This window comes from Carya illinoinensis, chromosome 15, assembly GCF_018687715.1.
Source record: "Carya illinoinensis cultivar Pawnee chromosome 15, C.illinoinensisPawnee_v1, whole genome shotgun sequence".
Taxonomy (NCBI): Eukaryota; Viridiplantae; Streptophyta; class Magnoliopsida; order Fagales; family Juglandaceae; genus Carya; species Carya illinoinensis.
The window spans coordinates 1,713,997-1,774,944 of NC_056766.1; the positions used below are offsets into that span (position 1 = coordinate 1,713,997).

The following is a 60,948-nucleotide window of genomic DNA, read 5'->3' on the forward strand; positions in this document are numbered from 1 at the left end:
ACCCATGCTGTCACGAGCTCATTGAATCCTAACTCTGTCCCAGCAGAAAAAGAGGCTTCGTGCTCATGAAAAGGGATGACAAAATCATGAAGATGTAAAGTACCCTTTGTCCCAACAGCGGTTATATCCATAGTCAGATTTGACAAGAAAGAGCAATAAAAGGTTGCTACTTGCCCATCTTCCCAATATAGACAACCACCACAAGACAGAATCACTCCTGCTTCATTAAATACAGGCCCGTGCAAGGCTGTTACTGTTTTTGGCAACTCATAGTCAGCAACCCACAGGATTGATCTGATGGCATACCAGCCAACATCACCAAGAGCACCATGCGCATCAAGATCTGGTTTGACACGAATGTCATTCTTGAGAAATTCAGAATCGACAGCAAACGTAAAGCAGCTGTGTATCTGTGGCCAACGGAAGCATTTATCTTAGAACAATAATAAACTCTCAACTCAAAATTGAATTTACTGTCAACAGCTGCATTAATGCCTTTTGATTATTTCCCACATATGTAGCAAGGGAATGTCTACATGAATCATCCACAATCACATTTAATACAATAGTTCTCATGCTATCTAACACACATGCTGTATTTCACAAACGTACCTGACGTTTGAAAGTAACTAGCTTTGAAATGTATTATATGCATCCCGGATAATATTGGATATACTTTTAAAAGTAGGAAACCACATTTTAACAAATAAAAGAGGAATGTAATCTGTAAGTAAAGAATAAAGAAATAAAACATGTTTTAATTAAATTATAAGACAAATTAATCAATAAGCGATGCTAGCATAAATTAATTGTTAGTATATTCAAACATACAAATATATTATAAGCATATCCCCGGCCACCATGTTATTCTATTATCAGATAAATTTTTATTTTGATAGGTTTATTTGCATCCTTTTATAAATTTCACAAGCTTCCACATAAAATCACTATGTTATATACCATTTCATATAGCTAATACTGAAAACTATTTTTCTTTATAAGTAATACTGATAACTTATTCTTTTACCTTTTTGTTTAATTGCATTATAAAAAGTATTATTACTCCGAAAGAGTGGCCAGTGAAATACAGCATCAGAACATTACGTCTATAACTCTCTAGCAAATTGCATCACAAGATGGCCAGAAATTCAGCCCCATGCATAAAAGGATATCAGACATCTCACCCAAGCTCTCTGCCCATCTGTCCAACATTTCCATGCGACAGCAAGGACAAAGGCAGAAATCTTTGAAGCAACCCCAACACCAAAGTTCCAATCCAAAAATATAAAATAAAGGATGATAAAGGTAAGTCGGCACAATTTTTCCATCAGGGTCAGAAAGCTCTAATTCTAGTTCTAGAAGTTCAGTAACAGGCAAGATCACTTACGGGACAGCATACCTATGAATAGTGAAAACCAAATCATTGCTTTACACAACCCAAGAATGAATTTCATTCTTTTCATGAAGCATGTTGTCTCACTTGATTATAAACTTGCCGTTTAGCACATGCCAGAAAGTTTCTGGCCGGACAAAACATTTAGAAAATGGAAAGACCAAGGTCATCTCACGTCTTAATAGAATCCTTACAACGGTAAATTAGCCTCTCTATATATATGCATATACATATATCAAAACCTGATACCTTCAGCCCCCATCAAGAAAAGCGAAAAAAAAAAAGATCTAAAGCTTCCACTCATAGCGAGAGGAAGCATCCATAGGTGTTTAGAAATTATCATCACAAGCCCACAGACAAAAGCATGGCCCAATTACCCAACCTCTTCACCATGCACACAAACAACTACAGAAAGAAAGACAGCTACGTTAATTTCTTGAATTCGATGTGAATAGATAAAGGACGGGGATCAACAAAATAATCAACAAGTTCTCATTTTAGCTCCAATGCAAAGAGATGAGCAGCAAAAGCTTCCATGTCTTGGAGGCAAACTAATCTCCGTCATTTTTTGCCATAGCCCCAAGACACGGCACTCGCTATCTCTTAGGCATTTAAAGAAAAAAAAAAAAAGTCCAACCAAAATTTACGAGGAATCATTCAACCGGCTTCCCTTCCTCTAGAAGTGATGGAGCCAGAGAGGCGGGGATGAACTTCCTTATCCATGTCTACAAACTCAATATGTCTTTTTCCACTATCTAGATTCTAGAATAACCGCTCAAGTCAAACAAAAACTCTTTCTCATACTTCACCTCCGTTCCACACAACCAGGCTGTAGAACATCAGTAAATAGAACAGGTTAACCCCATAGGAGGCGGCATTCAAGGACAGTAGCTAGATTGTTTTTATGTTCCATTACTAGTTATCTGTTTGACGGGTCAAGTTCACTTTCGTAAATAGATCAGATTGGATTTTCCAAATAGAACCAACGATAGGAGCAGACGAAAGGGAATTTCAACTTATTATTTTAGCAACAATTTATTATTTACAGAAAATTTTAAAAATTATTCACCTAATTGACGAATGAGAAACTAAAACAGTACGTAAATGAATCGGAGTGAAACCCAAAGAAGTGAACTTTCATACCGATTTGAGCTGCCCAAAACGCTCTTTATCGGAGAGGAACTCCCTCATCTTGGCGGTCCGGGGGTGGTGCATCCACATGGTGCCATCCATGAACTGCACCCCATTAGATTCGCAAGCCTCGATGACGGTATCGAACTCGGCAGCGTTAAGGGCGACGGGCTTCTCGAGCAGCAAGTGCTTCTTCTTCCGGGCGGCGAGGACGGCCCAACGGGCGTGCAGGCTGGTGGGCAAGGGGACGTATACGGCGTCGACGTCCGGGTCATCGAGGACGGCCTCGTAGGAGCCATAGATCTTGGCGTCGGTGGGCAAGTTGTTGGCGGACGCGAATGCCTTGGCTTTGTCGAGAGATCGGCTACCGATGGCTGTGACTGTGGCGTTTGGAGCGAGTGCTATGGCCCGCGAGACCTTGCGGGCTATATCGGCGCAGCCTAGTATTCCGAATCGAACCTGCGTTTCAGCCATCCGTAGAGGGGAGAGCGGAACCAGAGCTGTGGGCAGCTAGAACACCTGGGTGACACTTCGAGGTGTTGGGAATCTTGGAAGCTAGATACGGACGAGGATGTGATAAAATTTAAAGGGTTTTGTTATTTATAAATATAATTGTGATATAAAACTATCGTAAGGAGAGAGAGATAGAACTCAAGAAGTTATGAAACTTATGAATTTCTTAAAGAATTCAACGATATATATAGGCGTACAAAGGGAACTATGCAAGTTACTATGCAGTACTATGTTGGTACTGTGCATATTTACTATGCAGTACTATGCTGGTACTATGCACTGTGCGATGTCGGCCATTTACTATGCCAGTTACTATGCAGTACTATGCTGGCACTATGCGCACTGTGCGATGTCGGTCATTTACTATGCCAGTTACTATGCAGTACTATGCTGGCACTATGCACACTGTGCGATGTCGGCCATTTACTATGCAGTACTATGCTGGCACTATGCACTGTGCATTTGACGGCTAGCTCAAGGTGGTCATACAATTTTACAATGTTATTTTACAACACTCCCCTTTTGGATGACCACTTATAATGAATATGCCTCGTTAAAACCTTGCCAAGGAAAAACCCTGTGGGAAAAAAACCAATGGCGAAGGAAAAAGAGTACAATATTCATGTGTACCGTAAAATGCTTTAAGATTGCTTCATTAAAACCTTGCGAAGGAAAACCCAGTGGGATAAAACCTTAGCGAAGGAAAAAGAGTACAATCAGCATAAGTTTTCAAGACGTTACTCCCCCTGAAAAGTGCATGATAAAAGGTCTTCAAGTCTCCGCATTCCAATGTTCTGCACAATCTTCTTAAATGTTGCAGTTGGTAATGCTTTTGTGAATAAATCTGCCAGATTATCACTTGATCGTATCTGCTTGACTTTAATTTCACCTTTTTCTTGAAGTTCATGAGTATAAAAGAATTTAGGTGAAATATGTTTGGTTCTATCACCTTTGATATATCCTCCTCTAATTTGAGCAATACAAGCAGCATTATCTTCGTATAAAGTTGTTGGACTATCATTAATCACTGGAAGACCACACTTTTCTTGAATATGTTGGATCATTGATCTTAGCCAAATGCATTCTCGACTTGTTTCATGAATTGCAATGATCTCTGAGTGATTTGAAGATGTAGCAGATAGTGTTTGTTTGACAGATCTCCATGATATAGCAGAATTTCCATAAGTAAATACATATCTAGTCTGAGATCTACCTCTGTGTGGATCTGAAAGATAACCTGCATCTGCATATCCAACTAATTGTGGACTTGAACCATATTGATAAAATAATCCCATATCAACCGTACCTCGAAGGTATCGAAGGATATGTTTAATGCCATTTCAATGTCTTCGAGTTGGTGCGGAACTATATCTTGCAAGTAAATTAACTGAAAATGCAATATCAGGCCGAGTGCAATTTGCAAGATACATCAGGGCTCCAATTGCACTGAGATAAGGTATTTCAGAACCAAGAATTTCTTCATTGTCTTCACAAGGACGAAATGGATCCTTCTGCACATCAAGTGATCGAACAACCATTGGAGTACTCAGGGGATGAGCTTTGTCCATGTAAAAGTGTTTCAAGACTTTCTCTGTATAATTTGATTGATGAATGAGAATTCCATTTGGCAAATGCTCGAGCTGCAGGCCGAGACAAAATTTCGTTTTGCCAAGATCTTTCATTTCAAATTCATTCTTTAAATATGTAGCAGTTCTTCTGATCTCTTCAGGAGTTCCAACAAGATTTAGATCATCAACATAAACCGCAATAATAACAAATCCGGAGTCTGATTTCTTAATAAAAACACATGGGCATATTGGATTATTCTCAAATCCTTCTTTCAATAGATATTCGCTAAGGCGTTTATACCACATGCGTCCGGATTGTTTTAACCCATATAAAGATCTTTGAAGCTTAATAGAATACATACTTCTGGATGTACTCAGATTAGAAGTTTCAGGCATTTTATATCCTTCAGGGATTTTCATATATATGTCATGATCTAATGATCCATATAAATATGCGGTGACCACATCCATCAACTGCATATCCAATCTTTTTATAACTGCCAAACTAATCAAATATCTGAATGTGATTGCATCCATAACAGGAGAGTATGTTTCCTCATAATCAATCCCCGGTTTCTGCAGGAAACCTTGTGCAACAAGTCGTGCTTTATATCGCACAATTTCATTACTTTCATTACGTTTACGTATAAATACCCATTTATATCCAACGGGTATTACACCCTTTGGTGTTTGTATAATTGGTCCAAAGACCTCTCGCTTTGCTAGCGAGTTTAATTCAGCTTCAATAGCTGATTTCCATTTTGGCCAGTCATCTCTATGTCGACATTCTTCGACAGTTCTTGGCTCAATTTCTTCATTACTTCTGGTAATGTCAAGAGCCATTTTATATGAGAATATGTTGTCGACAACAGTTTTATTTCTATTCAAAATTTCTCCTATATTCATGAAATGTATCGAGATCTCGTTATTTTCAGGTACCTGTCCCTCTTCAAGGGAAGACATTTCATGAAATACCTCTTCAGGAGGTTCTTTCTCAGGAGATTTACTCTCTTCATGAGCATCAATTACTCTTATGGCCTGTGTTGGTATGGATTCTTCAGGAGTACCAAATTCATTTTGTATTTTCTTCTTTCGAGGAATTTTGTCCTTACCACCAATAGGCCGTCCACGCTTCAGGCGTATCTTAGACTCGCCTATTGCTATTTTGGCAACTTGTCCTTCAGGGACTGCAATCCTTGCTGGAACATTAACAGCAGGAATATATGATTTTACCACACCTTTAGTGTCAGTAAATGCATCCGGTAATTGGTTTGCAACACTTTACAAATGAATAATCTTTTGAACCTCTAGATTACATTCTTTTGTACGAGGATCAAATTGGGAAAGAGCTTTATTTTCCCAAGTAATTTCTTGTCGTGCTTCAGGCACCGACTTCTCTTTACACAATGTTTGTCGTGCTTCAGGCACCGACTTCTCATTACCCATTGTTGGAAAAATGGATTCGTCAAAATGACAATCCTCAAAACGTGCCTTAAACATATCCCCTGTAAGAGGCTCAAGGTATCTGATAATAGATGGAGAATCAAACCCAACATATATCCCAAGTCTACGTTGAGGGCCCATCTTTGTACGTTGTGGAGGTGCAATTGGAACATATACAGTACATCCAAAAGTACGAAGATGAGAGATATTTGGTTGCTGACCAAATGCAAGCTGTAATGGTGAATATTTGTGATATGCTGATGGTCTAACTCGAATTAATGATGCTGCATGAATTATAGCATGTCCCCAAGCAGAAATAGGAAGATTTGATTTCATGAGTAAAGGTCTAGCGATTAGCTGAAGCCTTTTAATCAATGATTCAGCTAAACCATTTTGAGTATGTGTGTGGGCAACTGGATGTTCAACATCTATTCCTATTGACATGCAATAATTATCAAAAGCTTGAGATGTAAATTCTCCTGCATTATCCAATCGAATAGTTTTAATTGGATAGTCAGGGAATTGTGCTCGTAGCTTAATTATTTGTGCAAGAAGTTTAGCAAATGCAGCATTTCTAGTGGAAAGTAAACAAACATGTGACCATCGACTTGATGCATCAATTAAAACCATAAAATATCTGAACGGTCCACTTGATGGTTGAATAGGCCCACATATATCTCCATGAATCCTTTGTAAAAACGATGGAGATTCAAAACCAACCTTTGAGATAGATGGTTTGATAATCAATTTACCTTGAGAACATGCAGAGCATGGATATTCATTGGGTAAGATAATCTTCTGATTCTTTAGGGGATGCCCATACGAATTATCAATTATTCGTCTCATCATTATTGATCCCGGATGTCCAAGGCGATCATGCCAAGTCATAAATATTTTAGGATCAATGCACTTCTGGTGCATTACAACATGTGATTCAATTGTTCTCATTTTTGTATAATACAATCCAGATGAGAGGGCAGACAGTTTTTCTAATACGAGCTTCTGGCTCGAAATTATTTTAGTAATGAGAAGATGCTCTTTATCGTCTTTGTTAATGGTTTCAATATGACAACCATTACGACGTATATCTTTAAAACTTAATAAATTTCTTCTGGATTGTGAAGAAAATAGAGCATCATCAATGCAAAATTTGGTGCCATTAGGCAACACAATATAAGCTCTTCCGGAGCCTTCAATTAGATTCGATGAACCGGAAATGGTATGAACATAGGCTTTACTCAATGTTAGATTTTGAAAATATTTTTTATCCTTAAGAATTGTGTGAGTTGTAGCACTGTCAGCCAGACATACATCTTTATTATTCATCTCGGAGATAGAAAGTTCATCAATAAGACTCATGATTCTACAAAATATATAAAACTTTCATTACTAAAAAAAACATTACAGAATAAAAATATTTTACAATAATATAAAGGAAATACATTAATTAAAAAGGAACACTTCCATGATCAACTCTACCACTAGAATCCTCAAAGAAATCAGAAACATCAAGACTTGTAATATCTTCTCCATCTATAGAATTTAAAGCATATGATGGTTCAGCAAAATTTGTTTCAAATTTCTTTGTTTTTTCTTTTATGGAAGATTGGTATAAGTCAACCAAGTGTTTAGCTGTACGACAGGTACGAGACCAATGTCCAGTCATACCACATCTATGGCATTCATCTTCATATTTCTTTACAAATTTATTTTGAGGACCTTTGCCCTTTTCTGAGTTGAACCACTTCTGGTGGTACGGTGTATATCTATTATTTTCCCTTTTAGTATGGTCACTTCTAGGACCTCCACTTCTATAGTTTTTCTTACCACGTCCACGCCCTCTTTTTCTTTGAAAAGATGTACCATTCGCTTCTGGGAATGATGTAAATCTAGTACCATTCACTTCAGGGAATGATATAGAACCAGTAGGACGTGACTGGTGATTTCTTAATAAAAGCTCATTATTTTGCTCAGCTAATAGAAGACAAGATATAAGTTCAGAATATTTCTTGAACTTTCGCTCTCGATACTGCTGCTGTAGGAGCACATTCGAGGCATGAAAAGTAGTATATGTCTTCTCTAACAAGTCATCATCAGTGACTTTTTCACCACATAATTTCAATAGCGAGCTAATTTTAAAGAGTGCAGAGTTATACTCACTAACACTCTTGAAGTCTTGCAACCTCAGGTGCATCCAATCATGACGAGCTTTTGGGAGGATTACAGTTTTTTGGTGTTCATATCTCTCCCTTAAATCATTCCACAAAATAAGTGGATTTTTCACCGTTAGATACTCAGTTTTTAATTCTTCATGAAGATGGTGCCGAAGGAAAATCATTGCCTTAGCACGGTCCTGCAGGGACCCTTGATTTCCTTCTTTAATTGTATCTCCCAGGTTCATTGCATCCAGATGGATCTCAGCATCAAGGATCCAAGATAAATAATTTTTCCCAGAAATGTCAAGAGCAACGAATTCCAATTTTGTAAGATTTGACATTTTCTACATATATAAATCAAGAACATAAGTATGTTTAATATTTCATATTCATTTTGAAAACTATAAAAAAATATATTGAAAGACTTACTTGAAGTAGAGGACTATTAGCTTCAAGATCGTCAGAACTCTCGTGCTGATAACGTGTTATAAAACTATCGTAAGGAGAGAGAGAGAGAGAGAGAGATAGAACTCAAGAAGTTATGAAACTTATGAATTTCTTAAAGAATTCAACGATATATATAGGCGTACAAAGGGAACTATGCAAGTTACTATACAGTACTATGCTGGTACTGTGCATATTTACTATGCAGTACTATGCTGGTACTATGCACTGTGCAATGTCGGCCATTTACTATGCCAGTTACTATGCAGTACTATGCTGGCACTATGCGCACTGTGCGATGTCGGCCATTTACTATGCCAGTTACTATGCAGTACTATGCTGGCACTATGCACACTGTGCGATGTCGGCCATTTACTATGCCAGTTACTATGCAGTACTATGCTGGCACTATGCACTGTGCATTTGACGGCTAGCTCAAGGTGGTCATACAATTTTACAATGTTATTTTACAACAAATTGTATATTAATCTATATATTAATATTAATTTATTTATATTTAAATTTTAAATTAATATTATTTTTAATAAAATTTATTTTTTAATCAATCACATCATATTGATGTATAGATTAATATATAATTGTATTTGTAATTATATTCTTTTAAATTTAAAAATAGAATATTTTAAAATATTAAATTTTAATATTATTATTATTTTAAATTTTTAAAAAAATTTAATTTTAATTTAAAAAAATTAAATTATTTACCATGTATTCTATAAAAAATTTAAAAAATTGTAATATTTTTTTTTTAATATTTATGAGTGTCTGAGTTAACAGATATGTGACTCGACTAATTTTACAGAATTTTAAAATTAACGATTAAATAAATTTTTTAATAATTTTAAAGTGATTCGAATACGTTATTATTGAAAATAAAATTTAAGATTTAACCAATTAAATTATTTTTTAAAATTAAAAAAAATTATAATAATAAGACAAAAAGAGAAAAGAACGTTCTCAAATTCAAATTACTTTTGTCTGAATTTAAAATATTTTATAAATAATTTTTTTAAATATTTTTATAGTTATATAATCTTATTAATAATTACTTCATTAATTATTAAAAAATGAAATATTAAAAAGATTAAAAATATATAAATAAATACCAATTATGTTTAATTGTTACATTCAACTTTATCTCAATTTAAAAATAATCATAATATTTTCTGGGAAATAAACGTCCGTTTTGTTATTTATAATTTTTATTTTGAGAATTCCAAAGCTTCGCAACAAACCGACTGCCTCGGTCCTTTCATAGCAGAGAGTTAATTCCGAAGGAAAAACAGCTTTACCAAAAGTCTAATCCGCTATCCCAATTTAGATATATCATGATTTTGTATAGTCCTCCAATCCAATTCTAACGAAAAGATTCGAGTAATGATTCAGGTTTGGATGGTTGCAAATTTTTCTATTTTAAGGAAAATGATAGAATTCAACCCTCCTAATACCTATTTATTACTCGTTTTTTATTTGATTTTTTTTAAATTTTTGTTTTACTTAATAATTAAAAAAGTGATTATTAATAAAATTATATATTTCTTTAATTTTTTCTTAGTTGATTAAAAAAGTTAAAAAAATACTTAAAAGAAAATAATAAAAAACAATAGAAAACTTCAAATTCTTTATTTTAAAACCAACCAACTTGATCTCCATCCTAACGTTCTAGGCATCTCCACAAAACATTAGTCTTGCTGAGTGGGGATTAGGATTAGGCTTGGGTGGCTAGCCTCTGGAATCCGGCCCGCTTACCCTGGCAGCAGGGATAACTGTCAAAAAATCAGCTCATTATCGTGAACAGACGGGCAGGTTTCATTAAGAATTAAGAGAAATGATATTTGTAATCGTAATTGTGTAAGTAATATGTAATCGTTTTATAAAAAATAAATTAATATAAGACTTACATGAAAAAAAATTATTTTATAATTTTTTTTATTCATTCTGTACAACCGTTTACATCCCACTTATATTTATCGATTGTATCTAGCAGAGCTGAAGAATTAAAACCAAATGGATGGATGGAGGACAGAAGCCAGGTTGGGCTTTATTACACACACATGTATCCATATATATATATATATATATTATAAAAATAAAATCCTAAACCTAACTCTTGTCCCGGCTGTCGTCTCTCTTTTCCTCCTCCTCATTCACTTCCTATTTTTATTTCTCATTCTTTTTATTTTTTGTTTACTTTTTTAAATTCTTACCTAGGCACAGTGCTGTGAGGCAAAGATCCACGATGGTGGGTCTCTTGTGAGCCTTTACTCATGGCCTGGCCATGGATCTGCAATGAACATAGATGTTATGGTTAGTGGATCTATCGTGAGCACTATCCTCTTTTGTTTCAATCGAGAGCATTTTTTGTTTGATTTGGGGCTTTCATCTTTGTCTAGGGTTGATTGACTTGATTTTGTGTGATTTATGCCTTGTCTAGATCTAAAAGTCAACTATCGACCTATTTTTTTTTGTAAATCTAGTAATTTTATGGGTAGTCAGACGGTACGATGTGCTACCCACCTGCCTAGCAGGCATATGGAGTAGGGGTGCTACCCGCACCGTATGGTGCGGGGTAGCCCCCTCCCCGCACCCGCTCCGCATGGTGCGGGGGTGGGGTTTTCCCATCCGTCCCCCGCCCCCGCATCCCCGGGGTGGGGTACCCCGTCCCGCTGGGCAAGGTGCAGAGCGAATACCCGCCCCGCCCCGCCTTATTTTCCCTTTAAAAAATTACTATTTTTTTTATATTTAAAAATAATTTCTAAATTCAAAAGTGATTAAAAATATATTTTTAGATCCAAATTGTAAACTTAAATTTTATAAATATGACTATAATTTAAAAATTATGTAATTTTTAAATTTGCTAGTGCATATTTTATATAAGTTGTAGTGTAGTAGTTTTAAACTATATAATTTTTAAATTTGTTAATACATACTTTGTAAACAACTCTAACAAATTGTAATATATATATATTTATATATACACAATTTGTAAAATATAAAAATATATTTATATATATAAACATATATTTATGTTTTTGAATATATATAAATATTTATGCTTTTATATATATATATATATAAATATTTATATTTTTATATATAATATGTATATATGTAGGGGCGGGGCGGGGGAAATGCGGAGCGGGGTTGGGCCCTCCCAGCCCCCCGCCCCCGCTAGGGGGACTAGATGCGGGGCGGGGTACCTCGCCCCCGCCCATGCGAGGCAGTGTTACCTGCCCTGCCATGGCTGCAGCGGGGCGAACGAGAGCGGGGTAGCGGGGTGCGGGGCCTTGCTGCCCACACCTAATATGGAGTCTTGATGGAGGCAGAGGCAGGGACGGGGTCTTGATGTGATCTATTGTCACTCCCTTGGTCTATTCACTTTTGCTTGGTTGTCTATGTTTATTCTCTTTATCGGGTGTGTAGTTTTAGTCTTTAGAGGTTGGTGTTGCCATACCATCCATGTTTTTTTATCAAAGTGCTACCAATTGACATGTCGATTGAATGTCTTTAGTATTGCAACCGCTACTTGCTTGTGTTGGAATGGATGTAGATGGAAGGACACGTTTGCCCCTTCGCAGGCCATCCCCAACCCAATTACCAAAAGTAAAGGCCCAACATCAAAAGGCACCAAAGACAATGGGGAGGAGGCCCAGAGAAGGATGGGAAAGGACAAGATAGTCCCTACTAGGCTACATCCCCAGGCCACTCCACCTCTAATGATTGTGTATGGGTCCAGAGCTCATCTTTGATAGGAAGCGTCACATTTCCCAAGACACAAAGACTCAAAGGAAACAAGAGCCCCCTAAGAGGGGACACCACGTTAAATGCAACTGGATGTCGTCCCCAGACACAAAACCTTGGCGTGGGTCGAGACATCCTAACAGGGGATGTCACATCAAATGCAACGACACACTGTTTGATGTGGGGGAAGACACTCCAAGCACCTAGAGAGCAGTACCCTACCAAGCCAAAAGGGTATAAAAGCCCTGCTTAAGATACAATTCAAACATTCATTCCATTAATCTATCTAGCTTTCTCACCCTAAAACACACACTGACTTAAGCATCGTGGCACACCAGGCCCCTCTACCTTCCTTGCCTTAGGTGATCGGTGAAGTAAGGTAGGGTGCAAACCACATCTTTAAGAATAGATATATATAAATTGATGGGAAACAATTAAATATTAAAGTTTCCACCATGATATATACTATCAATGAATGGTATCTTACAAATTTCCCATTGTGGAGGTTGATGCTCTAGCTATATATAAGTGAGGGGTTAATCCGTTGCGTGATTATAATTCACATATATATATATATAGCTAGCTAGCTATAATTTTTCTTTGGGATTGTGGCCCTTGTATTGGCAAGTGTAACATGGGGCGTTGTGCTAGGAGTAACATTCTCCTAGTAAGGAGCTGATTTTCAATATTTTTATTTTTTAATTTTAATGGGCATTTCAAATCTTCTAAATTAAGGCATCATTTAGAAGTTAGATTGAATTGAGATTAATTCAATTCAGTTTAATTTTAAGATGAGTCTAATATCTAAATACATAATTTTAAAATTATTAAATTTATCTTAATTCAAAATATTTTTCAACTCAACAACTCTTTACACACGGAACCTACAACTTTTTTTTACTTTCTATAAATACATATAAATTCATATTAACATCTAAACACATCTAAAATTATCTTATATAAGTTTTATTAAACTCACCTCATAATCTTAATTTACTATTATTTATTAAAAAAAAATTAACTCATTTCAATATCTAAACGGATTCAGAATCTAATCAGGCTAAAACAAACCTAGATACATGCATGATCAATGTAAGTCCAGCCCATGAATTTCAAATAAGGCAGATCATGGACGACTTGACTTATAGTACTGTACATACGCGTGTAAAAGCTATTTGTCAAGGAATGCTTTAAAGGAACATTAAATACTCTTTTAAATATTAGTGCGTAATTTGATGTGTTGACTTTTAGTAATCAAATCAACTCTTAGCACAAGGAAAAACACTGTACTTGGTTTGAAGTTAGATATTCAAAGCAATCAAGTCCTCGCAAGCAATGCAATATATAGCTTAAGACAGTAGTACTCACTAGTAAATTTTCAAATTAAATTATTTATTTATTTATTATATAATAATAAAATAATTCTAATTTAAAAGAATAGATTTAACTTTTTTATTATTAATTTATTTAATTTGATCATATTTAATTTATTTAATTTTATCCAACACATGAAGCCGTGCATTATTAAAAACTTAGAAACATAGCATCTTATATTCATGACTTATGGACGTTATCGATGCAGGCCAATGCCACCATGGCAGTAAATAAAAATGGCATCATAAAAAGTAAAGGAAAACATTCATGCACAAAGTCTTTCATAAAAAGCATTTGCTTGAAGGCAATTGTGATGAGAAGAAAAAAGAGACATAATAATAAAATATAAATTTGATCTATGTATAGGAACAGTCAAATTTGGAGTTTATTTTGAAAGTTATTACAGCAGCACAGCTAAAGCCTAATTTTTTTGTACTTTAACTATTCCATTGTAGTCAATTGTAGTTGCCTAATAATTAAATATACAATGAATTTAGCTTTTAACTAATCCATTAAAAATGCTTTAATATATCACATAAGAACATGATAATTTTAAGAGAATTTTATATATTATACTATCATCGTATTTTTGTTTAATTAAATAAAATAGAGCATATTTATCATAATTAAATTAGTATTTATTACATATTTATGTCACATTATATATAATAAAATAGTGATGTAGTATAGGAATATTCTTTCAGAACCGCTTTGGAGCGGTACCATCTGCTTTTGAGGTGAGACCAGCATCCAATAAACAACTGACACATTAGTAAGGTAGTAAAAAATTCTATGAGGACCACTCCATCAGATCCCTCCTCTCACCATCGTCCCTCTCTCTCTCTCTCTCTTACCGAACCCAGATCCCTTCCCTCACCCCTCATCTTTCTCTCTCACTGAATCCAAATCCCTCCCCCCTCTCTCTCTCTCTCTCTCTCTCTCTCTCTCTCTCTCTCTCTCTCTCTCTCTCTCTCTCTCTCTCTCACCGAACCGTGTGTTCTTCACCCACGTCGCTAATGTTTCTTGCTCAGGCTTCAACCAACCCACTGCATCATATTCATTCTCCATTGTCAATATGTTTCACGCCATCCCAAACATTACAAGATGCATGCGCATAGATGCTTTTTTGGAGAAATGGGTAAAATCGTGCTGAAGAACAGTAAATTTCTTGATGATGGAAGAAACCAGTGAAAGATGCTTGGCAACTCGGGCCAATCAATGTGGTTTAATTCAACTATATTTTCGCTTTCCCAAATATTGATAACGAAGATGTTTTCGGTCTTACTCTCAAACAACAACACAGATCAACAAATTATAGGGCACCTCAACCAACCATCCTTAATTGATTTTACAGTCCAAACAAATGCTAAATTCAAATCCAACCATGTATAAGATTTTGGTTCCATGTATAAGATTCTTGTTTGGCCAAGTATAAATTCTGGTTCGGCCATCTTCGAGCTCCATCTTTGGCCATATGGATTCGGTGAGACCTTCAGACGAGGGTGAGGGGAGGTGAGCACCCACGGCGTCGAGGGAGTGAGAATTTAGCTTCGTGGGTTCGGTGAGAGACGAGGGTGAGGGGAGGTGAGGGATTTGGCATTTTGGCTTCATGGGTTAGTGAAAGATAGACGAGGGTGAGGTGCGGGATCTGTGGTCACGACGTCGAGCGGGTGCCTACGTGGTGGGTTCGGTGAGGGGAGGTGAGGGATTTGTGTGGGATAACACAATGAGAGAGACGAGGGTGAGCCCAAAATAGGGGAGAGAAATTTAACTTCGGTGTAGTGCGGATGCATCTTGAGTCTGATGGGTGGGCAACGTGGCAGGTTTACATTGATTGCTGGTTTCATACGTTTAATAGATGTACCGGTACTGAAAAGTTATTCTCATATTCTTTACTTTACGAGATTACGTAGTAGAAGAGCATTTCTCTTCTAAAAGTCGTAGCTAGCGACGAAAAGCGTACACGTAGGGTACGTATGCACCACATCACGTGCAACCTTGCCAGTGGAGGAAATTTTATAAAATTCAGTCATTTTTCCTCGAGTCGTGCACCCTAATTTGCCACGTACACGTAGGGACGTAGGGTATATCCAGTTTGTTTTGATTTATAAAATTTGATTTACTAATAAAAGAAGGAAAATGAACATGCAAAGCTCGAGCTAGCCGGTTCGTTCCGAACCGGAGCTGATTTTTATTGAAGGAAAGTGATAATTAAACATACACATGCAGCAGACACATGAGCACAATGACAATGGCCTTATTACACAAGCAATTAACATGAGAGAAACCACACAGTACTGCAAAGACATTATTTCGCTTAATTCCCAAGCTCAACAGGTTCAAAACCTCTCTCAATCGATGCCTTGACTGCATCCATTACCAGTTGTGTCTTCCTACTGATGCTTGGCCACTTCTTCTCAGGTCTCGAACCCTTCACTTTAATGGCTTCTACCAAACTGGCAAATTCCCTCACCATCAGAACCTCCTGAGGAAGATGTGTGGTAACAGTGTGCTCACTTGGCTGTGGTGCCCATGCTGTCACGAGCTCATTGAATCCCAACTCTGTCCCGGCATAAAATGAGGCTTCGTGCTCTTCAAAAGGGGCAACAAAATCATGAAGACGTAAAGTACCCTTAGTGCCAATAGCAGTTAAATCCATAGTCAGATGTGACAAGAAACAGCAGTAAAAGTTTGCGATCTGCCCATCTTCCCAATATAGAGTACCACCACAAGACATAATCACTCCTGCTTCATTAAATACAGGCCCGCGCAAGGCTATTACCTTTTTTGGCAACTCATAGTCAGCAGCCCACAGGATTGCCCTGATGGCATACCAACCAACATCTCCAAGAGCACCTTGCGCGTCAAGATCTGGCTTCACACGAATGTCTTTCTTAAGAAATTCAGGATCGACGCCCAGTGTAAACCAGCTGTTTATCTGTGGCCAACAGAAGCATTAATTTATCTTAGGACAATATTAAACTCTCCACTCAAAACTGAATTTGCTGTCAACAGCTAACATTAATCAATGTTTTTACTTAAACGTAATTTTTAAGATTAAAAAGTAGAACTTTTAATAATGTTAAAACTATTACGGCTCATAAGGCAACTCTGGGCAAACCTAAAACAATCAATAGAAGCGAAACCCAAAGAAGTGAACTTTCATACCAATTTGAGCTGCCCGAAACGCTGTTTATCCGAGAGGAACTCTCTCATCTTGGCGGTCCGAGGGTGGTGCATCCACATGGTGCCGTCCATGAACTGCACCCCATTAGAGTCGCAAGCCTCGATGATAATGTCGAACTCGGCAACGTTAAGGGCGACGGGCTTCTCGAGCAACACGTGCTTCTTCTTCTGGGCAGCCAGGACTGCCCACCGGGCGTGCAGACTGGTGGGTAAGGGTACGTATACGGCGTCGACGTTCGGGTCGTCGAGGACTGCCTCGTAGGAGCCGTAGATCTTGGCGTCGGGGGGCAAGTTGTTGGCGGACGCAAAGGCCTTGGCCTTCTCGAGAGAGCGGCTACCAATGGCGGCGACTGTAGCGTTGGGAGCGAGCGAAATGGCCCGCGAGACCTTTCGGGCTATATCGGCGCATCCGAGTATTCCTATTCGAACCTGCGTTTCAGCCATCTGTAGAGGTGAGAGTGTTAGCAGCGCTTGGGTAGCTGGGATGATAGTGGAGAAAGAGTCTCTTGTGTTATTTATTATTTTTATTTTAGAATGGTAGCTGGGAACAGATTCGACGTGACAAGGCTTCGTGGCGCAACGAACCAAAAGACTTTTGTACGGAAACAGAGTGATAAGCATTTGTCTTACGTGTCATCTTCTGATTGAATAGTGTAAAAAGTATAAATACACTAAATCCTGCTGCAGCCGCTCAAAAAAAAAAACAAACTCCTGAAATTCTTTTTTTTTTATCAGATATATCATGATTTTGTACATGAAATTATCTATGATGTTTACCACCCACAATCTTGATCTACCCCTCGGTGCCTTTCGGATTGCGTCTAGAAGATTGGATAAATAAAAATAAAATGAAAATCAAACCAACCTAAAATTGCTCGAGAAGAGAGAGAGCTAGATGAGAGAAAAGATTTGGTGAAAGAGAGAGCTCAATGAGAGATTGAGGGGGTGGGAGTTTGGTGAGAGAGAAAGAAAGGGGATTTGATAAGAGAGATGGGTTCGGTGACGAGTCTAAAATTGAAAATAAATAAAAAAAAGATAATAGAATAAAAAGCTACATTAGGTGTAGAATGTGAGGTGAATAATATCTAATATATAACATATATTTTTGTAGATTCTTCCTTGCAATAATCTTGGTTAACGGTTGAAAGATTATTCTTCTCAACCTTATCTCTTCTTGTCAAATTTGTATAAAAAAAGTTTCCTTTTGAAATGATCATTTCTTCCCCCTATTTTCCAATATCTTGGTTTTAACTAGATTTAGATTAATTGAATTGAAGAATGTATCATACCAGTCTCATATTCTATCATCATTAAAGGATCACTAACTAAATGCTTCCATCTATCTCGTGGCTTAAGATAATAAAACCTTATTTCTCCATTTCTATTTATCTTAGGAAGTGAGGTCCTATCAATGTTAATCCTTAGAGAAGAACTACGAAATAACATAGAATGAATCATTCTCTATATGAGGGGTTCATCCCTTTATCATCTTCTTTTCACAATCTTTTACAAATTATTTAGATTTTACGCTTCTTCGTTGAGACAAAAGTAAATCTTGAAAACCCATCGATTCATTTCAGCAACAATACTCCCACAATAACCATTGGAGAAATAAGAGAGATTTTAAACATCAAAGTGTCCCCTCTGTAACTAAGATATCTTGGTCTTCCTCTTTATCTTCGGGCTTCAAAGAAACCTCTCTTCAAAGAAATCCAAAAAAAAATCCAAACCAGATTGTAAGGATGGAAATCAATAATTTTATTTCAAGCCGGTAGAACCACTTTAATCATATCTATAGCCAACTCTTTTCCTCCATCCTACATTATGTCATCTATTTGGATTCTAAAATCAATTACTAAGCAACTTGATGCTTCCCTCAAATGTATTTGGTGGGATATTGATATAAAAAAAGAGAGATTTTAAACATCAAAGTGTCCCCTCTGTAACTAAGATATCTTGGTCTTCCTCTTTATCTTCGGGCTTCAAAGAAACCTCTCTTCAAAGAAATCCAAGAAAAAATCCAAACCAGATTGTAAGGATGGAAATCAATAATTTTATTTCAAGCCGGTAGAACCACTTTAATCATATCTATAGCCAACTCTTTTCCTCCATCCTACATTATGTCATCTATTTGGATTCTAAAATCAATTACTAAGCAACTTGATGCTTCCCTCAAATGTATTTGGTGGGATATTGATATAAAAAATTTCATAAATATACTCTAAAATCTTGCCAGTCCATCTATATGCCTAAACCCTTTGAGGTCCTTGGTCTCAAAAAATTTCTTTGTTCAACAAAGCCCTCCTTTCTAAATTTGCATGGTTCTTCATTATTGGCTATAATAGTCTTTAGAAGTAGTTTCTAACTAGAAAATACTAAAAAAATTTAATTTCTTGAAATTATCTTCTAAACCAACCAATTCTTGGTTTTGGAAATGCCTAAAACCGAAAGATTTCATCAAATTTAGTATTTGTTTCAAATTAACAATGGAATCTCAGCTAATCTCAACAAGAGCTTAGGCAAATCCCTAGATCCCCTCTTTACAATCCTCGAGGGCTCATCCAAGTCAGAACAATCTCATAATTGACCCAAACATGAAAGTCTCGAAATTGATATTTAACCAAGAAAACGGAACACTCTTCTTCTTCATACTCTATTCTACCCAGAATCTCTCAATGAAATATTGGAAGTTATTCTCTCAATATATAACTACACTTCCATTTGATATAGGCTTAAATAGACACCATTCTATTAGGAATCTCTATGTCAAATCTGCTTATGCTGCCTTACTTAATTTCCACAATTCTACACCAAGGCAACATACACCTAAAACATGGAGGAAATTTTGGAGATTAAAACTTTAAGATACATTAAAACTCATCCTTTGGAAGTTCTTTAATTAATAGCATTCTCTCAACTAGATCCCTTCTAAAATTAATAACATTCTCTCAACTAGATCCCTTCTAAAAAGAATTCAATCCATAGAAGATGACTAGGTTCTCTCTTGACTTTGTCAAACAGAAGAAAAAAAATCATTTCCACTTGTTTTTTAACTACACATTTTTTCTAGGATACTTTGGAGGTATTCTAACTAGCCCATCAATATCTGTCACTTTGCTTCACAACCTACTTCAAACTGGATCTTAATCATTTTTTATCCTTCAATTGGATTGCCAGTACTTGAAGAAGACATTCATTCTTTCTAGTTATTTGCCACCATAGCCATGGATAACATTTGGATTTTAAGAAACTGGCTTAACAAGATAACCACAACTCTCCATGTCCATCGCCAAATTGGTTTGTGTTAAAAGTTTCCAAAACCCTCTGGGAAAACAACAATGCATATACCACAAAATTAACCAACAAGATGGCAACCCCCCCCCCCCCCCCAAAAAAAAAATTTTATTCACTTTCATTTAATGTAGCAGTAAAAAGTAACAATAGCACAATAGTAGTAATTTGCAGATCAGACATTGGCATGCTTTTTTTTTTGTTCACACAAGCTTTAGAAACAGTATCAATCCAAATATTAGAGAAGCCATAACAACGTTAATGGCTATCCAAGAAGTAGTAAATTATAGAAATTTGAAAACAATTCTCATTGAAAGAAAGTACATGCATTGTTCAACCAAAGTACACAATAGATTGAATAATGTAGTCTATCAGAAGAGATATAGAATATCTATTATGTTTCTTTAATGAATGAAAAGTAAAAAAAATCCATCGATCTATAATATTGCGTAATGGGATGCTTCCATCCAAATATATGGAAGTATTTCACCTTATTTGTATTCTCCAATGTCTATTAAATTTTCATACTGTGAAAGATCCAGTACCCATATATATTGTATAATTAACTTTTTTAATAATGCTACATATATAATCATAGAATGTGTAAGCACCGTGCAATCATTTTGAAAAATAATGGGGTCCAATATTAAAAAAAAGTAGTGTTTTTGTGTAGGTTTCGTATTTACTCATTTTTTTCAAAATGATTACATGACGCTTGTACACTCCACGATTTCAAATATTATTTATTTGAATTTTATATGTAATCATAATTCGGTTTATTGTCATCAAGGAAGCTTGCTTAAAAAAAAAAAGTCCTCCAATGCTAACGTAAATTATTCGATCAAGTAATGATTAAGGTTTTGGATGGTTCGAACTTCTTGTTAGAGTTTCTTTAGATATTTTTTCCTTCATGTTCTTAAATTTTATATTTTTAATTTTCGTATTTTCGGAAGCTACTTAATGTACAATAATCAAATTCTCCAGACACGTGGCACTCATCAAAGTCATCAAACAACTCATTCAATGATAGGCACATCCCGCCAAAATTCTCAAAATCCACTTCAGCAACTGACACAAAATTTTCAAAGTGACCTCACTGGCCCTAACATTTTCGGCCAAAAAATCTCTCAAACCAACTTCCCAGCCAACCACGTGGCCCCTGTCAACTCCCATTTATTTCACCATTTACCATTGTCGCTGCGGCCATCTATCCCCTATGAAAACATGCTCCACTACCAACCAATTGAAGGCTCACGAGCGAATCCACTAACAGGCCCATATACTTCTCAACCCACACGAGAAATCCTATCCTTATAGACCACTGAACCTTCCATTTTCAAAATAATAATTGCTCAACTCCACTCAAATCAAGGCGCATTAATTATCAGGCTAATAACCCCAAAATATTTCTCCTCGTAAGCTCCTCTGGTAAAGCATGCATTTCATTTTCTCCCTACCACCAAGACCCAAGCCCACATTTCAAAATCCACTAGCCAAACTCAGTCCAAGATCCATAAATCCAAGCCCACAGAAACTCTAAACTGTCTCACCAAAGCCCTGTAGACTGCTCCTTCTCACAAATATTCTCTCCCAATGACCTCACCCAGAGAAAAATGAAAACTTCATCCTATGAGAGTTCTAAAAAGACACAACCTAAGAAAAATGTTTCTTATCCTCAGTAATACCAGTAGAAATGAATGTAGAAGAAAAACCTTTTGAAGAAAACAAAGACACAATCTTGGTAAAGACATCAACCCTAGAGTCAGCAGTCTAAATGGCAATTCTCAATCAAAAGTCGACAACAGCTCTCAGTAAGAAAAACCCACCATGCGGATGGAAGAAAAAGAACATATTCACTTCCTACACGTAGAGGACCTCAACCTGACGAGTAATCTCTCTCAGTCCCAAGTGATGAATTTATTTCCACTAAATCCAATGACCACGGTGGCAAGGTCTATATTGCCACCAAGTGACCCATGAAGGTATTGTCTTGGAATTGCTAAGGCATGGCTCAACCTCGTGCAATCAGGAATCTCAGAGCAAATATTAGGCTTCACAACCCCGATTCTATCTTTCTTTTTGAAACTTTGTTGTCTAGTTCAAATGTTTCTCATACTGCTAATAGTCTAGGATTTTCCCACTTTATTCATATTCCTCTAGCTGGAAAATGGGGAGTTCTCCTGTACATATGGCGTACTAGTTTGGATGTTGAAGTTGTTTTTGCTTCTAGTAATATTATCTCTTATTTAATCTACTCTGACTCTCAACATTGTCCATGGCTTTGAAATTTGGTTTATTGCCCTACAAAGCACTCAGGAAAATAAAATTTCTGGAATACCTTAAACAAGATTACAGACTCTTTTTCAGGGCCTATGATGGCAATCGGAGACTTCAACTCTATAATTAGCCAAAATGAAAAATTTGGTGGTAAATTCTTTGCCTATTCATCAATCTCAAATGGCCTCAAAAATATTTTGGACATAAATGATTTTATTGACCTAAAAGCCTCTGGTCTAAAATACACTTGGTCAAACACTAGACAAGGTATTCACAATATTAGGGAAAAACTTGACCGTGCAGTCACAAATTTGAAATGGAACACCTTGTTCTCAAATGCTTCTGTGTTGAACTTTCATTGATTTTCTTCTAATCATTCACTGATTATCCTCAACACTTCCAACCTTGGTAACAAGAGAAAGTTCTTCAAATTTGAAAAATTATGGCCCAGAGACCCCTCCTGTTTTGACACCATCAAAAGAGCTTGGAGCATGCACATCCATGAAACTTTATCCTTCATCATCGTAAAAAAGCTCAATGCAGCAAAGCAAGCGCTCAAATTGTGGAACAAAATTTCTTTTGGCCATATCTAAATAGAAATCAAAATTCTTTCATACTCCCTTAACCAAATCTAGTCAAAAGGCCCTACCCCTGATACAATCATCTTGGAAGAATTTTTAAAAGAAAATCTAAATGAGCAACTGCGCCGAGAAGAATTCTTTTGGCACCGAAAATCTTGAGCCACATGGCTTACTACTTCTAACCTTAACATCAAATTCTTTCACGACTCTACCTCCATTAGATGAAGGATAAACGCCATTGACACTCTTAAGATTGCAAATGGAATTTGGGCCATAAACCCCACTGAGATCTCCTCCCCGTTCCTTGATCATTTCACCAATATTTTCAAAACAACAAGTCCCGAACCTTCCTAGGACCTTGAAAGTCTCTTTCCACAAAAAATCACAGCTCACCAAAATGAGATTTTTTGCAAAATCCCAACTTAGGAAGAGATCATCAATACCATCAAATAGACCCTTCCATTAAAGCTCTTAGGCCTGATGGTTTCACGGGATTGTTTTACAAGACCTATTGGGAGCTGATCAAAATCAATCTCATTGTTGCCATTCAAAATTTTTTCCATCAAGGAAAGCCCCTAAAAGAAATGAATCATACAAATATAGTCATTGTCCCAAAAAATGAATGCCCAAATACTGTTCACCAATTCCGTCCAATCAGCCTTGCAAACATCAGCTATAAAATCATTTAAAAATCTTAGCCAATAGACTCAGACTGATCCTCTCGAATATCATCTCTCTCAATCAAACTATTTTTGTCTTAGGAAGATTAATCCAAGAAAACACTATCCTCACTCAAAAAAATATTTCATCACCTAAAAAATAAAAAAGGAAAGCGAGGGCTTATGGCTGCCAAAATTGACATGGAAAAGGCTTTTGACTATATGGAATGGTCATTCATCCTTAAATATTTTTAAAAGCCTGGGTTTCAGCCAAACTTGGATAAGTGATCAAAGAGTGCCTATCGACTGTCTCTTACTCCATCCTCTTCAATGGATCACCTACTAGACCGATTCATCATTCCAAGGGACTTCGTCAAGGTGACACCTTTTCTCATTTTCTCTTCATTCTTGGAAGTGAGGTTATCCCAAGACTGTTCAATAAGAAAAAGAATCTCAACAATTTGGAGGGTATGAAAATCTCTAGAGGCGGCTTGAAAATCTCCCACCTCCTTTTTGCAGATGATCTCATCTTCTTTAGAAAAGCTTCTGCATCCACACCTAATGCTTTTGCACGTTGTATGGACATCTATACCCATTGGTCTAACTAGAAAATCAATCAAAACAAATCCATAATCCATTTTAGCAATAACACTCATTTAGCCATCAAAAGAGAGATAAAAGACTCTCAACTTTAGAACTAATCCATCCAAGCTGAGATACCTAGGCTACCTCTCTTTATCAGTCCCTCCAAAAGAAATATCTTCAAGGAAACTCTTGAGAAAATTGAATCTAAACTTCAAATGTGAAAATTAAATATCTTTTCCCAAGCTAGCAAAACCACTCTAATCAGAACTATTACAGCTTCAATCCCATCATATATCTTGACCACTTGTAAAATGCTAAAAGCTGTCTCCTCAACCATTGACAGTTTTTTTAGAAATTTCTGGTGGGCTAAGGACACTACCTAGAAAAATGGCTTCTTCACAAAATCTTAGGACTCCATTTGCACTCCTAAATCCCTAGGTGGGCTTAGTCTTGAGCAATACTTTCTTTTCAATAAAGCTTTAAACTTAAAGTTTGGTTGGCCTATCATAAATGACTCCAATAGCCTCTGGAAACATTTCCTAACCACCAAATATCTAAAGGATTCCAGCTTCTTTGACATACAACCTAAGCTCACTGACTCTTGGTTCTGGAAATGCCTCATCAACCAAAGAGATTTCCTTATAACAAACTTTTGCTTTCAAATCAACAATGGTGTCTCAACAAAAGTTTGGAAAGACCCATGGGTTCAACTCTTCCCTCCCTCATTCCTCCACCAAATCCAACCACAAACTAGATTGAGCCAAACTTGAGAGTTGTATAACTCACCCTTGAGAAACTCAGAGAATGGAATACTCTCATTCTTCATACTCTTTTTTCACCTGATTCTGCTAGGGTAATCTCCAGAATCCCCTTGTCAAACCATAACTTTTCAACAGTAAATGACAAAATCAAATGTAAATATCACTACTCTGGAATCTTCTTGGTCAAATTTGCTTACGCAGCAATGCTTCCTTCCCCCACTAATCAAGTTCCCGATATCCCTTGGAAGAAATTGTGGAAACTCAAAATCCAGGACAGATTAAAACTCCTCCTCTGGGAAGTCTCTCAAAACATCCTTCAAACAAGATCCCATTTGAAAAAGATCATCAATCTAAATAAGGACCAAATTCTCTGCCCCCTGTGCCACACTTAGGAAGAAACCATATCACACCTCACTCTCAGTTGTTGCTACACTAGAACTCTCTGGAGGCACTCCAATTTGCTTATTGACACTTCAAAGTTAACTCAAAACCCAATTTCGGAGTGAATTAAAATCATCTTGTCCCCTACTGCCTCCCTAAATATACCTGAGGACGAGTCCCAATCCTTCCAAATATTTGCAACATTGGCCATTGACAACATTTAGTTTCTTAGAAATCAAGTTACTCATGAATCTGCCAACCCTTCCTCCACTTGGTTAATCACAAAAGTTTCAAAAGCTCTTTTAGACCATAAAACAGCCTGTGAAGCGAAAAAAAATGGATTTGAAAGCAGTTCGACAACACAAGTTAGTAGGCTACTTCATCATACAATTCAATATAGCAGTTAGACTAGAAGGCTCAACAACAACATGCATTTGCAGATCAGACCACGACAAACTTCTCTTTGCAATTACCAGTTTCATCCCCAGCATAAATCCAAACGTGGAGGAAGCCACATCAGTATTAATAGGGATCAAAGAAGCCAAAAATCGCAACCTCAGAAATATACACATTAAAAACAGACAATCCAAGCAATCCTATATGATCAACAACCAACTGATTGGGAAATATAAACAGCTTCTGACATTCGATTCACACTCCCAGATTTTGGAACTTGGTCAGCTAAAAAGATTTATCGATCCAAAAATCGATGTGCGCACAACCTAGCGTAATGGGCAACCTCCGACCATATTTATGGAAGCTTACCACTCTCTACCATTCCCCCTGCATTCTATCTTTCCATGGCGGTAAGGACCCCCTATGTAATATGCTTGAAATCTATAAGACTCTTTGTAGCTTCTTTTCTTCAATGCAGTTTACTTACCGAGAAAAAAAAAATCAGGTCCCCCAAACTTGAGGCCTAAAAAAATATGAATGATCTTGGAGAATCTATTGTATGACATTAACTTTAATATTTAAAACAGCCAAGTTGATCTCCTTACAAAGGTTCTAGCTATCTCCACCAAGCATTAGTCATGCATGGGAGTAAGGATTCCTGAGATGCTGCTAGGATAACTAGTCATGTGATTTATTTGTCTCTTATTTTCTTTGTCAAGCCGAGTTATGGCTTAAGGTCTGACGTTTGAGAACACAATTTTTCTTAAATATTCTCATACTACTTCATTACTATTTATAGATATTTAAAATATTTTTAACATCTAAACACAACCTTAAAGTCTAACATATGTTATCATACCATATTATACCATCCATACTTGCTGCGGAAGTGCTGCTAATTGACATCAATCTGTCCGATGAGTGTCTCTAGTACTGCAACCCCTGATTCCTTGTGTTGGAATTCTATTGCATGACTCGTGCTGCTCTGAGTTGCTTTGACCATGGTGCTTTGATTACCAATGTTCCCCTGATATATTCACCATGTATTAATAGGTGTTGTTGGTGCTATATGCCTAACTTGATCTAGCTAGTTCTTTGTAAGGCTCTGTTCTTTTTGTTAAGGCTTTTGCAATGCTGATGTAACATGTGCTTGGCAGGAATGATTGGTATATTCTTTCGTAAACTGTACTGATAATTATTTCTGCTATATATACAAATATCTTACAAAAGTAATTTTATACATTGATATGTATTAATATATAAAATAAATAATAAAATGTATTTCTTTATATTAGTTTAACTTTTTTATATAAGTAGTAATTTTATATAATATGAGAATAAAGATTTTAAGTTCGAACTTTCTATACTCTATTTTATTTAATTAAATATTTCACGTGTTGAGTAACTCATTGATAAGGAATCTAGCTTATACGTAAAAGAGAGTCTTAAGATATAAAATAAATAATAAAATATATTTTTTCTCATCGACTTAAACTTTTAAAATAAATAATGATTTCATAATGTGCATGTCAATCAATTTTCTTTTGAGTTTAATTTAACTTTTCGTCAAGTGAGCGTGTAATTACCTTTTTGTAAAAAAATCAGCATAAACGTAATAGTTCTCTTAAAAGATCTCTCAAAAAACAGATTTCTTGAAAAGAAAACTAAAAAGGGTTCAAACTCGCTTGAAAAATGGAGATAAAAAAAAAAAAAAAAAAACTCTTCTCTCCTATTATTATTATTATTATTATTATTATTATTATTATTATTATTACTACTACTTTCCTAAAAAAAATTATTATTAATTCTATTATTATTATTATTAGGCTGAGTATATGTATACCTATGGATACAAGCCTTTATCAATTTATGGTGTTTTTTCTAATAAAGGAATTAGTTGTTATCGGCCATATTGCTCTTTGGAAGTTTGGATTGAGACAATTATTTCTAAAAATAAATTAATAAAAAATAATAAAGAAGTATAAATAAAATACAATAATAAGAAGTGACCTTCAAATTTTTTTTTTTAAAAAAAAAAATACAATACAAGAAAATAACAGATGGAGGAGAAAAAAGAAAAAGAAAAAATGTGGAGGATAAAATTACAAGGACCACAAAAAGAGACGTTTCCTTGTACGTTTCTTTTCCAAAAGAAGGAAAAAAAAAAAAAACCGGCACAGTATCTTCTTGCAAGTTTGCAACGGCCAATTCACGGTCTTTCCCACCATACCAGAGCAACAATGCTACTCCACCCCTCCTTCCTGGCCATTAATCCTCTCACTCCCAATCGATCCAAAATTTTCCTTCACCGTCATCGTACCATTGTGCCTCGCCGTACACTTCGATGCGCTGCCGGCAATGGTGACGTCGACGCATTCACCAAGCGCTCCGGTTACCTCTTCAAGCTCACCGCCTTCGAGGCTGATTCCTTGACCGACTACAACGTCTCGAAGATTGCCGCGATCTACAGGAGGAAACCGCTGGTTCTCTTTCGCCGCCTCTTTCAGATTGGGACGACTTTCGGAAAATGGTTCGCCCTCCGGTACCTCGACCGGGTCACGGAGAAGGCCGACTTGATGTTCGAGGCAAGTCTAATTCGGTTGAAACTAAGGTCATTTGTTTGTACTTCCATTGTTCTTCGAGTTCCTTGACGGTAATCTTCATGGTTTTCTGATGCAGGTTAGGGCCGCAGAGCTTCGGCAAATACTAGTGGAACTTGGTCCGGTGCGTCTTGGTTATTAGACATAAATTTACTCCTTCTGAACTTGCTCTGCTCTGTCTTGCCTATTTTTCTCAATGTGTTTTTGAAAGTTTTATTGGAACGCTTGAAATTCCTTGTCAAATTTTGTAGGTGATATATTTCAACTAGCTTGTTTGTTAATTAACACTATCACGATTATTTCAAATTGTTATGTATAAGGTGCGTTATGGTAAGAAATTCACGCAACTACAGAGGTTATTATTGATGGCTCTATTTTCACTAACCGAAAATAATTAGATATACTATCTTCGACCTCTGTCAGTGGATAGTGAGAAAGCAAAATTCGGATAGAGCAAACCTAATATTCAGTTTTCATTGTAAGTGAGACTTTCTTAACACAAATGAAAGAGTCTTTAAAGGTTAGTCCAAGGTTCCAAATTGTGCACTTTTATGATGTCGAATCTAAGCTATACATAAATGAAATTTGATAAAAATGGGAAGAACCGACATAAAATCAACGTTATGCGTTTCTATTCTTTATACATTTACTGTTATAAAACTCATTTGAAATTATTAAGATCTAAAATACCGAGGACTTGTGGTTTTTTATAGTTGCTTCCTTCTTATTATGTGTCCTTCCAATGATTTATTATTTTCATTACCTTTTCCCTGTAGGCATATATCAAAGTTGCTCAGGCTATCTCATCCAGACCTGTAAGTTGACATATGCTCCATGCAAGGGCTTTCTACTGTCCCTTTCTTTTTATCAATCTCAGAAATTCAGCATTTCTTAGCTATTAGAGTGCACTTGCAAGTGGGTCTGCTTGCTGTATTATCAATTGCTATCACTCGAGACTTCAGTCCAAAGGCTTTTCTATCATGATATGTTAAACACTCTTGTTCTTTTTAATTGGTGATGGAGCTTTCTTATTTGAAGGCCTTTGTCTTATTATTCAACTATACTTACAATACAAACACCAAAGGACTTCACAGCTCTGCAAGTTCTTATTTATTATGTTGATTTTACTTTTTCACGTTGGGGCTTGACTTATACACATAAAACCATTTTAGTTCAGTGAACCCTTCTGAGTTCTTGTAAACTTCTTGGCATTCCCTTTGAAGAGTTGATAGAAATGTTCTGTTCAAGTTTCTCATAGTTTCTTGGTGTCAGGTCCCCATATGAAATGCTATTTGGATGCGCCTGTAAATCAAGGATGTAACATTTGCAATAGAGACTATTCTTCTCTCTAATATGTAGGATGTCAAAGATGTTTTCTTCTTCATGATAGATTTTATTCTCAAAGCTTGGAATGATGGGAGAAATATTGAGGACTATTGCTTCAATTAGTTTCCCCATAAAAATGTTACTCCACAATTTAACAAAAAATAAAAATAAAAATTTTGTGACAAAACAAATAGGTGGATGTTTCTTTGACTGCAATACATCAGTTGTGTTGGCCTAACACAGACCTTGGATCACTGAAGTTTGAAAGAAATTATGATGGATTAGTATAGTTATGTCTTGAACTAAGGTCACAGTAGGCTAGAAATGAGTGAAGCTAATATTCAGCTTCTAAAGGCTTATGTCCAGCATGGGGATGGTGATTTGTAACCTATGTGACGCCCCCAAATCCCCACGCCCGAACACGGGGAAATCGAGACGTCCGGATGATGACAACCCGGGTCACCATCCTATCGACGGGTGCCGAGTGTGTGCAAAGGCAACAAATGTGCACGAAAGAACACGCAGCGGATAACGAAAGTCATAACTAAGTACCAGAATTTTTCTTAACGTAATACAAGCTGTTTAAAACGTACATAGATAAAATATTACAAAATACAAATACAGTTTTAAAACCATAAAGAAAAGCATAACATCAGCAACCCGGCGGAGCCGCATCCTCGGGCTCAGCCTCCTCCTCCTCATCCTCATCTCCTGCACCAAAAGCTACGGAACCAAAAATGGTACCGCAGGTAAGTAAAACCCAAACACTACCAGATAATAACACATATGGAACTCAAACAATATGCATGAACCATGCCCAATGCACAAAACCCAAAGACACAGTTTTCCACACACGCCAAAATCACATATTTTATCCGTATGCACCATGACCTCCCCTAGGGGTCATCTGCACACCCTGGCTCCAGTGCCACACCGCAGAGTACCACCACGCATGTGACACCTAACGAGTGATGCCCAGTTCCGTGCCCCGCACGTTCGTAGCCAAGCATCCTCTAGCCCTCACCAGCGAAGGGCCACGGAGTCGGTGCGTAGAGCGATGCTCGGTTCCGCGCCCGGCGCGTTCGTAGCCAAGCAACCCCTAGCCCCCGCTCCCGTCGTCTAGCGACAACTCAGGGGACATCACTCAGTTTATTCCACTCCCGAGTGACCAGAGGAGCTCCACCGGGATAATACCCCATCCCGGCTTGGGGTCGTGATACACACGCACCCGTAAGACCACTTACGCCAATACACAGGCTTTTCACACATAAACAAAAACACACGTGCATGCACCATGAAATGCCATATCAATGCATAATAAAATAACAAACCATCATAAAACAATAAAACAAGCAACTCCGTCCTCCATCCATCCGACCCCCGAACTCCTCGGACTCAGTCCGGAATCAACCAACCAGCAAATTAAATAATTGAATGAGCAATATATTTTTAAATCTGAAAATAGGGTTTGGAAAATACTTACAGCGCTATACGGTAATTTTAGAAAACAAGCGGCGTTGCAAACGGCGGCGGAAAAGCAACGTCACAGTGAAAATTCACTGTGGCCGTGGGTTTGAAAAACCCACTTTTGAACGGGGACAAACTAGGACACGAAATTGGTAGGGAATGGTCTAGGGATGGTTGTGAAGCTATTGGAAGTGATGAACGGCCGTGGGTGGCGGCGGAATCGCCGGAAATGGCCGGAAAGTGCAAATCGGAAACTAAGCTTGTAGGAGCTGTTCCGGTGGTCGTTGGAGGCCGAAAATGGGTGGGTTAGGACTGCAAGAGACCGGTGATGAAGTGGTAAAGAAATGGTGGCCGGAGGTGGAGCCACGGCGGCGGTACGGAGGAAAAACCGTGGGGCTTCAAATGGCTTTTCCGGCCAAACGGCCGGCCGGCAGGGGAAGATATTTGGTGGGAAGGTGCACCGGAGGGAGGGGGTTCGAACGAGACCGGCGGTGGGCCAAACGGTGGCCGGACGGCGGCGGTCTGGGCTGTTGAAGTTTCCGGCCGTGGGTGAGGAGAGAGAAGAGAGAGAGAGAGATCGGGGGGGGGACGACGCGGGAGCAGGAAGGAAAAAAAGAAAAAGAAGAAAAAAGAAAAAGAAAAGAAAAAAAGAAAAAGAAAGGAAAAAGAAAAGAAGGGAAAAAGAAAAAAAGGAAAAAAGAGAAAAAGGAAAAAGATGTAAAAAGAAATGAGGTCCAATCCTCATTCCGGGAAACGAAACTAAACCGCCAAAAAGATTAAAAACCACAAAACAACTTAAAGAAATAAAACACAACATCAAATAAATTAAAAACCAATTTTAAAAAACGCAATTAAATTAAAATAATTAAACTATATATTAATTAAAATAAAAACAATTATTTCAGCGAAAATACGCTCAAAAGCGGGTCATCACAACCTAAATCAATGCTTTTATTGAGATTTGTAACCTAGCATCTTTTGAGACATTATGTCATAACTGTTTTTAAGATGATCCTATTTATTATATCTTTTGGTAGGATTTGATACCTCCCTCATATTTGGATGAGCTCTCGCTGTTGCAAGATCAAATTAGTCCATTTTCCACTGAAGTTGCTTTCAACACAATAGAAAAAGAGCTTGGTTTACCTTTAGATGACATTTTTTCAGAAATTTCACCAGAGCCTATAGCTGCAGCCTCCCTTGGGCAGGTATGTATTTGGTCATTTTCACAATCTTGGACATTTTTGGTGGTCTCTTTCTCATAATTAAGCTCTGATTTTGTATTTAGCCTCACAATTCAAACTTTCTTCAGTCTCTCTCTTCTCTCAAATATTAGGTTTATCAAGCTAGACTTCGTCGTGGGGGAGAGGTTGTCGCTGTTAAAGTGCAAAGACCAGGGGTTCAAGCTGTGATATCCCTAGACATTCTAATATTACGTTTTCTAGCGGGATTACTTAGGAGAGCAGGAAAATTGAACACAGATCTTCAGGTATGCTGCAACATGAAAGTTGGATTAAAGCACCCTCGACTTCTATTGCGTTGGAAATAAGGAGTTGGGCTTAATATGATGTTGTTAACCGTATTGAATGGCTCTTATGACTGTTTTGATAATTTCCATTGATTATGAGAGCATCTTTTATGAAGAAATATTGTACTGAGTTCTATTAAGTATCAAAAAACTATTGTTTATGCTTCCTTCTCAAGCTGGATTGTTATAACTGAGATACATGTCCTTCAATTTGCAGGCAGTTGTTGATGAATGGGCATCAAGTCTTTTTCGGGTATATCTTTATAGTTTTTTATGACATTTTTTTATTTAGCCAAGTATAAATCGTGACATGGAGGAATGTAGGAAAGGAGTGCTAGTCCATTAATAAATGCTACTTTTCTTGCTTAGAGCTTAACTGAGTCTACTACATACCATAACTGAAAGATACCTTGTAATACTGGAATCATAAATCTTTTTTTTTTTTTTTTTTTTGATGAATAAACAAATTTTATTAATCAAGTAGCAAAAACCAGTATTACAAATAGGCAAGATGCCCTAACTAGGTAGGCACGATAGAGACAAGGAACTCGTGGAGGGCCATGCCATTGAAGTAGTGCTTTTCTGGTCAAAGATTATGTAAGTAGTACTTTTCTTAGAGACTTATGCAAAAAATTGTGTTTTGTTATGTATGTGTTTGAACCAAATTATTGGTCCATTTGCATAAGGAACACCTTAGGTGTCATCAGATACTTATCTTTTAAGAGACAAGTTAACTTCATTGACTTATTCTATGGGTCCATTTCATCTGTTGGTAGCTTAAACGCGCACACGCACACATACACACACAGAGAAAGAAGAAACTGCGAAATTAAGTAGTTGACACAGTATCGCTGTTGGTAAAGCATATGGGAACGTTTTTCATAAAATATTTTTTATGCACGAGGAATATTCTTAGAGCTTTAAATTGAATACAGGTAAATCACATTGAATGCAGGAGATGGATTACATGAAAGAAGCAAACAATGGTCTCAAATTTAGGTAAGAGCATAATTTTAATGACCGAAAATTTTCATTGTAAAAAACATATTGTGAATTTAAAATCCTTTTAAGTAAGATCAGTGATACGTTTAATGTTTCATGTAAATATGGTTTTCAGTATAAGGAGGTATCTGCAACTGTTTCAACTAATTAATATGGATGTGTATATTAAAGAATCAAGCTTATAAGCTTACAACCTTGATATTGTCAATGCACTTTCTATGTGTTTCTTTATCGAATGTTTAATCTGAATATAGTTGTTGATTGGAGTTTGTTGAAATGGTCATTTATGGGTGGTATAAATCGTATTGACATTCCCTCATCATTACTTTTGCCACTTACAAAATCTTTCTCATCTAGGTTTTATTTTTCATCGATTTGGGCATCCAAATTTACCTATTGATAAGTTACATGGATTGGAGCATTAGTACCATTTTAACCATGGCCAATGCTGGATATAAAATTTCTTAAAATGCCCATCCATTCTGAATATGCAAATTCTTAAAATCTTGCATCCAAATTGTACCCCAATGAACAGATGCATGTTCTTGCCAATCTTGTAAAGAGGTGCCCACGGTGCCACGAGCCACTTCCTTATTTATTTCTCTGCCTCTTTCATTACCTTAAACCTGTTGTTTCAATTTGTCTCTAAGCACTTAAGTGACATCTATTTCTAGTTTTTCTTCAATTGGCAAATTATATTTGCCTCTGCTTATTGACATCTTATATGCTACAGATATGTATTTCAGCAATAACCTTGAAAGAGTTCTAGCTTTCTTCGCTTCATTTTTTTCACCTCTTATTAATATATATTTTTTTAATTCAATCAGAGCCTGTTGGCCTTCTTTCTGGCTCCAGCTGTAATTATATGATTGGAGCCATTGAATAGATGGTTACAAAAGTTGCACTTTTTTTCTTCGGGCATGTTTTCATAGAACTAGACAGATTCCACACTTCATTCTTGGCCATATCTTTGGTAGTTCAGTTGTCAGGATGATGGCCTATCTGAGAAATTAAGTCTCTGGATAAAAATATTCTAACTCTAGAGACCAACAAGTATTATTTACAATTTGGATATCCAGACATGTTTTCTACTTGTAATTTTATAGGCATTTTGATTGTAATTGTATGCTAGTTAATATAAGTCATCTAAGTATCTAGTGGTAAATATTTTTTTTATTTTGCTAAGTTTTTGTGCATTACATTTGTCAATTTTAGATTAAATCTGACATGATGGAAGCTCTTAAGTATGGTCCAATATATGCTTGAACAGACAATTATATGGTGCACTACCAGATGTTTTTGTCCCAAAAATGTATGTGGAGCATTCAACTCGTAAGGTCCTTGTTATGGAATGGGTGGAGGTATTGCTTTTCATCTTTGTTTTCTTTAATCACTATTAAGTCATGCACCTAATTCTGGGATGGCTTCTAACTGCTAGTTTTTTGTAAAGTTTCATATTGTACCACTATGGTGCTCATGAGGCCGTACCGCTAAAACTTGAAATTGATTAAACATCACCTACTTTAGGTATGTGTTGGTAAGTGTTGTATGTATGCTAACCATTCCACGTGGAGAACAGCAGTTTCCCTGTCATATTTGTACAAAGATGGTTTTTCGCTTTGGATTTTTTAAGTAATGAAAATTTCATTAAAACTTATTCTACAAAATTTGTTTACTTATGTCCCATTTACTTGGGCTCTTGTGTACTCTTTACCAGTAAAAAAAAGTAAAACTTATTCTTTGTGAAAATAGAAGCCAAGTGAAAGATAGAATAAAAGTGGTTGGCTCCTCTGTACTGTTTTCATTGATACATATCTCTTGTGACCCTAACCTTGAACTGGAAATGAAGAATGATTCTTCCTCAAGGCCTTAGTGAAAATATCTTCCAACCAATCACATAACCTGGCATATGTTGCTGTTAATATGCTTCTTGGTAAGGTGATAACCTCATTTTTTTCAAAATGACAATTGACCTCAATTTGTTTGGTTTGCTCATGGAAGTGGAATATTGGATTGATTGTATATCCATTGATGCTGGTTATCATAAAATATTTTCATGGCCTTTCTATTGGATAAGCCCCCCAATTAGAAAAGAGTTCCATTCTATGATAGGATTCTTCTTTATTGGATGCCTACCTAGATTATAAAAATAAAAAAGGAGGATGTCTTTTGAAGTTGGTCTTCCCTACTTTTATGCAAATATTGAATTGGAACAATGTACTGGAGTCAAAATTACTTGCATTTCATCTGGAAAACTAATCAGTCATAGAGTAGCATAGCATACCTTGATTGATAGCTTCATAATATTTGGGGGTATGTGCCTTCAAAAATCATTCAAGGGTTGGTAGAAGTCCTTTCCTTCTTTCTAAACATAAGCTTCCACAAAAGCTTATGTATATACTCCACATACTATGCTCATGTTTTCTCTTTTCTCGGCTTTGTAGGGGCGAAAGTTGTCAGAAGTGAAGGATCTTTACTTGGTTGAGGTCATTTTTAAAACTAATTGCAATGATGTGATTCTTAAATAATAACTCTATGTAGCTTTTTGATACATATATATATAGCTTTGTTGTTTTGGTACCGAAATCAGATCTCTGTTTCTTGTTGCTGAATAGGTTGGAGTCTATTGCTCATTCAATCAACTTCTGGAATATGGCTTCTATCATGCAGACCCACACCCTGGAAACCTTCTACGGACATATGATGGGAAACTAGCTTATTTAGGTATATGTTACAAGTTTGCACATTTCAGTCCATAAATTCATACAAGTTATTCTGTCCATAACTAAATTATTGATTCGCTTTCTTTCCGTTCACACCAAGTGTTCTACTTAACAATTGATTCAGTTGGCTCATTCAATACATTACCATTCATTTATATCAATCAGTACCAATTTCAAATTGATTTCATAAACCAAGTTGTAATTTTTCTATTTGTGTATATTGCTTTGTGCATTGGGACACAACGTGGGCATAGACTGTGGACAAAAGAATTGAAGATTGATTGATCGCTATTGTCTCTGTGCATTGGTTGTATTTTGGATTAATGTTCTTTTTTAATATATATAAGTGAAAATTTTATTGATAATCAAAAGAGTATTTTCTATGTACACAAGTGTATACAAGATAAGATAAGTTAGTTGTAGTATACGAGAAAAACACATAATCAGAAAATGAGAACAACAATAGAAAATTCTGAAAATTAAAACCGAGAAAAAACAGTGAGCATCCATCCATTGGTATAGGGTTTTAAAGAAGAGATCCTTGAATTTTGTCTCCATCTTCTCACAATTCTGAAAGTACCGATCAGATCTCTCCATGAGCACCATTAGTAAAACAGAATCAGCTTCCACAGCAAACTGTCCTTTCCAACATGCCAAGAGATCCCCAATTTATACAGCATAACCCAACCAAGCCGTTTTTGGCTTAATTCTTGTACTTTCAAGTAAATTTGATTTGTTTGTTACATGATCTGATTGTAGGCTAACTGTTGCAGCAAAGATTTTATTGTGTTTAATTCGCTCTTTCAGTCATAGCCTGTCTACATTGCATCTTTTTTTGGCTTAATATCCATTGGATGTATCTATCCATGTAAAAATATAATTTTGCTATATAACATGCCAAATTAACTTTTATTAATCATATGGTACAACTTGTATCAAAAGAAAATGTGTTAACTTGTAACATTTTTCACGAGCAGATTTTGGTATGATGGGTGAATTTAAGCAAGAACTCCGTGATGGATTTATTGAAGCCTGTCTCCACCTTGTGAACCGTGATTTTGATGCATTGTCAAAGGACTTCGTCACTCTTGGGTATCATAATTTTCTGTCATTCCAGTAGAGATTTACTCATTATGTTGGTACTTAGAAGGCTGGTTAACACAAACTCTACAGGCTTCTTCCACCGACGGCAGACAGTGATGCTGTTACAAAGGCTTTAACAGGTTTTTCTCTCTATTTGCATGAACCTAGGTGTCCCTGTAGCTGCATTTATTGGATTTGATGGTGTTGACTTCTTTTCCTGTAGGATCATACTAATGAGTTCTAGTGTCACATGCATTTTTTGTTTTAGGTGTATTCCAGGACGCTGTTGCTAAAGGAGTTCGGAATATTAGCTTTGGAGACCTGTTAGGAAATTTAGGAACAACCATGTAAGGAGCTGTCTTACCACTATCATCTATTTCCTGGATATGCGTTAGTTTTGCAGATGCGTAATTGTTGTTGGTACTCTTTCCAAAGGGCTTTATTCAATATAAAGTGTGCTGAATGTTTCTAATAGATCCGGTGCCTTTTTTCATTTGGCACATCTGAAATACCACATCAAGAATGGAATGTCATATCAGACCCAATACTATATATCAGTATGTTGAGTATAGTTTAATGATATGGGAAGTCCACACATATACACAATAGCACCATACCATGGATTTGTAACAGTGCTGTATACATTATAGAATGCACAATTGAGCTGGGAGATTATGTATATGCCTAATAAGCTTCAATCAAATTCACGAGTGTTCAATGTTTTCTCTTATAATTATCTCATCTCGAATTTTTTATATTTGATATAGGATTGGATAGGAGCTTAGCTGTAAAACTTGATAATGTCCCTTTATTGATCAAAGTTCAATTATCTGCGCACTGTACTGCCAGACTTGTTAAGGAATTGTGTGGATGGGTCCCTTTAAGCCCAATCTGTAAAATTGAATTTCAACAAAGATATTGCATATAATGGACTGCTTTTGTTGTCATTTTAAGTTTTATGCTCTTTTTCAAGCCATCTCTTAAATGCATGACTACTCTATGGGCAGTCTTTTGTCGGAACATGTAGCAGAATGGATTGATACCTATGCTCATGCACTGTTTTGTTTGTGCTCATTAAGATTGCCACATTGATTTTTCTGTGCTCATTGTTTCATCCTCTCAAGTTATTGTGTTACTTGCCCATGTCTTCAACAATTAGTTAAACTGATCTTTTTTTATTCCTTCTTTTTATCTCTTTTGCAGGTATAAGTTCAAATTTCAAATACCTTCATATTTTTCTCTTGTCATTCGCAGGTAGTCATATTTTTGTGGCAGAGTTCTAATGTATCTCTTTCTTGTGCATCATATTCGATACTGTTTGTGAAAGTTTATAAGGTTCTCAAGGTTAATATGAGTAGTTGAATGACATTGGTTGCTCACCCTTTGCATGATTATTCTTATTATTCTGCTTTATGCATTTAATGTATTTTTTTGCTCTCAGCCTTGCTGTATTGGAGGGAATTGCAATTAGCTTTGACCCAGATTACAAAGTTTTGGGTAGTACATACCCTTGGATTGCTAGAAAAGTACTAACTGACAGCTCACCAAAGCTAAAGGCTTCTTTGCAAACTCTTCTTTATAAGGTAAACTGACTTTTATTTTTGCTTTTTCTCACCAGTCTATTAATAAACTAGTGGTTCTGCACTTATTCTCCCTGGCAGGAGATATTATACACGTTATGCATTCTTTGTCAACCATAACCCTGATTCCTAAATCATTTCTTCTCAGGATGGTGTCTTCAGAATTGATCGTCTAGAGTCTCTGCTAACAGAGGTTAGATTTTCTATCTTACTCCTCTTTCTTTCTCAAATATATCACATTTAGGTCAATTTATCTTATGTTTAACACATTGACCTTTTAGTTATGTGTACATTTCTTGTTGTTGAAGTTGTAAAGTAGATAATATGTTAGTACAAATAAAAAAAACTATGACTGCTGAAGAGAATTAAAAGAATCAATTCTGATCCAGTTTTTATGGTTGAAATCAGCGCCATTTTTAGTGAATGAATATATATATACCTTCTTGGGTATGCCAAAATATCCCAATCATGCTGAGACAGAAATGTTTTCTGCATGGCCTGCAAGCATATGGATTCTATAACATTGTTGGGATTGGAACCCCATGAGTTTAACAGTCACTGTGAGACAATGCATCTATCCTTCAGTATTTTGCATGACTGTCTAACATTGTTGCCACTCTCAGGACTTGAACCCCCACCGATGTGCTTCAAATCCTAATGTTAGCACTATCTTAATATTATGTTACATTACAAAGCTATTAGTCAGCAGCTGCTTTCTCCCTACCTGGTATCTTTTTTTTGATAGCTAAAAGTAAATTTTATTCATAAAAAGGCATAGCCTGAGTACACTAGAGGTATACACCCTACCTGGTATCTTTGATGCCCAGGCATCGCACTCTACCGGCCATCCATCCCCATTCTTTGCAAAGTGTAACAGATCCAGTCTAGGCTGTGCTCAGTCTTCACTGCAAGAAAAATAGCGGTAGGAATTTCTAAAAGAGAGAACAGTCCCTTTTTGTGCTTGTTAATAAAGAATTATTAATCATGAAAAAAATATCATATTATACCAGTACACCAATCTTTCAGTATTTTTGCATGATGTGCACTCACAGGACTTGAACGTCACATGTTTGGATCCCCCAGAATGTCTAACACTGTCTAAATATTATGTCAGACGAGTAAGGGCACAAAGTCCTAAAACTGTGTTTCTTTTCCAGCTGTGATAGCTTACTATCATTGGGTTAATTTCTTCAGATACTAAAATAACTCTTATGGCAGTCCCTCCGTGCCAAAACAGAGAAGGCCTTGGTCAGAAAACAAGCAGAGGAAACTGATTCCAGGGTTGTTATTAAGCAAGTCCTTTCTTTTACTTTAACTGAGAAGGTATTTCAAATTTTCACGTACTCTTTAATTTTTCAATCTAAGCAGAATCATGTGAACATTGCAAATATTTTTTAGATTTATTTATTTATTTATTTTTTATTCTCAGGGTTCCTTTGTGAGGGATATGCTTCTTCAAGAAATTGCTAAGGTAGGATTTTGGACTAATACGTGTGTTTTTTCTCTGTACTGATGTCTATTTGTAACAAATACTTTAGAGTTAAGGTTTTTTACAATAACCATCCATTCATGTGCCTTCCACCCTTCCCATTTTTTTTACAGCACTCATCACCTTACCCTGTGTTTGCTAGAATTAAAAGAAGAGAGAAAAAAGGAAAAAGAAAAAGAAAGCCATCAGAATTTTCTCAGTGTATTCAGAGAATAGATAAACATAATTGCTAAATTTGGGGGAGTTTCCTCATCTTTTCTGATGACCTCGCATGTGTGGAAACCTTCAGCCAGCATGTAACAGTTGGTTGAGCTCAGTTGCACATGATAGGAAGCATCTTTGTTAACCCATTCCTTATCTATCCCTCTGTCCCAGTGAGAATGTTGCCCTGGTCAGTACGACAGTACCCATGGTTCTGTTGATTAGCCGCGATCGTGAATGAAAGGTTCATAAATAAAATTTTGCTGGTTTGTTTCTAATTTTTGAACAAATTCATGGATATCTAACTTGTTGAATGGTCACTTTGCATGTATTTCCTACAAATTGTTTCATCATCTTTTAATTACATGCTTATGTCCAATCACTTTGAGCAATTAACTGCAGGGTTTGGATGCTCTTGGGCTAGCAACACTGAATTCTATAACCTCTACAGCTATACCCTTCATGTCTTTCATTCCAGTCTCATCAATGACTGATGAGGACACGACCAACTTGAGAACCTTGAGTCGTCTTCTGCTGCTGTTGTCAGGGTATCAACAGACTGAAAATTCAGTCGGGGTAAGAGCTTTTGCTTCTACATTAAAGGACCAGTTATATAGTGTTAAAAGACTAGGGGAGAGACAGAGAGAGAGAATTCAATGTGCTTGCACATTTGAGGCCATAAGTTTATAGTAACCTAATGTTACTATCAACTTTGCTTTTTGGAAATTAGTAATTTATTATTAAAAAAATGTGCTTTCTGCACCGACTAGTGAGTGGCTTTTGCAGATTGGTATATTAGACGGTTCATACAAAATAACGTTAACCATAGCCTTTTTGTGGCAACTAGTGGAGTGGCTTTTCCATAGAGGGTCTATAGTGTCTTAATCAACATATTCAGCTGAAATTGAGCTCTATATCTGAGTTCAAAATTTGTTACTTTTCTAACTTCTTAAAGATTCCTTCAGCTAATCTTGATAGGCGTTAGTGAGTAATAAATTCTATTTTCAGTTTTGTTATTTCTATTTTTATATGCTGTTATTCTATTGAAGTTATTCTATTGAAGCAAGCATTAGCTTTTGAAAAACAAGAGAGATGAAAAATAGATATATATATATATATATATAATTATTTGGGCTTGCGAGCCCTCAACTTGAGCCCAAAATGCTCAAGCTTGAGCTTGTTCACTAATCAAGCCCACTTTCAGATTAAGCCTAGCATGTTAATAAGTGACTCAGACAAGGTGAGCCGAGCCAAGTTCAAACTTAAGCTATTCATGAGCAGCACGCAAGTGCGTCTGCTCATTTGCAACCTCACCCATTTTATTACACGCTATCACTAGTGGCAAACAAAAGAATGCTGAAATACAAAGTTATATAGTGGTTTGAATTAACATACTTATATTTTGGTGGCTAAAATAACCTCATTCGATTCAACATAGTTTCGATACTTGTGGGAACTTTGCCTTCACTTAGGCCTTCAGAAACCTAAAATTTCAGTGTTGAGCCCTTTAAAGTTCTGTGCCAATTGTGAACCTTATCTTTAAAGGTGAAATATTTAGACATTTATTTTCATAAAATTGTAAAAGAATTGAATATGAGTGAGAAAATCTGTTAAGCAGGAAAGCAATTTTCAAAGGAATTGTACGATTCCAGTTATAAGATGTTTCCACTGTAAGTACATAGGGTTGAGTACAGAGAAAAGTGTTTCTTATTCTTGCCCTTTTGTATTTTATACTAGGAAAGATAAAACTAGAAAAAGGGATTAATGAACTTTACTTTAAAAAGTGGATCATATGTTGATAATCTTTACACTCAGTAATTAAAGTCTTGTAAATCTAGCATGTGGTGTACACTAAGAAATGTGAATACTATAATGCATTAATTCCTTCTGTAGGGACTTGGAGGTGGTGTCAGCCCAGACAAGAATCAAAAACTATGCCCAGAGGAAGCATCATCTGTCTTTAATCAACTTGCATCTGTTCAAGAAATTCTACCCATTCTCTCTGTTATTTCTGAGGTAAGAATCAAGCATGTGCCTGCTTAAAACGCATATCACATGGACACATATACGTGTAGGTTGCAAACACATACTATATTGCATTTGAGAAATTATTTGAGTTATATTTTGGCAGCTCCCACCTGAATCCCAACAGCAGTTACTTGGTCTACCTGCTGATCTGGCCGGACGGTTGAGCTCCCGTGTTGCTGCGAGGACAATCCGGAGAATGTTTTTATGAAACATTTACCTTCTGGATATGAATAATACATGATGCATTGGTAAAGATTGAAAGATTTTGTTCGGTAAGATACGTATATACTTTTTCCCCCTTTACTAAAGGTTTCATATTTTGAATATCCTTCCTACCAGTTTGGAATTCCTTTAGAAGGGGGGGTTCTGAGAAATTCTTTATAGCGAGCAATTGAAATACTCCTTGTAAAGATTATTTGGGATGTGGTAGATTCTGAATTCACTACTGTGCGTTGTAGATGCATGGGTTTGAAAAGGATTTTGATTTGGGTGTTTAAAATACAACTCCCCTGTTTTGTTTATATTTAAAATCTGAATTTGGATTTGCACCAAAGCCATTCAAATGCTTTAAGTTTTTCAAAATCATGGTTGGAAATCCAAATCCAAAAAAAAAAATTCCAAATTCTTTTACCCAAACAGAACCTAAAACTATCCACTCCTGCTTTTTTCCCCACTTTTGCAAGATGTAAGGAGAAGTAACCTATTTCCCTCGAACTTTTATTGGGTCTTCAGGCAGCTAGACTTGCCCAAACTGTCTCACTTTTATTTTTGACCTTTAGAGCATATAGGTTAAAACAACCGAAACAGATAGAAACAAATTCCAAAACATTTACAGAATCCACAAGGCCATGATTATGAACAACATAAAATAAACAACACAGAAGCTGTTTTCAACGAATTACTTTTCACCTACTTTTTATTACTATTCATTACTTTTTACTATTATTCAATATTTTATTATTACTTTTTCACTACTATTCACAACTTATTTCAACACTTCTCAACACCCAAACCCAACCTTAAGCTCATGTGCCAAATAGGTTTCCCGATCCATTCTCTTGTTTCAGTTTTGGGATTGCCTAGCTGAATTTAGGTTCTATGTCAAGCATACCCATTCTACATTTTTTTACCTCAAAAATCAAAGCACTCGCACACCATAAATTTTAATTAGATAGCGTTGATAATTACTGTTTTCGTCAAATTTGGAAATACAGAAGATAGAAACCTATGAGATCGGGGGTGGTAGCTCAGGGCCATTCGACATTGACCTGACTTGGTTAGGTGGTCAAAGCAATACATATAAAGGCTATAAAAATCAACACCACAGCTGTTTTGTTTTGTTATTTTTTTCTAAATGATTAACACTTGAGCTTTCTGCAATATCAATAGTGTAGTATAGCCTATATGGCAAGACCCAAGTCTTGCAAATGAGAAAAGCTCTAATCACAAATAGATCTCATTAAAATAATTTAACATTTATTGATGCTTTACATTAAATCGTAAAACTACTATTATTGTAAAATAAATCAAGCATATCAATTTGTGAGTTTGTTTTTATAAGATCTCTTTATAGTTGTGCCACTTCTTGATATAGTACAGCTTTATAACCTGCTATTATCTCACAAGCTTGAAATGTTTGCCATAGATTCCTTTATTTCATCTGTAGATCAGATACGACAACCCTACCCATTGAACCGCTTGTAAATTTTGTCTCTCACCGAACAATTATTTTATATGATGAAAAGAATAACTTAATGTTTTTTTTATCTTATTTGCATCAACCGTACAAAAAGAACCGACGTGAGAACTTTGGAAATAAAAAACCATGATATTCGATTATTTAAGGATACACTCGGAGGGACCTGCCATTCTCCCCCCGTAGAAATTCCTCAATTTGTACGAGTACCTGCCAAGATTCAATAACAAGTTTAGGAATAAATATACTAGGGGTTTTTGGGGGGGGAGGGATGAGCGACTCAGAATTAGGTTCAGAGGGACCTCAATTGCTATGGCAGTTGGCGTGATATCAGACACATCTTCAAGATGCAGGTTGGCAGCAAGATCTGAAGAACAAAAAAGAATTCAAATTTTCAATATATAGGATTCGTGTATAATCATGAGACTAGAACAACATTGTCTGATACGAATCGATTCAATCAAAGGCTTTAAATCCTTTTATTTAACATATGTCAATATTATTGGTGACCAAGATATTGCTCAGCGGCATGCACATAGGGCATCCTAACAAAGCACAGACCAATAATGTAATCCGAATTTCCAACACCCAAAAGGATTGAAGAAAACATCCAGATGAAACCTCCAAATATGATTTATGTTGCTCAAGACATTGTGGTATCATATAACTGCAGCTTCATGACTTCCAAAAGAAGTTTCGAGAATAAAACAAGTGGGCTATGACCCAATTTTTTGGGTTTTTTTGGGGGGGGGGGGGGGGGGGGGGGGGGGGTTATCGGGAGGTTTTGTAGACCAGACCAGACCTATTTGGTCCGGGATTTTTCCACCTTAAACCGGACCAAACTCCCTAAGGACGAGTTCGGTCCAGTCAGTCCATCCTAGACCTTTTTTTTTAATCCAATAATATTTTGTTTAATACTTATGTCATTATATTGTAATATATTTAATATATATACATATAGTTTACTATTATATATATATATATTAGTAATACGCTAATACTATTAGTCTATTAGTATGTAGTAAATTAGTAATAGTTATTAACTTATTTACTATAATTAATAATACACTAGTACTAATACCATAACTAATAACTATATGTAATAATAGTAATACTATATGTAATATACTAGTATTAATAATAACAAATGTGTAGGGTTTGAAGAGATGTACTATTATTACATATAGTTATTAGTTATAGTATTAGTACTAGTGTTAGTACTAGTGTATTATTAGTTATATCTCTTCAACCCCACATATTTATTAATATTCTATGTAACACTATATTAAATAGTAGTAATACTCTATATAGTTATAGTGATTTAATACTAACATATTACATATCAAGTTAACTATATTAATACTATTATAAATTTATACATATATGATATATTATAATTTCTACTATAACTCTTATAATATGTTAATATATTAATATATACTAGTACTATATATTATAGTTAATAGTTATACATTAAAAATATAATAATACATTGATATTAAATATATATAGTTATAGACTTATAATGATTTAGTTATTATAAATTTATGATTAGTATAACTATATAATAGTATTAGTATTAGACTATTAGTAATTTATTATAGCTATATTATATTAGTAATATTAGTTATGTTGAATCAATTAGTTAGTATAACTATATTTTACATTATTAGTATTAATATATTAGTACTAGTTATAGCTATATAGCCTATATTAGAATTGAATCTTAGACTATATAATAGACTAATAATATTAGTAAACTGTATAAGTATATTGTATATTTATATATTAGTATTAATTATAGTGATTAGTATAACTATATAATAGTATTAATAGTAGATTATTAGTATAGCTATATATTAGTATTAGTTATATTGTTACAGTGATTTAGTATATTATAATTTATATATTATAATTTATACTATAACTCTTATAATATGTTAATATATTAATATATACTACTACTATATATTATAGTTATACATTAAAGAATATAATAATACATTCATACTAAATAGATATAGTTATAGTTATAGGGATTTAGTTATTAACTTATTATGATTAGTATAACTATATAAATTCTAATAGTATTAGACTATTAATATAGCTATATATTAGTAATATTAGTTATGGTGAATCAGTGATTTAGTATAACTATATAAGTATTAATTATAGTAATTAGTATAACTATATAAATTAGATAATAGTATATTAGTAGTAATAGTAGACTATTAGTATAGCTATATATTAATATTAGTTATAGTGATTTAGTATAACTATATTAGTCTAAGTATAACTATAGCTTATATTAGACTATTAGTATTTTTTTTATACCATATATAATTATATAATTAATTATATACAACTATTATATAAATAATATAATAATTTTTTTTTTCAATTTCCATTCAGTCTGGTCCGGGATGAAAAACCCCTAGATCGGAATAGTTCCGAATGAGTTTGGTCTCTTGAAAATTGGACCAATCCGGTCCGGTCAATTTTGTTCAGTCCGAACTGACTGATTCTCGGCCCTAGACCCAACACTAATTTCATGCCCCAATTATCTCGATATGTTCATATCGATCTAGTTGCAACACGAACATGAGAGCAGTTCTAGTGAAAGTGATAGACTTAATAAAGAGGATAGGAAACTTTTTAGTGGATATAAGAAGACATACCTAGAAGGGAAACTGTAGTGTCAGCATCGGCATATGCCTCGGATCTCTTTTTGGTAAGAGTAAACAGTCCCACAAAAGCCTGCAGGGAAGTTGAAGATGTCACACATTCATGAATCCTTTTGCTAAACCAACTCTAAAAATATGAATATAGTGAAAGGGTTTTAGATTGGTGGAAATGATAGCCACCGTTGTGTAAGCATCTCCAGAATCAAAATGCAAAAGAGGGCGTGAATCAGTTCCCACTGCAGCAATTCTCCTGGCCAAGGCATCAAGGGGTACATCTAAGAAGACAGTGATCCCCTGCCTCATAAATTTCCTTGGAAAAAATAGGGTCAAGGAACTCTTAATACAAATGAAATAAATAGTAAGATCATTAGAGAGGATGGTAAATTTAATATTCACGACCCCAGTATACCAATTGATTGGGCGAACAACTACACCACCTCCAGTGGCAACAACTTGCCTGGGCGCCAAGGATAATTTCCGCAATGCCTCACTCTGAAGAAAAGCGAGAAACCATTCATTTTTCTTTCCATAAACGTAGAAATAACACAAAAAGGAAAGAAAAAAGAATTATTGATAGAGTTATACCCATAAGCAAAGTATTGACTGAAATAATTATGGATCACTTATAGTGATAATAGTGGCATTAATGGTATTTAATAAACATATAGGAGACTAGAAATGACTTTCTTAATATCTATATAAGAGGCTCCTCTTGCCATATCAAGCTTTAAAATATCATATTGCCAAAGTCCCAGTATGGGCAACGTATTTCACATTTTCTGGTATGCCCATTCAAGGATCTCGTGCATCGTAATTTGAAATAAGTTTCAGCATTTCTTTTCCTGCTCAAAACTACATTTGAGACTTAAGACATGAAGAAACCCCTTGTACATGCATTGGCAATAACCAAACGGAAATGAATCTAGCGGCAGCCCCAAAAGATGGGTTTAATCACTGTACCATAAAGCATAAAGTAGCATAGTATCTATAGTGCCTCTCTTATTTCACTCTACAGCAAACAAACAGCAGATTTATACTATTTAGTTCATGAACTTTATTCTAATTCAATGTTTCACAAATAGATATCAACTGATATTGGAAGATTCCAAATATACATCAGGCAATATGGATTTTGATTCATTGAATCCTGATAATAAATTAATAAAATGCCAAAGGATGGGTATGTAAACTAAAACTGAGATTCTTAACACCAAGTGAACTAAAACAGATCGTGAAAATGGTAAATCGTGGAGCGGTAGGATGATGATTATGATGACGACAAGGAAGAAACACTGGGATGATCTCGGGGAAGAGAGAGAGAGAGAAGCTTCAGCAGTTCATAAAGATGTAATATGTTCCAACAGACCTCGTGATCTCTGAAGAAACTCTCCCCATGCTGTTTAAATATTTGTGCCACAGAAGTTCCACCCATAGCCTGTTCCACATGCGCATCACTGGTACCCACAAACAACATACATCTTTCTTAGTGAAGAGTTCGCAACCAACAATAGCATACTGAATGCAACAGTACACGTGTGTTAAATAAAGGCCATTCATTCTCTTCCCTAACTTAGTAATCAGCTCAGAGGTGTCGTATATGTTCTCAAGGGAAAATGGGAGGTCTAGGCCATTAAATGGTGGCCTAACGAATATGCCACTGATGTGACTTCTTTGAGCTGTTACATGATCCACCAGATTACCTGGGAACCAACTTCATAATCGTTTTCCAATTAAAACATACAAGTTCCATAAAAATATAGAGATATTCAAATCACAAACCTGTCAACAAAGGAATAACCTAATGCTTCTGACAGAACTCGGCCCACTGTTGTTTTGCCAGAGCCCATCATTCCTGAGTTTTACGCACCATAGAATTCAATTTCAAGAATAGCTAGTATTGCTATCACAAATATAGAGTTAAAAAAGCAACTGACCCAAAAGAAATATTGATCGTCCATTTAAGCATGAAGCGAGCTCTTGTGCCTTGTTCTGCAATTTCATCAGAGTCCAATCGGCAGTTCAACGTCAACCAAAGGATAATCATAAAGCCTTAAACTCTTTACCAGACATGAAACACCAAAACCGAATCAAAAGGCAATATGGTGAACACAAAACTAGCATACAAAGTGCAGCGCATTTTTGGGCCGTAGACTGCATAATGAAATATATCATACCTTTAACAACCAGTCCTCGTTAAAAGATGCACAAAGATTTCCAGATTCCAGCACTGTAATAGCAACAAAACAAATACAATATGATCACAAAAGTCGATGACAAGAATTTTGGAACCCCAAAAAAAACGTACGAAAAATCCATTATACTTGATCCGGAAGACATTAGCATGAACTTCTTCGTACATAAAAAACGAAATTAAATGCAGGCTTCGATTCAAGGAATAGCCAGTAAACCAGAATTACGCACTTCCAATTTTTCAGCCTTGCCATTATCCGACAAGTTATATGATGTCATTGTACATTTTTTGCGAGAAGAATGAATCTAAGATCTACTCATTAACTCATTACTTATGAATACAAATTCCATCACTAGATCCTAACTTGTAATTAGGTGGTCTCCATGTTTGCTTCCTGTGTACGTAGGCTTTGCCTATTTACTTAATCAAATAAAATCTTATTTTACCTATAAAACAATAAACTTAAAACTCAAATTTCACATCTAAAATTGCAAAGAATTGCAAGAACCATTGGCACCAAATTCGGTCTTTCCTTTTTATCAAATAGATCAGCTAGATTCAATGACGATCTCAACTCAGAAATGTAAGTCTATCACTATGACACCACAAATTACAAAAAGATATCAGTCTCAACATTTAAAACCTCTAGAAGGCGTGTGAATTATTTTTCATTCATTATTTAACATGTCGATTAAGCTATAAGTTGAGATGGCGAATTTTGAATCTTTAAATCGAGATAATGGTTAGGATTATGCGAAAATATTATTTCAATCCGAGATGATGAATGAGATTGCAAATACTAAAGTTTGTTGATGGCACTGGCACACGCATATATACCTTGTGAATGGTTAGAAGAGTGCGAAAGCCGGAAATCGAACCGCCTCTGCCGCCTACACATGCCTTTCCGGCGAAAATCACATATTTTTATCATACATTCTTTTAGCTCTCCCTGATTCGACGGCACCACGGCCATATTCGGCTTCCTTCTAATGCTCTTCGAACCGATTATGAGAGCAGAGAATTGCGGCGCTGCACCACACGTTACCTCCATGCCCTAGAAAATCCTTATATTCAAAACGCCCGTCTCTGATTAAAAGAAACTCAGAAATCCTCGCTGATCAGGATCCAAATCTTCAATCATCCAGAACAGACTAAAAACTTAAAAGAGATGCGAAAAATAAGCGAAGGCCTTTGAAAGCGCGGGACAAAAGGAGAATCGAATGCACAATCTGTCACCACTTCCAATATAACATGCTATCACTCCAAGGCTTCAGTTTTTTTCCGAGTTTACTCCCTGGATTTCCGAGGAACCAAACAGAGCGGTAAAGCAGAGTAAATTTCTTTCTCCTCTCAAAAAGAAAAGTTTCCTAAGAAACAAACAAGCTGAAAGACAATGAGGAGATAGATAAACAAACAGTATAAACGAAAATGTCGTACCAGAAAGGAGAAGTAGGTGCGCATGATAACAGAGAGACCGGGGAGCGAGTGGGGTGGTGAACGAAGAGGAGAGGGAAAAATATATTTTCCTGCAAATAAAATAATAATAATAATAAATTTATAATTCACCGGGGTGAACAGTTTCACGCATTGGCGGGGGGTAATATGATTTGAAATTACGCAATCACCCTCACCTTCTGATATTAACACCTGTACCTAGTTTTTTATTTTTATTTTTTTCAAACCCTGGAGGCCCAACCTTGCTTTTTTTTTTCTTTTTTTTTCATTCAAAAACCATGGAGGTCAAGCCTTCTTATTATAAATCATCCTCAATTATAGCAGAGGATAAAAAAAGCGTAGTAACAAGCCAAAATTCTCATTTTCAAAAGGTAACAACCAAACCAATAACAAATTAAATGAAAAAAAAAAAGAAAGAAAAAGAAGCGCCCATATAACAAACACCATTTCTTACTGCTCTAAATATAAGGGAAACCCTCCCCATCCAATCTAATAATTCTTCTTAGGAAAGAAGGGAGATCCGAAATTGAATACCATGACCTGTTAAAACCTTGAGCTCCTTTCTTTGCCAAGTCATATGCTGTAACATTAGTTTCTTTAAAAGAATGAGAAAAATGAATAATTGAGACCAATTAATCGCCTTTGAATTTCCTCCCAGAAATCCTCCATGTACCAAATCTCACATTTCTTTGTCTTTAACCAATGAATTGCAAGCATAGAGTTGAGTTCAATTTCAACATTTGTGAAACCCCAGCTGCAAATATGTCGAAGACCATGTAATAAACCCATCATTTCTGCATAGTTGTTCAACTTATGGCTTGTCGATACTACAAAACCATAGAGTAGCTCCCCTATTGAATTTTGAATAACCCTCTCGCACTTGAAGGCTCTGGATTATCCAAAGTACTTCCCTCCACATTCAAATTCACCTAGCCCTCCTTGGGATATTTCCACTGGACCAAAGAGATGACTAAATGACTAGTTGGTTTAATCGGCAAGTTCAGGCACCTTAAAACCTCTTCATCCCATCGACTGAAGTTTCTAGCCTCTTTTAATTTAATGGTTGCCCATCAAAGCCAAAAATGGATTGAGCACCATATCGTCTGAACCGATTCTACCACCTCCTCTATTCTCGCCTTGCACCAACACCACCAGATCCTCCATATAATAATCAATGGTAAGATACCAAGCAATTGTCCACTATGAGATGATTACCAAGCTCGTCTATGCCAACATTCCACTTTGTCCTTCCACATTCTTCCATTTATTCTCAGCATTCCAATTAATAGAGAGCAAACATGCCATATTTCTTTCACAACTTCACCTCTCACATACATGGTTAAGATCTTCATATCTAAGAACTGAACAACAATCACATCTGGACACTAAAGGAATACCAACCCTCCTAACACGATCATCCAGCGGGAGACACTCATGCATGGCTTTCCACATAGTGACAGAAACTTTCTTTGGAAGAGCAAGATTCCAAACCCATTTTGCCCACAGAAACTCTAGTCCTTTTGTTTGTATACAGTTCCATGCACTACGGGTAGAGAATTTCCTATTAGAATTTTGTAACCAGTTTAACAAGTTCATTCCAGATTTCACCCTCCCTAACTATTCAATAATTTCCTCTATTTTTTCATGCCCCACAAGCTGAGTAAACAAATCCACATTCCAACCCATGTCAGCTTTACAATCCTCCAGTGTTAAACTCGGCAAGTCCATAACTTGTCGTTGATCATAGAGAGGCTCACACTCAACCCTGCGATCACACCAAAAGGAAACCTTGCCTTCTCTGATTTTCCATTTCGAGTTTGCATGCACCAGCGGAATGTTCTTCATGATCATCTTCCAAAACTTAGACCCTTTTTTAGAATCAACCAATGAAATATGTTGATCACCAACATATTTGGTATAGAAGAAGGTCGACCATAATGACGAACCTTGGAGTAAATTCCATACTAATTTCATATGTAAGGAATTCTACACCTCCTGCAAATTACAGATGCCCAAACCACCTTTAGAAATCGGCTTACAAATAGCCTTCCAAGAACACCATTTTTTCTTTGCTTTTCCATCCTTTGCACCTCATAAAAAACTGCTCATAATCTTTTTTAACTTCTGAAAAATAGATTTAGGAGTCTGCAAAATAGAAAGAGAGTGAACTAGAATACCTTTTTTAGGAGTCTGCAAAAACATGCTTTAACAAAAGAAGTCGAGCCCCACTAGACAAAAGCTTAGCTTGCCATCCCTCTAGCCGACCACGAATTTTAGTGACCATAGCCTTAAAATGAACACCCAAAAGCCTACCAGAAATAATTGATACACCCAGATAAAGAAACAGAAACCTCCCTTCCGTAAAACTAGTAGCCTAGAGCAGCGTACGCTTACGAGATGGATTAACATGTTTAGAGAAAAAAATGGAGGACTTCCTCTTGTTCACCATTTGGCCTGACCACTTTTCATATACTTTCAGAACATTATTAATAGACCTCAACAACATCTTACCACCAATAGAAAATAATACAATATCATCTGCATAAAGCAAGTGGAAAATAATAGGAGTACCTCTTGGATGGTAGAACGGAACAATCTTTCCCAATTCCTCCAGTTTTTTTGTCAGTCTAGTAGAAACTCCTCTACTATAATAAACAAATACGGTGAGATTAGATCCCCTTGTCGCAAGTCCTTCCCTCCTTTAAAAAAAACCTTTAGGGATACCGTCATGACCACAGAATACCAAAGAGTGGTAATGCATTGCCAAATGCGTAAGTAAAAAAATTCTCAAAAGCCAAATGATCTAAAAAAAATAGAAGAAATTCACAATCAACACTATCGTAAGCCTTTGCCATGTCTATCTTCATAACAACATTCCCACCATGTGTTGGACTTTAATAGCTTGAAGCATCTCTTGAGTCAAACTAATGTTATCAAAAATATTCCGACCTAGGAGGAAAGCTCATTGTTTAGGAGAGATAATCTTATTTAACAACGGAGCAAGGCGATTAACCAAAATCTTTGAGCACACTTTATAGAACACCAAACATAAGCTTATTGGCCTAAACTTGTCAAAAATTTTCGAATTATCCACTTTCAAAATCAAGACCAAGAAGGAAGCTGTATAAAACCGAGGAAGAGCCATACCTTTAAAAAAACCCAGCCACTGTCTCCATAACATCACTACCAACAATTTGCCAACAAGAACAATAAAAATCCGAACCAAACCCGTCATGGCCCGAGCTTCTATCTACTAGGATAGACATTAAAGCATCATGAACTTCCTAAGACATCGGAATACTACATAACATCTCATTTTCCTCTTGAAGTATCACCTCTTGAACCAAGTCCTCCAAATTTGGTTCTGCACGTCTTGCTTCAGCCTCAAAAAAATTTTGAAAGTATTGAACGGCCCCCTCATGAATCTATTCAGGAGAAGTCAAACTTGAGCCATCTTTCAATTTCATTTCCTTCACTTCGTGATGATTTCGGCGACTCATGGCACATAAAAAAAAAATTGAATTGGCTTCACCCTTTTGCACCCAAGATTGCTTCGCTTGTTGGGCTAATTGTTGCTCCTCTCTTTCAAGCCAAACTGAAAGCTCAATTTGAGAAACCATTAGATCAGTTTCGACATCTTCCAAGAAGGTGACTTGCAAACTCTCCTCCATACCCTTAATACAGTCTTCTAACTCCGTAATATGATGCTTTATCCTACCAAAAACCTGCTTATTCCATAATCTCAAAGTAGTCTTTAAACGTTTAAGCTTCATCGCAAGGATGTCCAACCTTGAACCCCTTCCCACTTCTCCATTCCAAGCCTATGAAACACAATGAAAGAATTGGTCATGAGAAACCTGCATTTGCTGGAACTTAAAGGAAGGAAAACCATACAGCTCTGTCTTGTCTTCCAACAAAATCTACATTAGAGCATGATCCGAAGAAGTCCTAGGGAGATACTTCATGTGTGCATCAGGAAAAGAATCAAGAGCCACCGAATTAAGAAAAATACGATCCAATCATGGCTAGCTTCACGAGAGACCCGCATGTCCATTAAACCAAGAAAGAGACTGCCCACTAAACCTCATCTCTAACAATCTGCAAGCATCCACCCAGCAATTGAATTCCTTCATGGCCAACACAAGTCTCGGCCTACCCCTCTCCTCTCATTATCCTACCTTATTATATTGAAATTATATTGAAATCACCCATAACAGTCCAGGGAAAATTTTGAATGTTCAAATCTATCAAAGAGCTCCAAAGTCTTCTCCAATCCGCCTAGTAGCACTTAACATAAACAAAAGTGACTTACATCTCTCTTAGACTATCCTCTACTCGTATTGATAAAAATTGATCCCCCATATTCTCCATTGTAAGCTTCGTATCTTGTGACCAAAAAATCCACAACTTACCTCTTACACCACCATTAGAACCACACTTCTCAAACCTCAATTTGTCTCTCCATAACAATAATCAAGATTGATCCACCATTGGTTCCTCAATTACAAGGATAGTCGGACGTAGTTTTAAGACAAACTTCTTTAGACGTCAACATGAGGTGTCAATGCACCACATATTCCAAAATAAATAAGATGTCATTATAAATTAAGTTGAGAGGGCTTGCTTATAACCCCCGATGAGCCCTTTAATCTAGTTCCCTTAACCTTCATATGAATAGCAGGATGAACTTCAGAGTCAGATGATACAAACTTACCCTTAGCCAAATGCTTTAACACCCCATCCAATTCAGGGTCTGAGCATGTACCTCAAAGCTCTCTTCTCTTTCAATGTCCTCCCCTTCATTATCTGAGAGCCTCCTCTCCCTCACAATTAACTCTACAATCGTACCATGATCTGGATCGTATGAATCATCCACTGAAGGGTCAGCAACCCCACCATCTTGCAATCCTCCCTCCGTTATAGAGGTATCCATCCCAATAACTCACCTGTATGCAATCCTACAACACACTCCACCCCTAGTGCACCCCTTTCATGGTGCACGATCTCATAGTGATCATCCACCACATCCTTCTTTTCAACCCGACCTATTTCACGCCCCAATGGACTCTCATCATTTTGAATGATTTTTTCCGCCTCTAAAGAAGACGTACTTAGATTATTGGCTTTTTCATTTAGAATATTCACCCTTTCCTTAGACAACTGGACCTTCTCTAATGGCTTTTTAGATTCCTTTAAAGGTAGTTCCCTCAACTAACTAGTCTCTCCTTCCTGAAAACCAACCACAGGTTGATCAACAATTTTCTCTAACCGCACCCAAACGCGATCTGCCTTCCCATTTTCTTTCCTCACTTTCTGGTTTGCCTCCCATTTTTTTGCTTCCCATTTACATGTCTTAGCATTATGCCCTTGCACATGGCAATATATGCAATATGCTGGTAATGTTTCAAACTCAATCACTTGATAAAAACTCTGTGGATTCCTAGGAGTGCCGATTTATAATGCTTTCAAGGGGTCCTTTTAACGTCCATTTCAATACACACTCTCACACCATCCGTGCTGGTAGCACATTTGGTAGGGTTATCACGCTTTAGAAATCTACCAACTGGGGCCATGATACTATGCAAGAAAGATTCATGGTAGAAGTTTGGTGGCAACCTTGGCAACGTAATCCACACTAGAGCACACACTGGTTCCTAATCCTCATGAAATTCCAATGTCTAGTGAAATGCTCTATATTGGATCCCATTAATCTCACATGACTCAGGGGCAAATGCTTTGACAAAGTCCTCTTCCGATGTTAAACGAATGAATACATTCCACGGCCTCCTCATCAATGAAACCACTGGTTGTTTAAGCAGCCCCCACCTTGTTCTAATGAAGGAACAAATGGAATCCAACAAAGGCCTTTCACGTAAAAATTTTAGCATCGAAGAAAATTGGAAAGGATATACAGACCTATCGATTTCATCCTTAGAAAACACCACGCAGACCTCCCCCTCCAACATTTTATGAGATCGAGAAGGCACCACAACCTCCTGCAGAGACTGAGGAGATTCTAGAACCATATTTTAAGTATATATGCATGTTTAGGGTTTTAATCAATTCAATTCAAGATTAAAAGGTTTATTGGTAAGTAATTAATTCTTTCTTCATAGGCTCTTGATATTGTAAATGATAAAGGAATAAATATTACTTCATAGAGATCACGTGGACTATTTTAAAATATTCTCAAGTACTCTTTCTTTGTTTTTCATATATATATATATATATATATACAAGCTAACCATTTCTTCACATGCATATCATTAATTTAATTTTATTGCTAATTCCCACGTTGAAAATATTCTCCAATATTTCTACTAGAAGTATGATCAATTTATATTTATATTTACACCCTTTTTAATTAAATTCAAAACGTTTGTTAATTTCGATGCTCAATACTACAAGAAAACAGCAAGTCTCTAATTGCTTACATGAAAATAATCATGAGAGTTGATCACCAACCATGGAAGATATTTGAGGAATTCAAGGAGAAAATGGGAGAATAATTTAAATATTTTAATGTTGGAGAGTGTCTTGAACTTTTGTTGAAATTCATATGAATATGGTTTATGGATACTACGTACCAAAATGTTGAGGAATAACTTAAATATTTTGCGTACTTTTTACGTACTCTTTGAATCTAATTGGTAAAAATAATTATTTTATATTAAAAAAAGTGACACAATCAATCATATTATTGAAGTGTATAAAGAATATATAAAAGTGACAGTACATAAAATTTTTATTTATCATAAAAATGGTTCACATTATCCTACATGCATGCATGCAGATCATAGCTTGATATCCAAACAAAGATGTAAAAGAAATAACACGTATAATAACAATAATTAATATTCATATATAATAAAAATCTTAGCAATATATAAAGAATCACCTTTTAAACATGTCTTCCATGGTATTTTGTTCTTGTTTTTGCTATGGTATTAGACAAATATTTAATTATTTTTCTTAAAAAAGAAAAGAGTACATTATAAAAAATTATTTATTTGTAGTCAATTATATCCTGCTAAAATAACTATTTCCTGTCAAAATGAATATATTTTCATCACAAATAGTCACTTCTATAATCAATAACTCATCATAAATGCTAGTTTTATGATCGTCAAATCAATGTCTAAAAACATAATCACTGCTCTTATACATACATACATATATATATATATATATATATATATCAATTAAAACAAAAATCAAAATATCAATAATATTATAAATTTATTTATATGATCATCTTTAGTTATTAATTAAAACCATTTTTAGTCATCAATTAAGACCATTGAACCATCAATTAAGATGTATCTTTAGCTATTAATTAAGACTTAAGCTATACTTAAATCCTTTTGTACTCCTATATATATGGGTATCATTCACTTGTATATGATTAAGTTTTGTATTGAATAACAATTTTTTTTCTTGTAATATCATTTCTCTTTTAGTTTCATAATACCTTATCAGCACGATGGTTCTGACGATTTTGAAGCTAGTAGTCTTATACTCCAAATAAGTTTTTCAATATATTATTTGTAGTTCTCAAAATGAATATGAAAGGTTACGTTACTTATTATTACTTAATGAAACTCTATATTTATTCTCATGATTTTATAAATATATTTCTTATTTACAATATAAACATACTTATGTTTCTGATTTATATACGTAGAAAATGTCAAATCTTATAAAATTGAAATTCGTTACTCTTGACATTTTTAAAAAAAATTATTTATTTTAGATCCTTGATACTAAGATCCATCTGGATGCGATGGGAGATACAATTAAAGAAAGAAATCATAGGTCCCGGTAGGACCACACTAAGGCAATGATTTTCCTTCGGCACCATCTTAATGAAAAATTAAAAACTAAGTATCTCACAGTGAAATATCTCCTTATTTTGTAAAATGATTTAATAGAGATATATGAACACCAGAAAACTATTGTCGACAACATATTTTAATATAAAATGACACTTGACATTATCATAAGTAATGAAGAAATTGAACTAAGAACTGTTGAAGAATATCGACGTAGAAATGATTGGCCAAAATGAAATCAGCTATTGAAGCTGAATTAAACTCGCTAGTAAAACGAGAGGTCTTTGGACTAATTGTACAAACACCAAAAGGTGTAATGTCTGTTAGATATAAATAGGTATTTATACGTAAGCGTAATGAGAGCAATGAAATTGTATGATATAAAGCACAACTTGTTGCACAAGATTTCCTGTAGAAACTAGGGATTGATTATGAGAAAACATATTCTCCTGTTATGGATGCAATCACATTCAGATTTTTTATTATTTTGGTAGTTACAAAAAGATTGGATATGCAGTTGATGGATGTAGTCATTGCATATTTATATGGATCATTGGATCATGACATATATATGAAAATTCCTGAAGGATATAAAATGTCTGAAACTTATAATCTGAGTACATTCAGAAATATGTATTCTATTAAAATTCAAAGATCTTTATATGGGTTAAAGCAATCCAGACACATGTGGTATAAATGTCTTAGCAAATATCTATTGAAAGAAGGATTTGAGAATAATCCAATATGCCCATATGTTTTTATTAAGAAATCAGACTCTGGATTTGTTATTATTGCGGTTTATGTTAATGATCTAAATTTTGTTGGAACTCTTGAAGAGATTAGAAGAACCGCTACATATTTAAATATTGAATTGAAATGAAAGACCTTGACAAAACGAAATTTTATCTTGGCCTGCAGTTCGAGCATTTGCAAAATGGAATTCTCATTCATCAGTCAAATTATACAGAGAAAGTCTTGAATCACTTTTACATGGACAAAAGTCATCCCCTGAGTACTCCAATGGTTGTTCGATCACTTGATGTGTATAAAGATTCATTTCGTCCTTGTAAAGACGATGAAGAAATTCTTGGTCCTAAAATATCTTATCTCAGTGCAATTGAAGCCCTGATGTATCTTGCAAATTGCATTCAGCCTGATATTGCATTTTTAATTAATTTTCTTACAAGATATAGTTCATCACCAACTCGAAGACATTGGAATGATATTAAACATGTCATTCGATACCTCCAAGATATGGTTGATATGTGATTATTTTATCAACATGGATCAAGTGCACAATTAGTTGGATATGCAGATGCATGTTATCTTTCATATCCACACAGAGGTAGATCTCAAACTAGATATGTATTTACTTATAGAAATTTTGCTATATCATGAAGATTTGTCAAATAAACACTATCTGCTACATCTTCAAATCACTCAGAGATCATTGCAATTCATGAGGCAAGTCGAGAATGTATTTAGTTAAGATCAGTGATTTAACATATTCAAGAAAAATATGATCTTCGAGTGATTAATGATCGCCAAACAATTTTATACGAAAATAATACTACTTGTATTACTCAAATTAGAGAATGATATATCAAATGTGATATAACCAAATATATTTCACTTAAATTCTTTTATACCTATGAATTTCATAATAAATGTGAAATTAATGTCAAGCAAATACGATCAAGTGATAATCTGGCAGATTTATTCACTAAAGCATTACTAACTGCAACATTTGAGAAGATTGTGCAGATTATTGGAATGTGAAAACTTGAAGACTTATTATCATACACTTTTTAGGAGAATAAATGTCTTAAAGACTTGTGCTGATTGTACTCTTTTTCCTTCGCTAAGGTTTTATCCCACTGGATTTTCCTTTGCAAGATTTTAATGAGGCAATCTTAAAGCACTTGGTAGTATACATGAATGTTGACTCTTTTTCTTTCGCCATTAGTTTTTTCAACTGGATTTTTCCTTGGCAAGATCTTAACAATGCATATTTGTTTTATTTATGGTCATCTAAAATTAGAGTGTTATAAATTGATTTATATGACCATCTTTAACAATCAATTAAGACCATTTTAGCCATCAATTAAAACTAATATTTAGTCATTAATTAAGAACATTAAGCTATTAATTAAGACCTATCT

At 35.7% G+C, this 60,948-nt stretch overlaps 4 protein-coding genes across 5 annotated transcripts in view; 1 reads left to right on the forward strand and 3 right to left on the reverse strand.

The window, feature by feature from the left end:
• LOC122297189 (uncharacterized oxidoreductase At4g09670-like) overlaps positions 1-3,176 on the reverse strand; it is a 3,522-nt gene extending 346 nt beyond the window's left edge. The window contains exons 1-2 of the mRNA XM_043107163.1: positions 2,537-3,176; positions 1-410 (exon numbers count right to left, since the gene is read on the reverse strand). The exon at positions 1-410 is cut by the window's left edge and continues 346 nt beyond it. Of these exons, the coding sequence (XP_042963097.1) occupies positions 1-410; positions 2,537-2,998 (872 nt within the window). The 5' untranslated portion in view covers positions 2,999-3,176. The remainder of the gene's footprint in view (positions 411-2,536) is intronic.
• Positions 3,177-15,924: 12,748 nt separating this feature from the next.
• Positions 15,925-17,475, reverse strand: LOC122295479 (uncharacterized oxidoreductase At4g09670-like). The gene is made up of 2 exons (XM_043104514.1): positions 16,953-17,475; positions 15,925-16,722 (listed from the first exon to the last, which is right to left on the reverse strand). The coding sequence occupies exons 1-2, from the start codon at positions 17,412-17,414 to the stop codon at positions 16,102-16,104; spliced, it is 1,083 nt and encodes a 360-aa protein (XP_042960448.1). The 5' UTR covers positions 17,415-17,475; the 3' UTR covers positions 15,925-16,101.
• Positions 17,476-28,048: 10,573 nt separating this feature from the next.
• LOC122296246 (uncharacterized aarF domain-containing protein kinase At1g71810, chloroplastic) lies at positions 28,049-43,449 on the forward strand. Its single transcript, XM_043105794.1, has 21 exons — positions 28,049-28,486; positions 28,581-28,625; positions 29,278-29,316; positions 32,332-32,502; positions 32,631-32,783; positions 33,040-33,075; positions 33,778-33,821; positions 35,095-35,185; positions 36,269-36,310; positions 36,440-36,548; positions 37,525-37,639; positions 37,721-37,770; positions 37,899-37,977; positions 38,834-38,884; positions 39,072-39,213; positions 39,359-39,403; positions 40,429-40,533; positions 40,640-40,681; positions 41,303-41,476; positions 42,794-42,916; positions 43,032-43,449. Exons 1-21 carry the CDS (start codon positions 28,142-28,144, stop codon positions 43,134-43,136), a joined length of 2,106 nt encoding a protein of 701 aa, XP_042961728.1. The 5' UTR covers positions 28,049-28,141; the 3' UTR covers positions 43,137-43,449.
• A 1,207-nt stretch (positions 43,450-44,656) lies between these two features.
• On the reverse strand, positions 44,657-51,062 carry LOC122296247 (shikimate kinase 1, chloroplastic-like). Of its 2 annotated transcripts, XM_043105796.1 has the most exons (11): positions 50,937-51,062; positions 50,337-50,793; positions 49,483-49,535; positions 49,243-49,297; positions 49,088-49,160; positions 48,675-48,762; positions 47,718-47,800; positions 47,489-47,618; positions 47,303-47,381; positions 44,927-44,991; positions 44,657-44,834 (listed from the first exon to the last, which is right to left on the reverse strand). In XM_043105796.1, the coding sequence occupies exons 2-11, from the start codon at positions 50,548-50,550 to the stop codon at positions 44,769-44,771; spliced, it is 906 nt and encodes a 301-aa protein (XP_042961730.1). In that variant the 5' UTR covers positions 50,551-50,793; positions 50,937-51,062; the 3' UTR covers positions 44,657-44,768. The 2 variants fall into 2 exon arrangements, with proteins under 2 accessions (XP_042961730.1, XP_042961731.1); XM_043105797.1 differs by lacking the exon at positions 50,937-51,062 and having other exon boundaries at positions 50,337-50,926.
• Between the last annotated feature and the right edge of the window lie 9,886 nt (positions 51,063-60,948).

Coding starts and splice junctions, on each gene's coding strand:
- LOC122296246 (XM_043105794.1), top strand. CDS start 28,142: ATGCTACTCCACCCCTCCTTCCTGGCCATTAATCCTCTCACTCCCAAT. Junction 39,214..39,358: donor TGCAAACTCTTCTTTATAAG/GTAAACTGACTT, acceptor ATTTCTTCTCAG/GATGGTGTCTTCAGAATTGA. Junction 42,917..43,031: donor TTCTCTCTGTTATTTCTGAG/GTAAGAATCAAG, acceptor ATATTTTGGCAG/CTCCCACCTGAATCCCAACA.
- LOC122296247 (XM_043105796.1), bottom strand. CDS start 50,550: ATGGAGGTAACGTGTGGTGCAGCGCCGCAATTCTCTGCTCTCATAATC. Junction 49,298..49,482: donor ACGAGGACTGGTTGTTAAAG/GTATGATATATT, acceptor ATGAAATTGCAG/AACAAGGCACAAGAGCTCGC. Junction 49,161..49,242: donor ACGATCAATATTTCTTTTGG/GTCAGTTGCTTT, acceptor CGTAAAACTCAG/GAATGATGGGCTCTGGCAAA.
- LOC122295479 (XM_043104514.1), bottom strand. CDS start 17,414: ATGGCTGAAACGCAGGTTCGAATAGGAATACTCGGATGCGCCGATATA. Junction 16,723..16,952: donor GTTTCGGGCAGCTCAAATTG/GTATGAAAGTTC, acceptor TGTTGGCCACAG/ATAAACAGCTGGTTTACACT.